Here is a 72,089-nt window from a genome sequence, read left to right on the forward strand (position 1 = left end):
AACAGGCAAGTGAGCAAAAACTGAAACACTTTTTCACCATGGATTTTCTCCAAACCACTTGCGGCCGATATTAGATCTTCCCAGCAATGCCCCCAGACCCGTCAACCCACCCGCAAAAAAGTAGAACACCCAAAACAGGCAAAAAGCAAAAATGCAAAAACTCACACTTAGAAAATTTAGGGCCTACCTTCAATTCAGTCCAAACACGCTCTGCAGCTAGGCCCTAACTCCCCTTTTCCACCATGGATTTTCTTAAAAATAAATGTAATCAAAATTAGACTGCGCCAGCAGAGCTCCCAGACCCCAAAACCCACCCCCAGAAACCTAGACCCCCCCAAACAGCCCCCCAAAAAAAGGCAAGTGAGCAGAAACGGAAAAACGTTTTCACCATGGATTTTCTCGAAACCACTTGTGCCCGATAATAGACCTTCCCAGCAATGCCCCCAGATGCGTCAACCCACCCGCAAAAAAGTAGAACACCCCAAACAGGCAAAAGCAAAAATGAAAAAACTCACACTCAGGAAATTTAGGGCCTATCTTCAATTCAGTCCAAACACACTCTGCAGCTAGGCCCTAACTCCCCTTTTCCACCATGGATTTTCTTAAAAACAAATACAATCAAAATTAGACTGTGCCAGCAGTGCTCCCAGACCCCAAAACCCACCCCCAAAAACGTAGAACCCCCCAAACATCCCCCCAATAACAGGCAATTGAGCAAAAACTGAAACACTTTTTCTCCATGGATTTTCTCCAAATCACTTGCACCCGAAATAAGACCTTCTCAGTAATGCCCCCAGACCCCTCAACCCACAAGCAAAAAGGTAGAACTTCCCCAAACAGGCCAAAATGGAAAATGTGACATTTTTGGCCTTCAAGTCCAAATCACTCCAAACGCACTCTGCAGCTAAGCCCTAAACTCCCCTTTCCCACCATGGATTTCGTTCAAACCATTTGCAATCAAAATTAGACTATCACAGGAGTGCTCCCAGACCCCCACACCCCCACAAAAACCTAGACTTCCCACAAACAGTCCCCCAAAAACAGGCAAGTGAGCAGAAACAGAAACAATTTTTCACCACGAATTTTCTCCAAACCACTTGCGCCCGATATTAGACCTTCCCTGCAATGCCCCCAGACCCCTCAACCCACCCGCAAAAAAGGAGAACGCCACCAAACAGGCAAAAAGCGAAAATGCAAAAACTCACACTAAGAAAATTTAGGGCCTACCTTCAATTCAGTCTAAACAGGCTCTGCAGCTAAGCTCTAACTCCCCCTTTTCCAACATGGATTTTCCTAAAAACAAATGCATTCAAAATTAGACTGTGCCAGCAGTGCTCCTAGACCACAGAACCCACCCCCAAAAACCTAGAACCCCCCAAACAGCCCCCCAAAAACAGGCAAGTGAGCAAAAACAGAAAACCTTTTTCACCATGGATTTTCTCCAAACGACTTGCGCCCAATATTAGACCTTCCCTGCAATGCCCCCAGAACCCTCAACCCACCCGCAAAAAGGCAGAACACCCCCAAACAGGCAAAAAGCAAAAATGGAAAATGTGACACTTAGAAAAATTTCGGCCTACCAGTCCAAATCACTCTAAACGCACTCCGCAGCTAGGCCCTAACTCCCCTTTCCCACAATGGATTTCCTTCAAACCACTTGCAATCAAAATTAGACTATCCCAGCAGTGCTCCCAGACCCCCCAAAAACCTAGAACCCCACAAACAGCCCCCCAAAAACAAGCAGGTGAGCAAAAACGGAAAAACTTTTTCACCATGGATTTTTTCCAAACCATTTGCGCCCGATATTAGACTTTCCCAGCAATGCCCCCAGACCCGTCAACCCACCCGCAAAAAAGTAGAACACCCAAAACAGGCAAAAAGCGAAAATGCAAAAACTCACACTTAGAAAATGTAGGGCCTACCTTCAATTCAGTCCAAACACGCTCTGCAGCTAGGCCCTGACTCCCCTTTTCCACCATGGATTTTCTTAAAAACAAATGTAATCAAAATTAGACTGTGCCAGCAGTGCTCCCAGACCCCCAAACCCACCCCCAATAACCTAGAACTCCCCCAAACAGCCCCCCCAAAACAGGCAAATGAGCAAAAACAGAAAAACTTTTTCACCATTTATTTTTTCCAAACCACTAGCGCCCGATATTAGACCTTGCCAGCAATGCCCCCAGACCAGTCAACCCACCCGCAAAAAGGTAGAACACCCGCAAATAGTTCAAAAGCAAAAATGGAAAATGTGACACTTGGAAAATTTTCGGCCTTCCAGTCCAAATCACTCCAAACTCACTTTGCATCTAGGCCCTAAATCCCCTTTCCCACCATGGATTTCCTTCAAAGCACTTGCAATAAAAATTAGAGTATCACAGGAGTGCTTCCAGACCCCCAGACCCTCCAAAAAACCTAGAACCCCCAAACAGTCCCCCAAAAACAGGCAAGTGAGCAAAAACGGAAACACTTTTTCACCATGGATTTTCTCCAAACCACTTGCGCCCAATATTAGACCTTCCCAGCAATGCCCCCAGACCCCTCAACCCACCCGCAAAAAAGTAGAACGCCACCAAACAGGCAAAAAGCGTAAATGCAAAAACTCACACTAAGAAAATTTAGGGCCTACCTTCATTTCAGTCTAAACAGGCTCTGCAGCTAAGCTCTAACTCCCCCTTTTCCAACATGGATTTTCCTAAAAACAAATGCATTCAAAATTAGACTGTGCCAGCAGTGCTCCTAGACCACAGAACCCACCCCCAAAAACCTAGAACCCCCCAAACAGCCCCCCAAAAACAGGCAAGTGAGCAAAAACACAAAACCTTTTTCACCATGGATTTTCTCCAAACCACTTGCGCCCAATATTAGACCTTCCCTGCAATGCCCCCAGACCCCTCAACCCACCCGCAAAAAGGCAGAACACCCCCAAACAGGCAAAAAGCAAAAATGGAAAATGTGAAACTTAGAGAATTTTCGGACTACCAGTCCAAATCACTCCAAACGCACTCTGCAGCTAGGCCCTAACTCCCCTTTCCCACAATGGATTTCCTTCAAACCACTTGCAATCAAAATTAGACTATCCCAGCAGTGCCCCCAGACTCCCAGACCCCCCCCAAAACTTAGAACCCCCCCCAAACAGCCCCCCAAAAACAGGCAAGTGAGCAAAAACTGAAAAACATTTTCACCATGGATTTTCTCCAAACCACTTGCGCCCGATATTAGACTTTCCCAGCAATGCCCCCAGACCCGTCAACCCACCCACAAAAAAGTAGAACACCCAAAACAGGCAAAAAGCAAAAATGCAAAAACTCACACTTAGAAAATGTAGGGCCTACCTTCAATTTAGTCCAAACACGCTCTGCAGCTAGGCCCTGACTCCCCTTTTCCACCATGGATTTTCTTAAAAACAAATGTAATCAAAATTAGACTGTGCCAGCAGTGCTCCTAGACCCCAAAACCCACCCCCAGAAACCTAGAACCCCACCAAACAGCCAACCCAAAAAGGGCAAGTGAGCAAAAACGGAAACACTTTTTCACCATAGATGTTCTCCAAATCACTTGCGCCCGATAATACACCTTCCCAGCAATGCCTCCAGACCTGTCAACCCACCCGCAAAAAAGTAGAACACCCCAAACAGGCAAAAGCAAAAATGAAAAAACTCACACTCAGGAAATTTAGGGCCTATCTTCAATTCAGTCCAAGGGCGCTCTGCAGCTAGGCCCTAACTCCCCTTTTCCACCATGGATTTTCTTAAAAACAAATGCAATCAAAATTAGACTGTGCCAGCATTGCTCCCAGACCCCAAAACGCACCCCCAATAACCTAGAACTCCCCCAAACAGCCCCCCAAAAACAGGCAAGTGAGCAAAAACAGAAAAACTTTTTCTCCATTGATTTTTTCCAAACCACTAGCGCCCGATATTAGACCTCCCCAGCAATGCCCCCAGACCCGTCAACCCACCAAAAAGGTAGAACACCCCCAAATAGTTTAAAAGCAAAAATGGAAAATGTGACACTAGGAAAATTTTCGGCCTTCCAGTCCAAATCACTCCAAAATCCCTTTGCAGCTAGGCCCTAAATCCCCTTTCCCACCATGGATTTCCTTCAAACCACTTGCAATCAAAATTAGACTATCACAGGAGTGCTTCCAGACCCCCAGACCCCCCAAAAAACCTAGAACCCCCCAAACAGTCCCCCCAAAACAGGCAAGTGAGCAAAAACGGAAATACTTTTTCACCATGGATTTTTTCCAAACCACTTGCGCCCAATATTATACCTTCCCTGCAAAGCCCCCAGACCCCTCAACCCACCCACAAAAAGGTAGAACACCCCCAAATAGTTTAAAATCAAAAACGGAAAATGTGACACTTGGAAAATTTTCTGCCTTCCAGTCCAAATCACTCCAAACTCACTCTGCAGCTAGGCCCTAAATCCCCTTTCCCACCATGGATTTCCTTCAAACCACTTGCAATCAAAATTAGACTATCACAGGAGTGCTTCCAGAACCCCAGACACCCCAAAAACCTAGAACCCCCCAAAACAGTCCCCCCAAAACAGGCAAGTGAGCAAAAACAGAAACACTTTTTCACCATGGATTTTCTCCAAACCACTTGCGCCTGATATTAGACCTTCCCAGCAATGCCCCCAGACCCGTCAACCCACCCACAAAAACAGTAGAATGCCACCAAACAGGCAAAAAGCGAAAATGCAAAAACGCACACTAAGAAAATGTAGGGCCTACCTTCAATTCAGTCTAAACAGGCTCTGCAGCTAAGCTCTAACTCCCCCTTTTCCAACATGGATTTTCCTGAAAACAAATGCATTCAAAATTAGACTGTGCCAGCAGTGCTCCTAGACCACAGAACCCACCCCCAAAAACCTAGAACCCCCAAACAGCCCCCCAAAAACAGGCAAGTGAGCAAAAACAGAAAACCTTTTTCACCATGGATTTTCTCCAAACCAATTGCGCCCAATATTAGACCTTCCCTGCAATGCCCCCAGACCCCTCAACCCACCCGCAAAAAGGCAGAACACCCCCAAACAGGAAAAAAGCAAAAATGGAAAATGCGACACTTAGAAAATTTTCGGCCTACCAGTCCAAATCACTCCAAACCCACTCTGAAGCTAGGCCCTAACTCCCCTTTCCCACAATGGATTTCCTTCAAACCACTTGCAATCAAAATTAGACTATCCCAGCAGTGCTCCCAGACCCCCAGACCCCCCCAAAAACCTAGAACCCCCAAACAGCCCCCCAAAAACAGGCAAGTGAGCAAAAACAGAAACACTTTTTCACCATGGATTTTCTCCAAACCACTTGCGCCCGATATTAGACTTTCTCAGCAATGCCCCCAGACCCGTCAACCCACCCGCAAAAGAGTAGAACATCAAAAACAGGCAAAAAGCAAAAATGCAAAAACTCACACTTAGAAAATGTAGGGCCTACCTTCAATTCAGTCCAAACACGCTCTGCAGCTAGGCCCTGACTCCCCTTTTCCACCATGGATTTTCTTAAAAACAAATGCAATCAAAATTAGACTGTGCCAGCAGTGCTCCCAGACCCCAAAAACCACCCCCAATAACCTAGAACTCCCCCAAACAGTCCCCCAAAAACAGGCAAGTGAGCAAAAACGGAAACAGTTTTTCACCATGGATTTTCTCCAAACCACTTGCGCCTGATATTAGACCTTCCCAGCAATGCCCCCAGACCCGTCAACCCACCCGCAAAAAAGTAGAACGCCCCCAAACAGGCAAAAATGCAAAAAACTCACACTTAGAAAATTTAGGGCCTACCTTCAATTCAGTCTAAACGCGCTCTGCAGCTAGGCTCTAGCTCCCCTTTTCCACCATGGATTTTCTTAAAAACAAATGCAATCAAAATTAGACTGTGCCAGCACTGCTCCCAGACCACAGAACCAACCCCTAAAAACCTTGAACCCCCCAAACAGCCCCCCAAAACAGGCAAGTGAGCAAAAACAGAAAAACTTTTTCACCATGGATTTTCTCCAAACCACTTACGCCCAATATTAGACCTTCCCTGCAATGCCCCCAGACCGCTCAACCCACCCGCAAAAAGGTAGAACACCCCCAAACAGGCAAAAAGCAAAAATGGAAAATGTGACACTTAGAAAATGTAGGGCCTACCTTCAATTCAGTCCAAACACGCTCTGCAGCTAGGCCCTAACTCCCCTTTTCCACCATGGATTTTCTTACAAACAAATTTAATCAAAATTAGACTGTGCCAGCAGTGCTCCCAGACCCCAAAACCCACCCCCAGAATCGTAGAACCACACCAAACAGCCAATCAAAAAGGGCAATTGAGCAAAAACTGAAACACTTTTTCACCATGGATTTTCTCCAAACCACTTGCGCCCGAAATAATACCTTCTCAGCAATGCCCCCAGACCCCTCAACCCACCCGCAAAAAGGTAGAACACCCCCAAACAGGCCATAGGCAAAAATGGAAAATGTGACACTTCGAACATTTTCGGCCTACCAGTACAAATCACTGCAAACACACTCTACAGCTAGGCCCTAACTCCCCTTTCCCACCATGGATTTCCTTCAAACCACTTGCAATCTAAATTAGACTATCCCAGCAGTGCTCCCAGACCCCCAGACCCCCCAAAAAAACCTAGAACCCCCCCCAAACAGCCCCCCCAAAACAGGCAAGTGAGTAAAAACAGAAAAACTTTTTCACCAAGGATTTTATCCAAACCACTTGCGCCCGATATTAGACCTTCCCAGGAATGCCCCAGCCCGTCAACCCACCCGCAAAAAAGTAGAACACCCCCAAAGAGGCAAAAAGCAAAAATGCAAAAACTCACACTTAGAAAATATAGGTCCTACCTTCAATTCAGTCCGAACGTGCTCTGCAGCTAGGCCCTAACTCCCCTTTTCCACAATGTATTTTCTGAAAAACAAATGCAATCAAAATTAGACTGTGCCAGCAGTGCTCCCAGACCCTAAAACCCACCCCCAAAAACCTAGAACCCCCAAACAGCCCCCCAAAAACAGGCAAGTGAGCAAAAACAGAAAACCTTTTTCACCATGGATTTTCTCCAAACCACTTGCGCCCAATATTAGACCTTCCCTGCAATGCCCCCAGACCCCTCAACCCACCCGCAAAAAGGCAGAACACCCCCAAACAGGCAAAAAGCAAAAATGGAAAATGTGACACTTAGAAAATGTTCGGCCTACCAGTCCAAATCACTCCAAACGCACTCTGCAGCTAGGCCCTAACTCCCCTTTCCCACAATGGATTTCCTTCAAACCACTTACAATCAAAATTAGACTATCCCAGCAGTGCTCCCAGACCCCCCCAAAAACCTAGAACCCCCCAAACAGCCCCCCAAAAACAGGCAAGTGAGCAAAAACGGAAAAACTTTTTCTCCATGGATTTTCTCCAAACCATTTGCGCCCGATATTAGACTTTCCCAGCAATTCCCCCAGACCCGTCAACCGACCCGCAAAAAAGTAGAACACCCAAAACAGGCAAAAAGCAAAAATGCAAAAATTCACACTTAGAAAATGTAGGGCCTACCTTCAATTCAGTCCAAACACGCTCTGCAGCTAGGCCCTGACTCCCCTTTTCCACCATGGATTATCTTAAAAACAAATGTAATCAAAATTAGACTGTGCCAGCAGTGCTCCCAGACCCCCAAACCCACTCCCAATAACCTAGAACTCCCCCAAACAGCCCCCCAAACACAGGCAAGTGAGCAAAAACAGAAAAACTTTTTCACCATTGATTTTTTCCAAACCACTAGCGCCCGATATTAGACCTTCCCAGCAATGCCCCCAGACCCGTCAATCCACCCGCAAAAAGGTAGAACACCCCCAAATAGTTCAAAAGCAAAAATGGAAAATGTGACACTTGGAAAATTTTCGGCCTTCCAGTCCAAATCACTCCAAACTCACTTTGCAGCTAGGCCCTAAATCCCCTTTCCAACCATGGATTTCCACTTGCAATAAAAATTAGAGTATCACAGGAGTGCTTCCAGACCCCCAGACCCTCCAAAAAACCTAGAACCCCCAAACAGTCCCCCAAAAACAGGCAAGTGAGCAAAAACGGAAACACTTTTTCACCATGGATTTTCTCTAAACCACTTGCGCCCAATATTAGACCTTCCCTGCAATGCCCTCAAACCCCTCACCCCACCCGCAAAAAAGTAGAACGCCACCAAACAGGCAAAAAGCGAAAATGCAAAAACTCACACTAAGAAAATTTAGGGCCTACCTTCAATTCAGTCTAAACAGGCTCTGCAGCTAAGCTCTAACTCCCCCTTTTCCAACATGGATTTTCCTAAAAACAAATGCATTCAAAATTAGACTGTGCCAGCAGTGCTCCTAGACCACAGAACCCACCCCCAAAAACCTAGAACCCACCAAACAGCCCCCCAAAAACAGGCAAGTGAGCAAAAACGGAAAAACTTTTTCACCATGGATTTTCTCCAAACCACTTGCGCCCGATATTAGACTTTCCCAGCAATGCCCCCAGACCCATCAACCCACCCGCAAAAAAGTAGAACACCCAAAACAGGCAAAAAGCAAAAATGCAAAAACTCACACTTAGAAAATGTAGGGCCTACCTTCAATTCAGTCCAAACACGCTTTGCAGCTAGGCCCTGACTCCCCTTTTCTACCATGGATTTTCTTAAAAACAAATGTAATCAAAATTAGACTGTGCCAGCAGTGCTCCCAGACCCCCAAACCCACCCCCAGAAACCTAGAACCCCACCAAACAGCCAACCCAAAAAGGGCAAGTGAGCAAAAACGGAAACACTTTTTCACCATAGATGTTCTCCAAACCACTTGCGCCCGATAATAGACCTTCCCAGCAATGCCTCCAGACCTGTCAACCCACCCGCAAAAAAGTAGAACACCCCAAACAGGCAAAAGCAAAAATGAAAAAACTCACACTCAGGAAATTTAGAGCCTATCTTCAATTCAGTCCAAGCGCGCTCTGCAGCTAGACCCTAACTCCCCTTTTCCACCATGGATTTTCTTAAAAACAAATGCAATCAAAATTAGACTGTGCCAGCATTGCTCCCAGACCCCCAGACCCCCCAAAAAAACCTAGAACCCCCCCAAACAGCCCCCCAAAAACAGGCAAGTGGATAAAAACAGAAAACATTTTTCACCAAGGATTTTATCCAAACCACTTGCGCCCGATATTAGACCTTCCCAGGAATGCCCCAGCCCGTCAACCCACCCGCAAAAAAGTAGAACACCCCCAAAGAGGCAAAAAGCAAAAATGCAAAAACTCACACTTAGAAAATTTAGGGCCTATCTTCAATTCAGTCCGAACGCGCTCTGCAGCTAGGACCTAACTCCCCTTTTCCACCATGGATTTTCTTACAAACAAATGCAATCAAAATTAGACTGTGCCAGCATTGCTCCCAGACCCTAAAACCCACCCCCAATAACCTAGAACTCCCCCAAACAGCCCCCCAAAAACAGGCAAGTGAGCAAAAACAAAAAACTTTTTCACCATTGATTTTTTCCAAACCACTAGCGCCCGATATTAGACCTTCCCAGCAATGCCCCCAGACCCGTCAACCCACCCGCAAAAAGGTAGAACACCGCCAAATAGTTCAAAAGCAAAAATGGAAAATGTGACACTTGGAAAATGTTCGGCCTTCCAGTCCAAATCACTCCAAACTCACTTTGCAGCTAGGCCCTAAATCCCCTTTCCCACCATGGATTTCCTTCAAAGCACTTGCAATAAAAATTAGAGTATCACAGGAGTGCTTCCAGACCCCAAGACCCCCCAAAAAACCTAGAACCCCCCAAACAGTCCCCCAAAAACAGGCAAGTGAGCAAAAACGGAAACACTTTTTCACCATGGATTTTCTCCAAACCACTTGCGCCCAATATTAGACTTTCCCAGCAATGCCCCCAGACCTGTCAACCCACCCGCAAAAAAGTAGAACACCCAAAACAGGCAAAAAGCAAAAATGCAAAAACTCACACTTAGAAAATGTAGGGCCTACCTTCAATTCAGTCCAAACACGCTTTGCAGCTAGGCCCTGACTCCCCTTTTCTACCATGGATTTTCTTAAAAACAAATGTAATCAAAATTAGACTGTGCCAGCAGTGCTCCCAGACCCCCAAACCCACCCCCAGAAACCTAGAACCCCACCAAACAGCCAACCCAAAAAGGGCAAGTGAGCAAAAACGGAAACACTTTTTCACCATAGATGTTCTCCAAACCACTTGCGCCCGATAATAGACCTTCCCAGCAATGCCTCCAGACCTGTCAACCCACCCGCAAAAAAGTAGAACACCCCAAACAGGCAAAAGCAAAAATGAAAAAACTCACACTCAGGAAATTTAGAGCCTATCTTCAATTCAGTCCAAGCGCGCTCTGCAGCTAGACCCTAACTCCCCTTTTCCATCATGGATTTTCTTAAAAACAAATGCAATCAAAATTAGACTGTGCCAGCATTGCTCCCAGACCCCCAGACCCCCCAAAAAAACCTAGAACCCCCCCAAACAGCCCCCCAAAAACAGGCAAGTGAGTAAAAACGGAAAAACTTTTTCACCAAGGATTTTATCCAAACCACTTGCGCCCGATATTAGACCTTCCCAGGAATGCCCCAGCCCGTGAACCCACCCGCAAAAAAGTAGAACACCCCCAAAGAGGCAAAAAGCAAAAATGCAAAAACTCACACTTAGAAAATATAGGTCCTACCTTCAATTCAGTCCGAACGTGCTCTGCAGCTAGGCCCTAACTCCCCTTTTCCACAATGTATTTTCTGAAAAACAAATGCAATCAAAATTAGACTGTGCCAGCAGTGCTCCCAGACCCTAAAACCCACCCCCAAAAACCTAGAACCCCCAAACAGCCCCCCAAAAACAGGCAAGTGAGCAAAAACAGAAAACCTTTTTCACCATGGATTTTCTCCAAACCACTTGCGCCCAATATTAGACCTTCCCTGCAATGCCCCCAGACCCCTCAACCCACCCGCAAAAAGGCAGAACACCCCCAAACAGGCAAAAAGCAAAAATGGAAAATGTGACACTTAGAAAATTTTCGGCCTACCAGTCCAAATCACTCCAAACGCACTCTGCAGCTAGGCCCTAACTCCCCTTTCCCACAATGGATTTCCTTCAAACCACTTACAATCAAAATTAGACTATCCCAGCAGTGCTCCCAGACCCCCCCAAAAACCTAGAACCCCCCAAACAGCCCCCCAAAAACAGGCAAGTGAGCAAAAACTGAATAACATTTTCACCATGGATTTTCTCCAAACCACTTGCGCCCGATAATAGACCTTCCCAGCAATGCCTCCAGACCTGTCAACCCACCCGCAAAAAAGTAGAACACCCCAAACAGGCAAAAGCAAAAATGAAAAAACTCACACTCAGGAAATTTAGGGCCTATCTTCAATTCAGTCCAAGCGCGCTCTGCAGCTAGGCCCTAACTCCCCTTTTCCACCATGGATTTTCTTAAAAACAAATGCAATCAAAATTAGACTATGCCAGCAGTGCTCCTAGACCCCAAAACCCACCCCCAATAACCTAGAACTCCCCCAAACAGCCCCCCAAAAACAGGTAAGTGAGCAAAAACAAAAAAACTTTTTCACCATTGATTTTTTCCAAACCACTAGCGCCCGATATTAGACCTTCCCAGCAATGCCCCCAGACCCGTCAACCCACCCGCAAAAAGGTAGAACACCCCCAAATAGTTCAAAAGCAAAAATGGAAAATGTGACACTTGGAAAATTTTCGGCCTTGCAGTCCAAATCACTCCAAACTCACTTTGCAGCTAGGCCCTAAATCCCCTTTCCCACCATGGATTTCCTTCAAAGCACTTGCAATAAAAATTAGAGTATCACAGGAGTGCTTCCAGACCCCAAGACCCCCCAAAAAACCTAGAACCCCCCAAACAGTCCCCCAAAAACAGGCAAGTGAGCAAAAACGGAAACACTTTTTCACCATGGATTTTCTCCAAACCACTTGCGCCCAATATTAGACTTTCCCAGCAATGCCCCCAGACCTGTCAACCCACCCGCAAAAAAGTAGAACACCCAAAACAGGCAAAAAGCAAAAATTCAAAAACTCACACTTAGAAAATGTAGGGCCTACCTTCAATTCAGTCCAAACACGCTCTGCAGCTAGGCCCTGACTCCCCTTTTCCACCATGGATTTTCTTAAAAACAAACGTAATCAAAATTAGACTGTGCCAGCAGTGCTCCAAGACCCCAAAACCCACCCCCAGAAACCTAGAACCCCACCAAACAGCCAACCCAAAAAGGGCAAGTGAGCAAAAACGGAAACACTTTTTCACCATAGATGTTCTCCAAACCACTTGCGCCCGATAATAGCCCTTCCCAGCAATGCCTCCAGACCTGTCAACCCACCCGCAAAAAAGTAGAACACCCCAAACAGGCAAAAGCAAAAATGAAAAAACTCACACTCAGGAAATTTAGGGCCTATCTTCAATTCAGTCCAAGCGCGCTCTGCAGCTAGACACTAACTCCCCTTTTCCACTATGGATTTTCTTAAAAACAAATGCAATCAAAATTAGACTGTGCCAGCATTGCTCCCAGACCCCAAACCCCACCCCCAATAACCTAGAACTCCCCCAAACAGCCCCCCAAAAACAGGCAAGTGAGCAAAAACAGAAAAACTTTTTCACCATTGATTTTTTCCAAACCACTAGCGCCCGATATTAGACCTTCCCTGCAATGCCCCCAGACCCCTCAACCCACCCGCAAAAAGGTAGAACACCCCCAAATAGTTCAAAAGCAAAAATGGAAAATGTGACATTTGGAAAATTTTCGGCCTTCCAGTCCAAATCACTCCAAACTCACTCTGCAGCTAGGCCCTAAATCTCCTTTCCCACCATGGATTTCCTTCAAACCACTTGCAATCAAAATTAGACTATCACAGGCGTGCTTCCAGAACCCCAGACCCCCCCAAAAACCTAAAACCCCCAAAACAGTCCCTCAAAAACAGGCAAGTGAGCAAAAACGGAAACACTTTTTCACCATGGATTTTCTCCAAACCACTTGCGCCCGATATTAGACCTTCCCAGCAATGCCCCCAGACCCGTCAACCCACCCGCAAAAAAAGTAGAACGCCACCAAACAGGCAAAAAGCGAAAATACAAAAACTCACACTAAGAAAATTAAGGGCCTACCTTCAATTCAGTCTAAACAGGCTCTGCAGCTAAGCTCTAACTCCCCTTTTCCAACATGGATTTTCCTACAAACAAATGCATTCAAAATTAGACTGTGCCAGCAGTGCTCCTAGACCACAGAACCCACCCCCAAAAACCTAGAACCCCCCCAAACATCCCCCAAAAACAGGCAAGTGAGCAAAAACAGAAAACCATTTTCACCATGGATTTTCTCCAAACCACTTGCGCCCAATATTAGACCATCCCTGCAATGCCACCAGACCCCTCAACCCACCCGCAAAAAGGCAGAACACCCCCAAACAGGCAAAAAGCAAAAATGGAAAATGTGACACTTAGAAAATTTTCGGCCTACCAGTCCAAATCACTCCAAACGCACTCTGCAGCTAGGCCCTAACTCCCCTTTCCCACAAAAGATTTCCTTCAAACCACTTGCAATCAAAATTAGACTATCCCAGCAGTGCTCCCAGACCCCCCCAAAAACCTAGAACCCCCCAAACAGCCCCCCAAAAACAGGCAAGTGAGCAAAAACAGAAAAACTTTTTCACCATGGATTTTCTCCAAACCATTTGCGCCCGATATTAGACTTTCCCAGCAATGTCCCCAGACCCGTCAACCCACCCGCAAAAAAGTAGAACACCCAAAACAGGCAAAAAGCAAAAATGCAAAAACTCACACTTAGAAAATGTAGGGCCTACCTTCAATTCAGTCCAAACACGCTCTGCAGCTAGGCCCTGACTCCCCTTTTCCACCAAGGATTTTCTTAAAAACAAATGTAATCAAAATTAGACTGTGCCAGCAGTGCTCCCAGACCCCCAAACCCACTCCCAATAACCTAGAACTCCCCCAAACAGCCCCCAAAAACAGGCAAGTGAGCAAAAACAGAAAAACTTTTTCACCATTGATTTTTTCCAAACCACTAGCGCCCGATATTAGACCTTCCCAGCAATGCCCCCAGACCCGTCAACCCACCCGCAAAAAGGTAGAACACCCCCAAATAGTTCAAAAGCAAAAATGGAAAATGTGACCCTTGGAAAATTTTCGGCCTTCCAGTCCAAATCACTCCAAACTCACTTTGCAGCTAGGCCCTAAATCCCCTTTCCCACCATGGATTTCCTTCAAAGCACTTGCAATAAAAATTAGAGTATCACAGGAGTGCTTCCAGAACCCCAGACCCTCCAAAAAACCTAGAACCCCCAAACAGTCCCCCAAAAACAGGCAAGTGAGCAGAAACAGAAACACTTTTTCACCATGGATTTTCTCCAAACCACTTGCGCCCAATATTAGACCTTCCCTGCAATGCCCCCAGACCCCTCAACCCACCCGCAAAAAAGTAGAACGCCACCAAACAGGCAAAAAGCGAAAATGCAAAAACTCACACTAAGAAAATTTAGGGCCTACCTTCAATTCATTCTAAACAGGCTCTGCAGCTAAGCTCTAACTCCCCCTTTTCCAACATGGATTTTCCTAAAAACAAATGCATTCAAAATTAGACTGTGCCAGCAGTGCTCCTAGACCACAGAACCCACCCCCAAAAACCTAGAACCCCCCCAAACAGCCCCCCAAAAACAGGCAAGTGAGCAAAAACAGAAACCCTTTTTCACCATGGATTTTCTCCAAACCACTTGCGCCCAATATTAGACCTTCCCTGCAATGCCCCCAGACCCCTCAACCCACCCGCAAAAAGGCAGAACACCCCCAAACAGGCAAAAAGCAAAAATGGAAAATGTGACACTTAGAAAATTTTCGGCCTACCAGTCCAAATCACTCCAAACACACTCTGCAGCTAGGCCCTAACTCCCCTTTCCCACAATGGATTTCCTTCAAACCACTTGCAATCAAAATTAGACTATCCCAGCAGTGCCCCCAGACCCCCAGACCCCCCCAAAACTTAGAACCCCCGAAACAGCCCCCCAAAAACAGGCAAGTGAGCAAAAACGGAAAAACTTTTTCACCATGGATTTTCTCCAAACCACTTGCGCCCGATATTAGACTTTCCCAGCAATGCCCCCAGACCCGTCAACCCACCCGCAAAAAAGTAGAACACCCAAAACAGGCAAAAAGCAAAAATGCAAAAACTCACACTTAGAAAATGTAGGGCCTACCTTCAATTCAGTCCAAACACGCTCTGCAGCTAGGCCCTGACTCCCCTTTTCCACCATGGATTTTCTTAAAAACAAATGTAATCAAAATTAGACTGTGCCAGCAGTGCTCCCAGACCCCCAAACCCACTCCCAATAACCTAGAACCCCCCAAACAGCCCCCCAAAAACAGGCAAGTGAGCAAAAACAAAAAACCTTTTTCACCATTGATATTTTCCAAACCACTAGCGCCCGATATTAGACCTTCCCAGCAATGCCCCCAGACCCGTCAACCCACCCGCAAAAAGGTAGAACACCCCCAAATAGTTCAAAAGCAAAAATGGAAAATGTGACACTTGGAAAATTTTCGGCCTTCCAGTCCAAATCACTCCAAACTCACTTTGCAGCTAGGCCCTAAATCCCCTTTCCCACCATGGATTTCCTTCAAAGCACTTGCAATAAAAATTAGAGTATCACAGGAGTGCTTCCAGACCCCAAGACCCCCCAAAAAACCTAGAACCCCCCAAACAGTCCCCCAAAAACAGGCAAGTGAGCAAAAACGGAAACGCTTTTTCACCCTGGATTTTCTCCAAACCACTTGCGCCCAATATTAGACTTTCCCAGCAATGCCCCCAGACCTGTCAACCCACCCGCAAAAAAGTAGAACACCCCAAACAGGCAAAAGCAAAAATGAAAAAACTCACACTCAGGAAATTTAGGGCCTATCTTCAATTCAGTCCAAGCCCGCTCTGCAGCTAGGCCCTAACTCCCCTTTTCCACCATGGATTTTCTTAAAAACAAATGCAATCAAAATTAGACTGTGCCAGCATTGCTCCCAGACCCCAAAAACCACCCCCAATAACCTAGAACTCCCCCAAACAGTCCCCCGAAAACAGGCAAGTGAGCAAAAACGAAAACAGTTTTTCACCATGGATTTTCTCCAAACCGCTTGCGCCTGATATTAGACCTTCCCAGCAATGCCCCCAGACCCGTCAACCCACCCGCAAAAAGGTAGAACACCCCCAAACAGGCAAAAAGCAAAAATGGAAAATGTGACACTTAGAAAATGTTCAGCCTACCAGTCCAAATCACTCCAAACGCACTCTGCAGCTAGACCCTAACTCACCTTTCCCACAATGGATTTCCTTCAAACCACTTGCAATCAAAAATAGACTATCCCAGCAGTGCTCCCAGACCCCCAGACCCCCCCAAAAACCTAGAACCCCCCAAACAGCCCCCCCAAAACAGGCAAGTGAGCAAAAACTGAAAAACTTTTTCACCATGGATTTTCTCCAAACCACTTGCGCCCGATATTAGATCTTCCCAGCAATGCCCCCAGACCCGTCAACCCACCCGCAAAAAAGTAGAACACCCAAAACAGGCAAAAAGCAAAAATGCAAAAACTCACACTTAGAAAATTTAGGGCCTACCTTCAATTCAGTCCAAACACGCTCTACAGCTAGGCCCTAACTCCCCTTTTCCACCATGGATTTTCTTAAAAATAAATGTAATCAAAATTAGACTGTGCCAGCAGAGCTCCCAGACCCCAAAACCCACCCCCAGAAACCTAGACCCCCCCAAACAGCCCCAAAAAAAAGGGCAAGTGAGCAGAAACGGAAAAACGTTTTCACCATGGATTTTCTCCAAACCACTTGTGCCCGATAATAGACCTTCCCAGCAATGCCCCCAGATGCGTCAACCCACCCGCAAAAAAGTAGAACACCCCAAACAGGCAAAAGCAAAAATGAAAAAGCTCACACTCAGGAAATTTAGGGCCTATCTTCAATTCAGTCCAAACGCGCTCTGCAGCTAGGCCCTAACTCCCCTTTTCCACCATGGATTTTCTCAAAAACAAATGCAATCAAAATTAGACTGTGCCAGCAGTGCTCCCAGACCCCAAAACCCACCCCCAAAAACATAGAACCCCCCCAAACAGCCCCCCCAAAACAGGCAATTGAGCAAAAACTAAAACACTTTTTCACCATGGATTTTCTCCAAACCACTTGCACCCGAAATAATACCTTCTCAGCAATGCCCCAGACCCCTCAACCCACCCGCAAAAAGGTAGAACACCCCCAAACAGGCCATAAGCAAAAATGGAAAATGTTACACTTAGAACATTTTCGGCCTACCAGTCCAAATCACTGCAAACGCACTCTACAGCTAGGCCCTAACTCCCCTTTCCCACCATGGATTTCCTTCAAACCACTTGCAATCTAAATTAGACTATCCCAGCAGTGCTCCCAGACCCTCAGACCCCCCCCAAAAAAACCTAGAACCCCCCAAACAGCCCCCCCTAAACAGGCAAGTGAGTAAAAACGGAAAAACCTTTTCACCACGGATTTTCTGCAAACAACTTTCGCCCGATATTAAACTTTCCCAGCAATGCCCCCAGACCCGTCAACCCACCCGCAAAAAAGTAGAACACCCCCAAACAGACAAAAAGCAAAAATGCAAAAACTCACACTTAGAAAATGTAGGTCCTAACTTCAATTCAGTCCGAACGTGCTCTGCAGCTAGGCCCTAACTTCCCTTATCCACAATGGATTTTCTTAAAAATAAATCTAGAACAACCCCAAAGAGCCCCCCAAAAACATGCAATACTGGTATGTTCAAAACATGGCAAATTGCGCTGTTCACAAAAAGATGCTTTTTTCAGAACTTCCACTACTTCGATCCTCTTGAACCATACCTGGACACTTGTTCCAGCGATTCCCACGAATCTCAGCAAGGCAGAACAAAATCGAACCACTGCGCTCTTTGAAGAAGAAGAAGAAGAAGAAGAAGAAGAAGGTCTACGACTAGTTTTCACTTAGTTTTCACCCAAACACACACGCCCACAAAACAGCAGAAAAGGCCAAAATTCTGCCAATTCTGTACCAAAGAACGCCAAACCCCCCTAAAACCTTGCCAACATCATTTCATTATGAACGAGCCTGCATTGGGCGCTGAGCCCTAGACTCAGTGGGCACCCTACCAACTTAAACCCAAAAACCCTAGTAAATCGCACTGAACCCTATACCATGGATATGCTTTGTCTGTCTGTTTCAAAGAGCCTAGGTATGCTACATCAGGATGCTTCACTCAGTGGTGCCTGCCTTGACCGTCTGCATGGCCCTGCCGCAAGCATGGGACAAAAATCTGTTCTGCTCCAGGATTTGCGAATTTTCGGTAATTTCGCGAGATTCGCGAAAAACCGGAAAACAGCAAATTTCGCACACATAACGGATGTTCGGCCCAAGCTTGAGGTAGTGCCATGCAGACGTCCAAGAGTAATGGAGGTTGTAAGGAGCACTCCGATTGTTTACTAGATTTAACAATTTTATTCAAATGGTGCTGCGACTGTTGAGGGTTGTCAGTCCTAGTAGTAAGATTCGTTATGGTGGAAATGGGTATGAGGGAGATGTATTTCACAGCAAAGTTCTTATGTATCATGAAACACCTGTAACAATCTAGATGTTTACAGTATGTATGAGGTAACCTAAATGTGTAAATTGAGCCAAGATGTAACATCTCACATAACTTGATCTTTGATAACAAGTACACAATACCATCAGGGAGCCGGACGACTATAACATATACTTAAGCTTAACACATATTTTATGCAAGGTAGATCATTACCAAACCACATTCCATATCTTATAGTCAGCAACCATCAACCAACATACCAGTGGCAACTATAGTCAACCACACAATATAATAAGGGCTACGTAATTCCTTAACGGTACTAGTGCCGTATCACCTGAAGAATATCAACAATTAAATAAAGGCACTTATTGAATATGATAAGAAGGTAGACAGGGAGCACCATTGAAGTCATAGCGTATAGTTATTATGGGTTCTACTAACACTAACAGGACCAGAACCGTTTCACAATGGCGGCCATGAGACGCAAGGAACACAATGTTAATAACAGCCTATCCAGTTACGGTTGTCAGTCTCGCGGAGTTCACCTTGGGGTTCTGCGGAGGGATTTCGAAACGTGCAACACCGAATAAATACCGATTCGCCAGGTAGCGGTTTATCGAAACATTTGAAACGCAATAATATTTACACACAAGTACCTATTAAATACGAATAGTACGAAGATAGAGAGCACACATGAGGTTACAGAGCATAGTCATTACGGGCTCTATTAACACCAACATGGTCTGCACCTTTCAAAGATGGAGACCACGGAACACAATGAACATAATGATAATAACAGCTTGTCCGTTTTTAGTTGTTGACTTCGCGGAGTTGACCCGGAGTTTTGCGTAGTAGACTTAAACCCGGAAACAGTGAACATACGACTTACTAGGTTGCGGTTTTTCGTAGAGGACGGCAGAAGGCTTCTAAACAGGTACGATTGGTGTGCAGGACACCGCATTGGAGAGTAAAGCATTTGGTAGCACCGAGGAACGAAGGGCGACCCATAATAATTATATTTGTGTATTTTGGTTTCTTTAGAAACGAGTCGAAAACGCAAGACAAGGTAAACACGGCTTGGCGCCGAAACTCGTTTCTAGTCTCCACCTTATTTAAACTAGTTGCTAAGACATTGTTTTGTTTATTGTTGCAGAAACTCGAGGCACATTAATATAAGGTACGTTGCCTATTGAGTGGTAGACTTGTCAAACAAAGTAAATAAAATCAAGGTGCTAAGATATTTTTCGTTTGTTGTTTCAGAAATTCGCGATACTATAGCTGAAGGTACGTAGGTTATTTAGAGGCTGGTAGTTCACAAATAGTTACACACATGAAACCCGGATAATTACAGAGAAGCTTGTATTTTGTTTTAAACAGAAGTATAGTGATCAAGTTGGAGCTCAGCTTTCACACGTTGCACATCAGCAACATTAAGGTACGCAAACTAAAAAGTTACAAACCTAGAGAACCCCCTAGAATCAAACGAGTCAACACACTTACACCATGTTTTCTTATTTTTTTATTTTTGCAGAAACTGCCCCTGATGAAGGCACTCACGAGTGCCGAAATGCATTGGGCTCAACTAAGAAGTGTTAATTAAATGTATTATATTATATGTGCCATGTAGAATACTGAAAATGTTGACAAACATGATGTAATATGAAAATGTATTGAAAAAATGCATTCGACAGCAAATTGTTATGAAATGGTTGAATAACAAATCCACAGCTTATATGAAGTGATGAATATAAGTATAAGATAAACAAAAATGTACTGAAGGAATGAGATATACTTTTGGTTTAAATAAAGTTCAGAAAGAATAAACATATAAAGGTGCAAAAGCACTAAGTGAACAGTGCGCGATTGGGTGGATACCCATTTCCACCATAACGATGCAGACGTCCAAGGCAGGCACCACTGGGTGAAGCAACCGGATGTAGCATACCTAAGCTCTTTGTCAGACAGACGAAGGATATCTAATTCTATGCAGCAAGCCACATAGCCCCAATTTTAAATGAACTGCTGTCTGGAGTGGACTCTGCCTGGCATAACAGCAACAGTACACTGCCTCGCCCTCGACCACTACATACCACGAATAGACAGACATGTAGTTCTGCTGTAGTAGTTGTTGTAGACTGGTTTACCTGTTTGCCACTCACAAATTGGCCATAGTTCTTCTGTAAACCGACGCTGATGATATATCCATCCCAGTGAGTGACTGTAAAGAAAAAAGATATATTGTTTAATCAATCATCATGGTATATTGGCAAGTGAGTCCATTCCAACGACATTTTGCATATGATAAAATGCAACATAGTGGCCCCTGAATTTGAAGTACAATTTGAATTAAACAAGGTAAAAAAAGAGTAGTAGACATGATACTGTGTAAAAGATTGAAAAATAACTAAGACAAGACATATGATTCATTTAATGCACAAAAAAACAAACAGCAATTGCTGTCATCAGAGCCAGACAGCCATTGCTGTCCACTGCATGCCATCTTCTCAATTATTCATTACCTGTTCTACTTTTTGTCCGCATCTTCTTCGGAAAGTGAGGGCCCACAGGGCAGCCTCTCCTGTCAATTTCAGAAGTAACTCTGTCAGCAATCAGCAAGCATGTAGTCAGTCAATAATTTCAGTCCCACTTGAGAGGACTCGTCTATGAAAACAAAGTTTCTTTATTATTCGTAATCCATCCATCTGCCTTGAGGGAAATGGATAGGTGGAGTCTGGAGGAGGAGGATAGAGAAGCATGATTGATTTGTGAACTTGTAAACCTCAGTAATGCAGACTGCGGCACCTTCAAATCAATAAGGAAAATAAGGTGAAGACAGTGCTGCTGATGGACTTGTAAGAGTTTTGTTGTGGTAAAAGTTGCAAAACAAAAAAAGACACACAGGAATAAAAGTTAATAAAGACAAAAAAAGGAAGTCATTTTCAGGCCTCGGTGTCAGGGAAGTAGAGCTCGTCCTCAAACTCTATGAATTGAGACGGGAGTAGGTCAGCTAACAGAGAAGAACTTCCATCACCCAAGTCTGTGTCCTCTTCTTCCTGCGTGCATTCACGTATTTTGGAATATGGTGGTATGAAGTGCTGATTCATCTAGATCAGTGTTAACCTCTCCACATTTTTGGGCGAGAGGCGGGTCCTTTTTGAAGTTACAATGGCACCAGCCGCACTGAAAACACGTTCAGAAGACACGCTTGCGAGTGGGCAAGATAAATAATTTAGAGCCAGGTTGGTGATCCGTGGCCATAGAGGCCTTATCCTATACCAATACAGCAATGGGTTCTGATTAACAAAGACCTCTGTTGGGTCATCCTGATAGGCCTGCACCATCGACTCAAGGTTCTCCACGGTTGCTCCACTTTGTGTACCATCTGTGGCCTTTGCAGCACTGGAACGAGCAAACCCTTGATGAGTTAGCCAATCCGCTTCCGACAATATTATGGCTGGGCCTTGTGCAGCTGAGGATGATGATACGGTTGCTGCTGGTTTCATTAACGGCTGTGAGAGAAAGTAACTCCCTTCGGCCACAGATTCAGAAGTGGAACTTGACGCCGGATGACCTGCTGATTCAGTTGGACTTCTGCCGGCTCCTTGAATTTTCTGCCGATCTTTTTCGAACCGAGTGGCTGACACAGCTAGCCAATGTTTGTACTTTGAAACATCTGCTTCATCAAAAGCAATAAATGCTTTGCTGGCCACTGCCTTTTTGTACCGTGGATTCAGAATAGGGGCACAAATATAATGTTGTTCTGTAACTATGTTTTTAAACCTTTCATTGTCAACTAGGCAGCATAATAACCTGTCTGCCAACTGATATGCGTCTTGCTTTTCAGCATCATCTCTGAACGTTGAAGACACCGCCTTCAGTTGGTGCTCTAGCATGACAAACAATGGGATAGGTTTGCCCAAAGAACAGTCCTCCCTGCTGACTTCACGCGTGAAGACCTCAAAAGGACGAAGCATGTCTGTCAGGCTTGCAACTAGCTTCCATTCCTCCAACTCTAGCCTCATGTCTTTCATAGTAGAACCCCGTTGAAAGACATACTCATTGATTACCATGCACTGCTCAGACAGACGCTCAAGTATGTAAAAGGTGAATTCCAACGTGTTGCCACCTCCTGGATGAGTCCTTTGACTGGCTGTCTACGTTCATGTTGAATGCTCCTCAGCTGCTTCCGGGCCTTAAAAGAATGGCTGAAATGTGTGCAGATTCTTCAGCAGGTGGTCAGTAACTTGCTGACTGTGTTTTCATTTTTCAAGAAATCATGCACCACGATGTTAACACAGCACTCTGAAATAGCCACCTTGCTGCATGGCCTTAACTATATTACTGCCATTATCCGTGGAAACAAAACCAGCTATGCGATTTCTTGGATGCAGCCATTCAGAGGCCTTCCTATCAAACTCCTCCAAAAGGTTAGGTGCAGTATGAGTTTTCTCCATGGCAAACATGGCTCATGTTGCATGTTTCCGAGTAGCTTGAAAAAGTGTGTCCTGGTCAACACCTGCATTTGTCTTGTCTCTAACCCCTGCAAAAGAGACCCAGTGTGCAGTGATGCATATGTAATCAAGGGCTTGGCAACTGGTCCACATGTCTGTTGTCAAGTGGATAGTGTGAACAGCACTCTTCAGCAAAGCTGCCCCAATCACCTCCCGCACATTTTGATATAGTGCTGGAACTGCAACTCTGGCAAAATAGGACCGGCTAGGAACCTTCCATTTAGGGCAGACTGTTGCCACAAATTCTAGAAAACCCACCCCTTCCACAAAAGAAAAAGGGAGAAGGTTCAGTGCTAGCATTTTAGCCAGCTTTGCGTTATACAGACGTACCATTGGGTGGTTGCGTTCAAATGGTGCATCCGACCAAAGCATTCTGCTAATGGTGGGCTGGACCATGTTACGTGATGATGATGATGATGACTTTTTCAAACCAGTTAGGCCCAGTGATGTACTTTTTTGCATTGGTGCCTCTCCCAGACTCTTAGTGTGCCTCATACATGTTGCAGGGTAGAGGGTGTGGGCAATACCACTGCAGTGCTGCTGCCAGGGGTACTGGGTGTACCAGAAAAAATGTCTATCGCTTCTTCACTTCCCCCCTGCACAATCAGCCCCTCGTCATCTTCAGATGCAATATTAATGGATAAATTTGGATTTGTTTTTCTTTTGGCTTCCTGGATCTTTCTTAGGTGAGCCTCCCACTTGATAGTGTGGTGTTTTTTGAGATGACCTCTCTAGCCTCCGGTACCATAGCAATAGTTATCAGATTGGGACAAGCTTCACCATCCGTCGGCTCAGAAGCAGAGAAGCTCCTATCATTAAGACTGAAAACCAAGGGATTGTGATCACTTTCAGGGCGGCATTGCACTTCCATATCTACAACCAAGATCCAGAGCTCCAGATTCACAAGGATGTAATCAATGCGGATTTTGGATCTGCCATTATCAAAGGTCTCTGCACCCTTAGGATCTGACTTAGTACTGCCATTAAGTGCCCTTAGGCCCCGCTCCAGGCACAACCCTTTCCCTTGTAGTGCAACCTCAGTCCATTTTTTTATAGGCTGGAGATCCAATTGAGGCACTCCCCAAAGTTCATCCACATTATCACCAAGCCTACCATCTTCTAAATCAATTGGTTCAAAGCAGGTGTTGAATCACCCGCAATAATTAGATTACCATTATGGGGCACTTGAGACAGGTGATTCTCAAGCGACGTAAAGACTTGTGAACTCCTCCCACCGGGTTGTCCCCTAGCATAAACATTATACAAGGTTATATCAAGGCCACTCTCAGATCTAACCTCTATTACCAGGATATCTGGACTGTCAATGCAACTCTCGTCCACCCTTATCCCATCAGTTTGCCTTACCCAGCTGGTCAATCCGCCCACTGATCTGCCCCTTAGACCCGTTATGGCTGGTTTGAAAAAATGTAGGAAACCTTTAGTAGACCACGTTTCTTGGAATACCCAGATCTCCGAGCCTTCTATATATGTTATCCAGTCTGCAGATAATACTTTTGATTCCAAACCCGCTATATTCCAGGAGGAGATAGTCATTGATGATCTCGTTGTGTCCGGAACATCGTACCCAATAGGTGGCCCAGCCACATTCAAACTGAGTTCAAGTACTGGGGGTAAGATGGAGCGGGGTATCCAATGGGGGTATGTACCTCCGTTATAACTTGATTTATAGACCCTACTATCAGGGGATCTCTATCCCCCACATTCTTAATCCCCGCATCTAATCCTAACTGAACACTACCATCCAATCCAAGTCAATCAATGTCTTCAAGTGAGGATAAAACCCCAAAGCGGTTATTTGTCTGAATGGGAAAATCAGACCAAATTTGTGGATCCTGTGGTATATAAGGATCCCTATTTCTAGGCAGCATGTGCTGTTTAGTCTAATCCCATCCGCTATGTAGGATGAATGATCAACCATCTCAAAGATATATCGAACCAAAGCAGGGGACCTAAAACTCAATACCACACAATCACCTGGCATGGATTTAGTAGAGTGACCTACCCATTTAATGGGTCTAACCATTTTAAACTCCTGGAATAAGTCATCCCCAATACCAGTCTTCTTGCTCAGAAAGTGGAGAGCCTTATTTTTGAGTGTGGACCAGTGCTCATATGTCCCCGGAGCAAGGGGAGGGACATTTGCTAGGATAACTGAATATGGGGTAGCTTCTGGTGGAAGGTGGAGGTAGGGAGTCTTAACTGACCCACCATCTTTACTATATTCGACCTGGCTCCAATTCCCCTCAGCCCTAGCAGGCTGCTGCTGTGGCATAGGCTTAGCATTAATAACACCAGTAGGGGGTCCACTCACAACTCTCCTTGCTGATTGAATCCCACCCGCTATTATCTGGGCGTTCGCAGTAATACCCCCCTGATCCTTATGTATTGCCCCTACACTAACAGGGAGTGCCCCTACAATTGCATGTGGGGTGGGATGTGCAGGTTTCGCTTGGGGCGGACGAAACAGGGCATCTTCAATCTTACTAAGTCTTGCATCGACAGAATCTAAACTTTTCATTATAGGGTCCTTGAGTGCAACTAATTGTTCCTTTAATATAGAGTGAAGATCCCTAGTATTCAACTGGGGAATAGTGCAAACCGCTGGGGTAGTATCTAAGATATTAGTATTTGGTTTACCAAAGACAAAAGCCCCACTAGATTCGTTAGTACCTGGCAATGGGTTTTGTTTGTTTGTGCCCCGCCCCTTCCTTTTTTTGGGTGGTGGTTCTTGGGCATTACCTCCTAAGGCCTTTTTCCCTCTAGTCTTTACCATAACAGGGCTCCCAACACTACTCTGTGGTTGCGGGGGGACCGGAGTAGGGGAAGCAGGCAGCAAACAAGGTAACCACAAAGGAGAATGGTCATTTATAGAATCAACCTCAGAAGAAGACTGCCTAGGTGGTATCTGGGCACTGGGCAACCCCCCCTTATTAGAGTCGGTTCGAGCGACAGTCTACGCTCTGTCACCTGAATATTGTGTATTAACACTGATTCAGCTCTATTTAAAAAGGCATCCAAAGTACCCACCACCCTGTCCCCAACCTTCCTCTTACTCATGACAGATGGTTAATATATAGACTACACAGTGTCAGCCCCCAGCAGCTGAGTGCTGTAAACCAGTGTTAGTTAGTGCTTACTGTCCAACAGGAAGATGTCAATAATGTGGCCCAGCCTGGCCTCCTCCGGCTTCTGACGGCATTTGACGGCCCCGCCCTGTCCCGGGCTTCTCCCCGTGCCGCCGGTGCGCATCCCGCGTTGTGTGGGGGAAGACGGCGCTTTAAGCGCGATGACAGCACCTCCCCCAGCAGCAGCTGTGTACAATTAGGCTCAAACGGCAGCTAGTGTAGTCAGTTGCACCCTGGGACCACGAGTATCACCAGGGAAGCAGGCACGTCAGGACGGACTTCCCCACCCACGCACAGCACGGCGACAGGGCAGCAGCAAAGGTCCACAGGTCAGCAGGATTTCAAAATAGCAGTTTGGAATGGGCCCCGCGCTGTGTGGGGGAAGGCGGCGCTTTAAGCTCGATGACACCGCCTCCCCCTGCAGCAGCAGCTGTGTACCATTAGGCTCAAACGGCAGCGAGGGTAGTCAGTTGCACACTGGGACCACGAGTCCCACCAGCGAAGCAGGCACGTCAGGGCGGACTTCTCCACCCACGCACAGCACGGCGACAGGGCAGCAGCAAAGGTCTACAGGTCAGCAGGATTTCAAAAAAGCAGTTTGGAATTATCACTATGGTACAGTAGTGTTATTAAATTAATCCGAATATTAGTTTCTGGTCTTCATGGATTAAAGATGGTATTTTTCATCCCAAAGATGTGTACTCCAATAATACATTTATTCCTTTTGATCAACTTCAAGATAAATTTGGTTTACACCATTCCGACTCTCTTAAATATCAACTTTTCTGTACTTGTATCTTAGATTCTTTTGCAAATACTAATCCTTCTAATGTCGCTGCTGATTTGTCAATTTATATTCAAACAATCTCTACTGCATCTCATGGGGTTTCCATTCTGTATAAAAAGTTGTCAGATACTTTAGGTAATAATTTAGAAATTATTTAAAATTTTTGAATACTGAGCTTTCACTTTCTTTATCCATAGACTCATGGAAAGATATTTGGCTTAGTAGTATATCTGGTTGGTTTCCTGTTTCAATTCATCAAAACCAATTCTTATATATTATATAATCGTTTATGGACTCCATTACGTTTGTATAAAGCTAAACTTCTTCCATCTGCAGATTGTTGGCATTGTAAATCTCAACCTGGTACCTTACAACAGATGCTGTTTAACTGTCCCATAATTTTTTTATTTTGGATAGAACTATGGGTGATTAATAAAAAGATTTTTAATATTCATACAGATATTTCTTATCCATTAGTAATATATAAATGTGCGCTTCTTCCATCAACTTTGTGTGCTTTAGAATGCAAACTTTTAAATTTTTTTATTTCAGCAGCACTAAAATCTATCACTTACTATTGGAAAGACGTTTTTCTGTTATCTGTTCATGCATGGTGGTCTTGGGTTCTTTTTACTAGAAGAGGTGCACAATTATCTATGAATGGGATTAACCATAATTCCCTTGCTTATCATTCTTTTTGGATTCCTATTGATGTGTACTTATCCTCTTAATGTTATAGGTATAACTTTAATTCTCAGTTTGCATTATATAGTATATTTTGTATTATATTATATTAGCTCTGTATGGTTATATTACGATCTACCGCACTAAAGGTGTCCATAAAATATATTAGTCTACCACACTAGAGGTGTCCATAAAAAAGGTTGACATGTTTCATCCCTAGGGGTTGCCCATGTGGGTCAGGGGGGCTTTCTTCAGAACCTAAAAATATGGGAGGCCGTGTCTTGTTACAGATGTGTGCATCCAGGTTGTCAACGGAAGAGCCAGCACAAGTCCGCTGTATCCCGCAGCAGCAGGGTGAAAGAGCTCCCCAGCCGCCTGATGAAGTCCGCTATCTAGGACTTAAGGTACTATTTGACCACTTGAGAATCGGGCTAATAACACCCAGATTCAAGGAGACTTCACTAGAGCACCTCCAACTTTCTTTGACCACTACTGTAATAACCAGTGGTTCACCTCCGGATGGAGGAAGCATACGACTAAGAAAGAAACCCAATGATGATGCTGTCACATTTTTAAAACAGGTTGGAGAACCAAGATATACCACCTTTCCGACTTGTGTGAGTGAATGAGGGTTTTTTTATAAGTACACTATGCGAACGTTGCAAGGCCTGGTAACTCAGGTCAAGTGATCCATTCTCATTTGATTTTGAATACTAATGCAAGGAAGCTGAATGGATTACAATCCCTTCTTTCACACTCCTTTCGATTTAATATATTTTAGACTACACCAAGACAGTGTGAGGAAAAAGTTCTGAATCAATAGGGTTTCCAGCACTACCCCAGTCAATGGGCCTAGGTCATTGCCACCACAGTGAACAATCATGAGGTAAGGAGCTTGGGAAATCCACAATGGGTTTAACCAAAGCCTGATGAAACGTTAACCCTCTTTGGCCAAACCAAGTAATCTGCACATTTGGCAAACCCAGGTCCCTGTCAATACCTTTCTTTTTTGCTGCATCGTTAGCCCAATAGATATAGCTGTGGCCCACAATCCATGCTCTAAGCATTTTGAAGTGAAGGAGCAATAGTAGTTGTGAGTAGGCTGGAGTTTTATGAGGTAGTTTTCAAAAGCAAAAGCAGTTAAAATGGGGGTATTAAAAAAAATATATTTCATAGGATGCTGTCTGCATGAAAGTGAATAGAATTTGGTTGTGTATTGGATGCTTAGCAAGAAGTCTTATTTTTGGCGGTTGTTTAAGAAAGGAAATGTAATACAGATATGGATATGCTTCTGGACCTGCTGTATCTTATTGGGAAGTAGCATTTTCCTTCTAGAATGTGCTGTGAATTTGTGGCCTACTAGTTCCACTGTGTCGCTAGGTACACTGAGCTGAGAGTGTATTGGGAGGAAGGGGGTTAAGGAGACAGAATATTTTTTCAAGTGTTGAGGAGTGATCACACAATTTAAGAAATGGCAAGCTTTAATGTCCAACTAAGAAAGGACTATGGGCCATATGTATCATCATGACCATTTGCGATGTCTAAATAGTGATTTTTAAGGAATCGCTATTTAGAAATTGCAAAATGGTATGTATGTAGGAAATCGCTTCTTTTTAGCGATTCCTTAACATTCCTAAATTGCGATTTACAAATTGCTAATCGCAAATTTCCCATTCATTTCTATGGGCCAGGAGGCCCATAGGAATGAAGGGGAAATTTGCGATTAGCAATTTGCTAAACGCAATTTAGGAATATTTTCAAGGGTGCAGGAGTGTCACAAGAACACCCTGCTGCACCCCTGAAAATTATATGTGTGGGCATATGGTGCATATACATGCCCTAAGGGCATGTATGAGCGTCATATGGCACCTTTGGATTTTAAATAAATTGCTTTTTTAAAAGAATTCGCAACTTACCACCAACTAGAAGTTGGTGGTAATTTGCGAATCCTTATGGGCATTTCTGGATGAATTTTCCTTTGATACATTGCATTTAAGGAATCGCACAATTTGCGATTCCTTAAGTGCAATCGCAAAATAAGGAATGGCAAATTTTGTGATTCCTTATTTTGCTGCCAAAATGTTTCATACATACCATTTAGCAAATTAGCATTCGCAAAGGCTTTGCGAATGCTAATTTGCTTGATACATATGGCCCTATGTAATAAACTGGCGTGTAGTAGGCCTGACAGAAACTGACAGAGGACTGCCGTGACACAACGGAGCAGCGAGCCACAGAACCCGCAGAACCCACAGAACCTGCAGAGGCAGCATCAGAGCCGCACAGTTGCAGCGTTTTTCCCCACGCCTGCTCCACGCCTGCTCCACATTCTCCATTCTTCTCCTCTCCGGGGGATTGGTAGCGGAGCCCAGGGAGGCGGAAAAAGCAGTGGGCAAGCCGGCGGTGGGGCGCCGTGCCGTGTTGCTGTGTTGGTCCGGTCCTCAGCCCTCGGACTGCTGGGGGGCGGATAGTGCCTCACCTGTGACTGTGAGCGGCGCGCAGTGAGAGGTGAGCTGAGCGGCGAGTTGGCCAGCTGGTCACAGTTCCACGGCATCCGACGTTCTCCAGTGAGTCCTAGCGGTAGGAGAGTGGTAAGAGAACGCAGCAGAACCTGAGAGAACAGTGATAGAAGCAGCAGAGACAAGGGCTACGCAAGCGGGTGAGAACTGCTGCCCCGCGGCCCACGCTCCCAGCTTCCAGCTCTGGGTTTTGCTTTCGCATTCTGGGAGTAATTTGGGAGCTTGTAGACTACTTCCCAGCTTCTGCCAATTCCTGCCAATACCTGCTAATATCTTCGAACGCCCCGACCTGCTGCTCCCCCCCCTGGCCAGCAGAGACAGCCCAGCTGCTGGCCCCTGGTACCTCGGAGAGCAGGGGGGGAGCAAGGGGGAGCAGGGGGTTGCAGGGGAGCAGCAGGGGAATGCTGCATTGGTTGGGCTAACAGACCGGCGAACAAGGCCGAAGGGAGGAAAGCACACATTTTTTTTTAAAAAAGCCCCCAAAGAGGCAAATAATTTACTACAACTCATATTCCTACTAACCTCTGCTGCCAGACCCCAGGAGGCTCCTTACTCTTGTGACCAGCGGCCGGGCTTGGCTCCGCCATATCCTGCGTGAAATCGACCGGCCGGGCTTGGCTCCGCCGGTCGAACTACATTGCCCAGCAGCCTCCAGGGGAAATTGACGCCAGTATCCAGCGCGCCAGGAGGCGCATAAAACATCGGCAGGGGCCGAGTTCCCCATATTCCTACTAATCTCTGCTGTCAGACCCCAGGAGGCTCTTTACTCTTGTGACCAGCGGCCGGGCTTGGCTCCGCCATATCCTGCGTGAAATCGACCGGCCGGGCTTGGCTCCGCCGGTCGAACTACATTGCCCAGCAGCCTCCAGGGATAATTGACGCCAGTATCCAGCGCGCCAGGAGGCGCATAAAGCATCAGCAGGGGCCGAGTTCCCCATATTCCTACTAACCTCTGCTGTCAGACCCCAGGAGGCTCCTTACTCTTGTGACCAGCGGCCGGGCCTGGCTCCGCCATATCCTGCGTGAAATCGACCGGCCGGGCTTGGCTCCGCCGGTCGAACTACATTGCCAAGCAGCCTCCAGGGGAAATTGACGCCAGTATCCAGGGTGCCAGGAGGCGCATAAAGCATCGGCAGGTCCCTCGTCCTGCGAGGACACACGCGGGACGCGCCGGACTAAGCCTGGACAAAGGGTGGGCCCTCTGTGGCCCTCAGTGGCTGAAGTAGGCTGGGCTGGGCCCACATATTTACATTTTAACATTTTATTGTTGCCTTTTGTTTATTTTCTTGCTTAGTTTGTCATATCGTTACTATCCATTCTTGCTTTCATCGACCTTGACTTGTTGACTAAATACAGGAATTCTGTGTTCATTCTACAATTGTCTTAATTTATATATTTTAAGCTGCTATTCACTGCTTCTAAAGATGACTGCTAAAAAGCTTCGCTCTGGGAGACTTTTGGGGGGAAGGTTTTGTGTTAAGACGAGATCCAACCCCCTGCGAAACAAGGATTCAAAAAATCTCCAACTAAAGGGTCACTGCCAGTTATTCCAGCTATGGGAAAAGTCAACAGAAAATAACTTGTTGAAGGAGGCTGACCCTGATGAAACTGCTATAAATAAGAACATAGAGGTACTCCCGCACTCGGCGTAGAATCTGCGCCTGTAAAGAAGGTCCATGTTCTGGTAGAGAAAACGATTCTTGCTTTACAGACTAGTATGGGGCATAATCTAAACCCCATGGAAGGCTCCAGTACTGTTAATTTGCTCACTTCTAGAATAGAGAATGTGCATCAAAATAATATTCCTCCAAAGCTTGAAATTTGTTTGACTAATGACTTATTAGGAAGTTCCCAGGCAAAGGAGATATGTGATGGTAATTCTCAAGGGTTAGATATTGATTTGGAATTGTGTAGTCGTTACTTAGCAGATGGATCATTAAAATTATTTGAAGCTACTAAGACCCCAAAGGGCGCAACCCCCTCTGGTTTGCAGCTCTATAGTAGCACCCCTTCCCTTAAATCTCAAGATTCATCTATGCAGTCCAATCTTTCAAAAAGCCCTGAGCTCAATATATCAGGTATCGACCCTATTAGACCACCAGGCTTGGAGCGACATGATAAGCCCATTTCGGAGTCATTGATAGCTTTGGAGCATTTGTTATCTTCAATATTACTGTTATTGAATAAATTTGTGGGGAGTTCTGATTGTGTTCTAGAATCGGTTACTCAGATATTAAAGGTTTTATTACTTAGACTCCCAGAGAAGACCCGGGATCTAAATCCTGGAGTGGGTCTACAGGATCTGGTTTCCCCTACTAGATCTCCCTCCGGAAATAATTCAGCGCTTATACCCAATAACTGTAATCAAATTATGCAGGGGGTTTCAGCTAGAAATGAGCTCTCTTCAGTCCCTAAATCATCTGCTTACAATTGTATAAGGGATTCTGATCTTGAAATTGTAGAAGAAGAGGGGGTTACAGCAGATGGTAATCTTGATAAAGCGCTCTTCCCAATTTTCATGACGGAAGCCAAGGGGACTGATGAGGGAGAAAAAGTGATACCAGGCAAACACAAAAGGTGTAAAGGGAAAAAGAGAAAACCAATTCGCAGACATAAGAAAAAAAGGCTGCGACAAATAGTATTTGAGGACTCCCAAGTCCAGCCAAATGATCTGCCTAACACGGAAGAGTCAGGTAATGGGGTCCCGAAACAGGAATCTATTACATGCATCCCCGATATTCAATTGCAAGATTGCAATAAAATCCTCCCTAATTGTTCTATTTTGTCTACAGGAGGCCCCCTCCATGATGTGGGGAAACCTATAATTCTTTTTCCAAAAATAGAAGTGACAAAGTTAGGCCCCTCTGCCTCAGTGGTCCTTAATCCTGCTGCGCCTATTTTCCATTCCCGGTTTGAAGGTACAGCTTGTCCGCAAGAACCTCTTAAAAAAATCTTGGAAGATTCTGTAGATACACTGATCCTAGACTTTTTACTGTTGTTTGACAACGATCTGGCATTAAATAGAACATTGTTACTTAAATGTTTTAGTGATATAGAGAGCCTAAAATGAATTCAATCAAATGACATTGATTTGGTTTCTATGTTAAGAATTGATAATATATCATACATTAGGGTAACGTTCTATTCTAAATTAATAGTGAATCTTATTTTGAATCAAGCTGAAAATTTTCAAAGTCGAGGAATTGATGTGTTACCTGTTTTGGCGAATTGCAGAGATAGATTCTATGAAAATCGATCTAGTCAATCCGGCCACCTTTCTCTTTTGAGGATTTAAAGATTTGTGTATCAAAAACTAAAAGGCTAGTGTCCCATGTAATTCCTGCCCCGCAAAAAATTTCCAACATTCCAAGAGAAGATAACCAACAATGGGATTGGCTTCCTGGGGTCTTATTAAGTAAATCAAAAGATAACCCCAAGCTATTTTCCCATCTTTAGCAGCTGCTTAAAAATTCTTTCTTGGAATGTTGCAGGGATTAACAATAGTCCTGAAAAATTACAGTATCTTTTCTCACTGAACCCTGATGTGATTTGTATTCAAGAGACCTGGTGTATAAACAGAATGGACGCGGGGAAGGACTATTTTGTTCTTGAGGTTGCAGCCTCTCCTTCGAAGAGAGGGCATGCAAAAGGTGGAATTGCATGCCTCCTTTCTAATAGAATACAGTGGAACTATTCCCATTATGTGGATCAGAGCAACCTTTTTCAGGCGGTTACATTTAATAGCTTTGGCAATGGGGAAAATAAAAACCCACTGGTCATAATAAACGCTTATATCCCCCCTGATGATTGTTATAGTAGTGTACTAAAGCAGGTTTTTACTTTTATTAAAAAGATTAAGGAGGCAATACCTACTCCCCTGGTTCTGTTAGTGGGGGATTTCAATTGCAGAGTTTCTAACTTTAGCTTAGAGCTTTTTAGAAATAAGCCTAAAGAGGAAGCTTTTTTGATTCCTCAAGCCCTCTTCCCTGACAAAATCAAAACTAATAAAAGAGGGAAAATTCTGCTGGAAGAATTTTCTCTTACGGAGGGAATAATAGTGAATGGTAGGCTCCCTTCTGATGTTCCAGCAAATTATACCCACAAATCCAGCACAAGTGAGTCCATTTTGGATTATGTAATTATAGACCATTGCTCCTTCTCTTTATTGAGAGATTGGTAGTCTCAGAGAACATATTGAGTGACCATATGTTGTTAACTCTAACCCTTTTTTAATACACCCTCCTGAATCTGACCCCTGGTCACTGAATGGTGATACGGTCAGCATGCATAAAAAGTCTGGTAGATGTTTCTGGGACTTTAAAGCCATAGAGGGCCAGGGGCGTATCTTGAATAAAACTATCTTAGAGTTAAACAACTGGAAAGGGTTTGAATTAATCCATTTTGAGGATCTTATGGAGAAGATCATTTTGGATGCTAAAAAATCTAATTTGACACCGAAAAAGATTCTTCTCCCAAGATCGATTATTCTCCTCAATAAGGAAATAAATAAGTTAGTGAGGGAGCAATACTTGTGCAGATCAATTGAAAGACTCCATAAAATTGATCGCTTAAAAAGAAGGAGAAACAGGATTAAGAAAAAGATTAAAAAAAAGAAAAAGAAGATTCCCTATGGATAAGTCTACGGGAGGCAGTGGTTCATGGCAAAGTTAGACAATTTTGGACTCTTATTGGGGAGGGATGCGGTGCAAGAGTTGGTCCCCTACCAATTCCCATCCCTGAATCATCATGGGTCAATTATATTTCTACCTTATACGCTTTGAATGGGGAGTCGGTTGAGCTTAGGGACCTTAGTATTGAGCTTGATTCCGCAATAGAGCCCCCTTAAGAAAAAACTATTGAACAGGCGATTAAGGATATGCGTACTTCAGGAGCCATGGGACCTGATGAACTCCCGATATCCGTCCTGAAACAGGAGCCAACTTTATGGAGCAAAATACTGTTTCCTGTCTTCAGTTTTTGTTTCATGAAGAAAATTGTCCCTTCTTCTTGGAAAGGGAACATACTAGTGCCACTATTTAAGAAGGGCGATAGGGATATTCCAAAAAATTATCGTCAAATAGCCCTCCTTGACGCAATTGGAAAAGTTTTTACCAAATGTTTGCTATCCTTAATGAAAGATTGGGTTGATGCAAACCACATATTACCCCTAGAACAGACTGGATTCCGCAAAGGGCACGGCACCTTAGATAATCTTACTGCACTACAGATCATTTCGGATAAATATGCAAAGGTCCGTGGGGGTTATGTGTATGCAGCATTTATAGACTTCTCCACAGCATTCGATAATGTGGATCGCCTTTTGCTGTGGAGAAAGCTATCCGCAATGGGCATGCCTCCTCACTTGCTAGACCTGGTGCAGGTTTTACATACTGATACATGGTGCCGTGTCCTGCGAGGTGGAGCAAGGGGGTTATCACGAGCTATTCCATCAATTAATGGATTGAAACAGGGTTGTCTCCTTGCTCCATTGCTCTTTTCCCTGTATATTGCGGATCTCCCTGCATCTATCTCCTCAAGTGATGGTATAGCCCCGGTTGTAGGGGGAACTCCTATTTCCTGTTTGTTATATGCAGATGACATTATAATATTAGATTTAACACCTAAAGGGTTGGCCAATCGTCTTCAAGCACTTGATCTTTTTTCCGAAGCCCATTTCTTGAAGATTAATGCATCAAAAAGCAAAATTATGTGTATTGCAGGGAGAAAAAAGTTGAAGTATAAGAATTTTGTTTGGTCAGCTGGTGGCCACAAATTGTAGGTGGTAAAGACATATGTCTATCTAGGTAAAATCATCTCCAATAATTTAAGTGACAAACTCCACACTGATAACAACTCCCGCAAAGCTTTGTCCCAGGGAAAAGGCTTGACTACTTTATATTCAGCCACGGGGAGAAGACATTTCAATTACCTACTGGAAGTCTTTAGGGCAAAAATTCCATCTTCCCTTTTGTATGGAATGAAATTGGTAGATTTAAGGCAATGGAATTTTTTACATACTATAGAAGGGAAGTTGTTAAGATCTATATCTTCTCTTAATACTGCTTGCTCAGCAGCCGCCTGCAGACTTGAATATGGTCTTCGCAGTAGCTGGGCGCAGGGCCTAGCAGCGGTAGTACGGTGGGTGGCTAGTTTGGCTAGAGGAGAAAAGGGTTCATTAAGAGACCTTATGAAGATTGAACTTTTAGGCAGCTTAAAAGAGCACTCGCAAATTGTTAAAAATTTCAGAAAGGCGTTGGCCCTTCTTCAATTGGAAGAGAGCACTATTTTTATCATTTCTGCCGCACAATTAAAGTTACTTCTGAAAGAGGCAACCTGGGATCTTAGTTTTAAAATGGACAAGGAGGCTATTTACGCTAAGAAGGGAGCTAACCATCTTACTGACTCGTACATGAGGAAAGCTATTCAACCCTATGTCTCCTGGAATTTACCACATGGCATTCAGCGTTTCTGGTTTCTCCTAAGACAGGATTTGTTGCCATTAAACAATCTATTAGCAAAATGGTATGGTACTCCTGCAATTTATAATTTTTGCAACTTGTCCACCCAGGATTGCTTGCACGTTCTCTTCATATGATCCATATTGCGCCCGTTTCGGCGCAAGTGGTTAAGATACATATGTCTGCAATTGGGTATTTTAAATGCTAACTCTTTTTTACTTGCACTGTATAACCCCCCAAATGAAATCTTCTGTTTTAATATTTTTAACTTTTTTAAATGTTTTTTTAGCTATTTATTGATGACTTTTGTAGCTGATGAAATTTGACTTCTCTGTATTTTTGTACACATTGTAAATGTCTATTTTGCATTGAATGGATTTTGTATTGTGTATGGTTTTTATGTGGATCTCCTCGGAGTTCCAAAACATAATAAAGGAATTGAATTGAATTGAATTGAATTGGCGTGTAGTATTTAGATTTTAGAAAAATGAAGCTTGATGCAGGTTTGAATTCAAGTTTTTTTCTGCGTTTTCTCCAGGATGATCATGAATACATCAAGAACATGCATAGATAGGATCCTATTTTTGAAAGTGAGGGAAAGGGCTAACAGATACTGACCATTCACAAGTTGAGATAGTTTAGTCTAAAATGAAAGACATGATTTCATATGCTGCCTTTCTCCTGATCACAGAGTGCAAAGTTGTAGAGGTTGCTATTTTATGGTTTTCTAAGAGAGTGGTGAACCTTTCTTGTGCTTAGTTAATACAAATCCTAACAGGGCCAAAATTATACACAAAGAGTATGTACATTCCTTTTTAATCCTTTATAAAAATTACATTAGAAATGAAGATACATATGGGAGTTTGATAAAAAATGAGTATCCCAGTGATATGAAAAAATATATCAGATGAACTGCATTTATTTGAGGGTATGTGTTTAAGTGGTTAGTTGGGAATGTTTTGGGAAGTAACAGAAAATGGATTAGTGTCTCTGTTGGACCCGGCCCTTTTGGCAGGTTCCCCCCGAGACTTTTTTTTGCTTTTTCCTAGCCTGTTTCTGTGACCTTTTGTTGGTGATTTTAGGCCTCTGCGCACTTTTTCACTGTGGTACAGTGTAAAGTGTGTGAGCTCTCTGTGTATGTGTGGTGAGTGACCTGCCCTCCCATAGGAATGAATGGGGAATATGTACGCCCATGGTAGTTCCTGATGTGTGGGGAGTGCAGGGTCGAGTTTGGTAGGTGCGAACTCATGAGATTGAATGCTGCGCAATGATATATGCGGCATGATTGTGTCTAGTGTAGAAGCGCCATTTTTAGAAGTTGGCATATTTGTGTAATTTGTGGCTGGCGTGTGATTGGCTGGTGAGCCTGGCTCCAAGAGCCTGGGAGGGTCTGCCCCGGTGGTGAATGGAGTGTTTAGCATGCTGATGTGAGGGGAGGGGTGCACCTGGGCCTGAATAGGGCTGGGCTTTCCCCACACAATGCTGGCTCCAACCCCTGTGGTGCGTCTGATGTCCCTAGCCTGGCCTGTGAAAGGAGTTCCCTATAACCAGTTGTGGCTGGTTCTCACACTGCCTGCACCCTGCTAGACAAAGGATTTCTCTGTATAAAAAGGGGCTGTGTCCCCTCACAAAATGTTCTTGATTCTGACTTGAATCCTGCCAGGGGCGTGCTGCTGCTTGTGCTCGTGGGGAAGGCTTGCCTCCCTGGGCCCTGCCCAGCCCCTGGATACCTGATGGACCCTGTGCTGGGACCCCCCTGCTTTGCCTGGGGGGATTGGAGGACTTTTCTTTGCTGATGGGCTGGTTTCTCCAACTCTTGGTTCCAGGACTTTGCTGCATCCCCTGAAGAACTTTGCTGGAACTTTATCTCCACTTATAGCTCTTGGGAGCGCTTGATTCTGCCCCTAAGCGCTTGGTAGTGCTTTATTTCTCCCCTAAGCGCCGGGAAGCGCTGTATTTATTTATTTATTTATGTTCTTGTATAGCGCAAGAATCGACCCCTTACGAGGTATCTCCGCGCTTTGCTCGCAAGATGGAATAGTTGCTATAGAACAGAGATTGAGGATGAACACTGATGTTTAGGAGTATTTAGTCTTCCTGGAGTACCCGTATTTGGTGCTTGGGAACGCTCTGTGTGCTTTAGCCGGTGCCCACCTGGCATCTTTTGCCTGCGTGCTGGGTTGCTGCCCCAATCGAGTGCCCACCTTGATTTATTGTGTATTTTAAACGAGCCGGCATTTGCTGCTTTGTTCTCCCCGCCGGGCCGCGCGCTGCCTGCGACGACCCGGAGATGGCTGCATGGCCAGCCAATCACGGCGCGGCCTGACCGGAAGGCCGCCCGCTGCCAGCTGAAGGAAGAAGCAGTTGGTCTCTCGCAGCCCGGGGCTCCGGTGAGTCATGGAGAGCCCCGGGGCCGCCACGAAGGGGAGAGGATGCAGCGCGAGTGGTGCAGGGCTCCCATGCGAGGGAGGATGCCCCGGAAGTGGAATGTAGGGCGACGCGTTTGTCAGGGCAGGACTCCCCTATGCTGGAGGGAGCCCCGCCTGCGGTTGCCCGTAAAGCCCCGGGTCCCAGGAGGGGCCAAGGTGAAGAGCAGACCATCGCGAGAGGTGCTGTCATCCCTGTGAAGAGAAGCCCCAGCGATCAGCCCGGTGAGTGAGGGAGGGCTGGGAGGGCCCCGTGGGGAATGTAGATGGCGCCTGATCAGGACGACGTGTGCTCCTGAGCGGCCCGTCCTGCAGTGGGCCGCTCCAACGTAACCAGTATTGATAAAAGGGGCCAGAGGGCTCCAGAGCTGGGGGTATGTTTCTTTTCAGAGCCCTGTGGCTCCCACAATGGCCATTATTTGTTGAGTCCCCAGTGAGGGGCTCCATCGTCGTGAGGGGGCATACGTGATTTAGAGCTTGCGAGGCTCAGAGGGCATCGTTATTTGAGAGCCTTTGAGGCTCCGACTTGCCCCTATGTATTTATCAGTCCCAGGGGTGTCCAGAGGGGCCAGAGGGGCCCGTATTCTCGCCCCGGAGGTCCCCAGTTCTAGGGGGCATACTTGTTTCAGGAGCCAGTGGGCTCCTAGGGTGGTAATTGCATTTCAGAGCCTGTGTGGCTCCTACATGCTGGCGCAGTGCCGTACCTAGGGCCAGTGAGGGCCCTGCCACCGTTTTACTGATGTTTCAGCTGCCAAGCAATTAGTGGGCAGCTGCACCGTTTAGGCGCCAAGGAAGAGAGAGTCCCTGTGTGGGACAGAGATGGCACAGTGGTGCCAGGCCTGCTACAGCTGCGCAGCACTTAGTGCCAGCTGCAACGTTTAGGCCCTGTGATTGTTTCCAGGTGCCCAGCAAGTAGTGGGCACCTGAAACGTTAAGGTTTTGCACCGGTGGCGCACCCCTGACTGGCTCTGCATGGCAGCGCGCCCTGACATTCTGGACACAGGACTTTTTGAGTCCCCTTGTTGGATGGCCAGTTGGCCAGGGGGCTGGTATGTGATTTCTGCGCAATGTGATTTCTATGTTTTTGATAGTAATTGCTAAGGTGATGTTTGCGCAATGTGATTATGAGGTTAGTTTACCTCTGGAGGTTTTAGACTAGTGAGAGATTGCCTACTGTAGTTTTTACTGGTTAGGCCCAAATGTGAGTTATGCGTAATGTGCTATGCCATTATGCCTGTGACACCTCTGAATGTGTAGTTTATGCATCATGTGTTCTCCTGTACTGCACCTCTAAATGTGTTGATTATGCATCATGTGCCTTGTTCCTTACACCTCTGAATGTTTTAGGCATCATGTATTTTCTTTCCTTACACCTCTGAATGTTTTAGGCATCATGTGTTTCTCTGGCACCTCTGAATGTGTTTTGATGCTTCATGTGTCTTGTTCCTTACACCGCTGAATGTATGTTCATACATCATGTGTCTTTCCTACACCTCTGAATGTTCTATGCATCAAGTGTGAAAGATTGTTCTATGATTTTCAAAGTGCTATTTCTAACAGTATTTCTAGTTCTAAGTGCTGATTCTGACAGTGGCTCATGTGGCCCTGTCCTGTGTAAATAATCCCTTGTGAATATTGCCCGTGCCAGGTGGCACCATGTATATTGTGTGATTACTATCTGATGTGTTTTGCAATACAGAAGTTATTTTTATATAACCTTGTGTGGAGTTCCTTTTGTGGTGTGCCTAGGATGTTGTTGCTGTTGTGTGAGTACGCAAATGCTTTACACATTGCCTCCGGGATAGGCCTGTCTGCTCGTGCCAAGCTACCAAGGGGGTGAGCAGGGGTTATCTTGGCGTGTGACTCCCTTGCCCTGACTAGAATGGTGGTTTCTGCCTGGCTTTGGCATCAGCCCTAGCCAGCCAAAAATAGCCAGTTCTAACAGTCTCTTTATTACATTGTGTACTATATTTAAAAATAATAGTGTAGTGTTGTGGGAAATTTCAATGAGGAAATAATAATGTTTTAAATGTCTAAATATCACGTCCAGAAAAAATACATCTGTTATTTTAATTCTGGGAGTTGTAGTACTTTTAGTAACATTATGAACCCGGAGTATTGTAATAGCAAATAAAAGATGAGAACATGTTGTCCACCTATATATGAAATTAGAAAAAAGTAAAACTTGTTAGACATGTATTGGGAAGTGTTTGTCAATGTGGTTTTTAGCTTACATGACTGCTTTGCATATGCTTTAATGGCGAGTTGTTGTTCTTATGGTTGCACATATCTGTATATATGGTGGGACTTTTGATTTTACTTAAAGATGGTATATATTATTGGAAAGATGGCTTGAAGATGGATTCAAGCAAGCCGGGTCGAAGACGGCTGTAATGCCAGAAACCGGTTCCCGGAAGCTTGTTTCCTTTCCAGTAAAAGAATTGGCTTGGTAGTTTGGTCTGCCCTGTTCCCATGATGCACTGGGCCAGGGACAGACTAATTTGCATGTAGCCAGGTTCTGAGCTGGGATGGTGCAGTGAGCTAAAAAACGGTGATGGATCAAGCCCTGATCTGTTGACTGGGTACGAGTGTTCTGCTTAATTCAGATACTCTGTCCATCACCACCCCCTTTTCTGAATCGTTTTGTCCACCATAAGCGTGGAAGGGTATGCTCAGACATGAGTCCCTTGCTCACTGCACCATCAGGATTCAAGCAAGCCGGGCCAAAGACGGCTGTAATGCCAGAAACCGGTTCCCGGAAGCTTGTTTCCTTTCCAGTAAAAGAATTGGCTTGGTAGTTTGGTCTGCCCTGTTCCCATGATGCACTGGGCCAGGGACAGACTAATTTGCATGTAGCCAGGTTCTGAGCTGGGATGGTGCAGTGAGCTAAAAAACGGTGATGGATCAAGCCCTGATCTGTTGACTGGGTACGAGTGTTCTGCTTAATTCAGATACTCTGTCCATCACCACCCCCTTTTCTGATTCACCAAAGGAGGCACCCTTTCACCATGGCGCAATAATGCCTGTGTAGTGAAGGTGATTGTTTTTGTGCAGGAAGGGACACCTTCCTGAACAAAAACAATCACAAGAGGTATTTTTCTCCTTCAATGTGTGCTGCAGAATGCAGCATGCATTGTCGTATAGTTCCTATAAATCTTTATAGGATCTGTGTGTTTAGACAGACAACATAAACTGTGGGATCAGTGTCCAGACTGATTCCAGACAGCGCGCTGGATATGTTCGCCTGTATACCAGCTAGCTCACAGTGCCACTATGAACTCCTCTTACCAAGGAGCAAATGGTTTTTGGCAAATATCGAAAGTAATAACCCTGATACCTCAAGGATCGTGGAAACAATACAGTACTTTTTGCTCAGTCACTCGTGCTCACTTTGTCTCAGAGAATAAACGATGTGGAAGTTTTCAATAAGCATTTATTGAGCCAGTGTCATTCTAGTGTAAAATACTTGTGCTGCTACAACCACATGACAAAAAAAGATGCATACTGGTATAAGCACATAAAGCGTAGATAGATGGTGAAATTATATCATAATGCTAAAACAATGGATATATGCTGGTGTATGAATACATGATAGTAATAATGCATACTCCTACACCCTAACTGGATGTACCTAAGGGTACCTAGCATGTATGTAGGTGTATAGCCAAGAATCACCTTAGAATTGAGCCAACCCTATTACCTGATGTGAGAGAGCGAAGGAACCCATTGTGGTCTCGAAATGGACACCCCGCAAGGGATGTCAGACCACTGCATGCTTGATTGCCTACGTGCAGGGACTACAGAGTCTTGTGTCAGCATAGAAGTCTTTCTCCTCTATTTACCCCAGCAAAGATATGGTGCTTATATACACAAAATGTACCCTTAGGGGTTCTACCTGTGTCATGTTGGCCGAGGATGATGATGATGATGAACCTTATACAAATTTATTATGCAGAAGATGGTAATCCTGCTGTGATTCTGAGAATCCTCATACGTGATAAATTAGGCCAGTTTTCTGGGAAAACCACACAACATTTATGCAGCACCTTACTAGGTAAAAGGTCAGCACTAAAAAAAGTTATGCAGTAAAATGGCAGGGTAAATCGAGGTAAATGTTTAAGAGACTACCAAAGCTACTTTGGGGTGCATTGCGACTAATAACAGCATAGAAAGAGGAACAAATGAGGAGAAAAAAAGAATTTCTCCTCATTGTACATCCCTACACTTTTCCTGGGGAGGCGTAGAACTCTTGACACATTTCAAGTGTTACAAATTGTTGTACAATTGGGAACGTGGCATAATCCATAAGTGTATAGTCGGAACGCCCACAGCAGTACCCATGGCATCCTTCTTTCACGGAAAGTGCTGCATGAAAAGGGCCAGCATTTATAAGGCCATGAAAAGCCAAGCAGAGTGGCTTTACGTGGCCTTGTAAATATGGAATACCACATTACACTGCTGGTGTGTCGAATAAAGTGATTCACTGGAAAGTGCATGGGGTAGGTAAAAACGCCCTCTTGGCTTGATGTTCATTTAAAAATTTACTACGGAAGGGATAAACTGTTCTTTCACCATGTATTAGTGAGAAGTGAGCTATAGTGCCCGCTGTGTTTGATGACAAGGTGCTTGTGGACAAGGTTTGTGATGATGTGCTGTTTCATTTCTTTGGTCCAGAACAAAACTGTAGTGAATTTGAAGAGTTGATAATAGGAGGAGATATGGAACAGGATACAGGTACTACAGTTGATAGTTTTGAAGAAGTGATTTTAAAATGTCATACAGTATGCTGTGAAAAAAAAAGATGCTGTCCACAGACTCAGTACAAGAATCAAACATGGAATGTTGACCTCTATTTAAAAAGTAAAAAAGAGACTAATGATAACTGGTAACATTTTGCAATGCATTTATTTGTAGAACAATGATTTGACTTGTCCATACAACAAGTTTTAAGCAAGTACTGATTTAATAAGTTAGAGGATAATAAAATGGCTGCTAGAGCTGTGCATAACATGTTAGGAGTGGTTCCAATTCTAGAAGCACTTCAAGGTTTAAATAGTCATGAGTTAATTCTTATCCAAACTATACATCCATTTTGGCTATAGTACATATGGAGCCGAAGAGAGGCAAGTTAACCCCAACAGAGCTTCAGAAAGGTCTAATAGGTAGATTAGTGTATTTGAAATTATTTTGTTTATATCTTTTTATTGCAATCCACAGCCACATAAATAAATACATACGCATCTTGTATCACAATGCAGTGTGAAAAAGAGGAAAAAAAGGCAATTCATGTTACACTTGACATAAATGAGTTTCAGTCTTTCATATGGTCAATCATAGGACCCCATATATAAATGCCAAGTGTACGTCTTCTTAGCCCCTTAAATGAGTACAGACTATACTCCAGATTGAAGATACTATAAAACCTGGCCCGCCACATTTCAAAAGATGGTACATCCGGCTGCAACCACATAGACGATAAACAGAAATGTGCAGCTGCTGTGGAAACAAAAATTAGGCAACACAATTTAAAAATCGGCACACAGGCCGCTAATCTTTCCCAATACCTAAAAGCATCATAGGAGTTGACATATTTATTCCATCCTTTGTTACTTCAGATAGAAACCTTTCAATACATTCGATAAAATATAACAATTTTCCACATGAGTAAAAAATGTGTACAACATCCGCAGTATCTGCACCACACCAGAATTATTTCCCATGATTGACTCCACCCACTTCAACGTCTTTGGAGGGGTATGGTACAAATTAAACAGTCTTGAAGTGCTGTGCTTTTAGATTAGCTGAGAGTAGGATTTCCCTGCTATGTCAATTGATTGCTCCAAAGACACACCCTGTTTTCCTGGATGATTTCCCCATTTAAGATTTTGCGCCTATTGAGATCCTCCATCCTAGTAGCTAACAGCAAATTATATAGTGCCCCTACCTTATCCTGATGCCTAGTAGCCTCCACAAATTTATATCGTTTGCCGTTTGCCCCAAAAATCACATATATGTAGAAACTTACAAAATTGATTGTTAGGCAGCTGATACCTATCCACCAATATTGAAAAGGAAAAGCACAAACCCCCTTCATCATAAAAATCCCCAATTTGCATTATGCCTTTAAGTCTCCAATTATCTACAATCTGATCCCAAGAAAGCGCAGGCAATATCGTTGTTGCATCGGTGGGCATGTTATACAACAGCCCTTCAATCTGGAGGTTTTTCCGTACTATCTTACATACCTTGAAGGCTGCACCCAAAATTTTAAAACACGTTTTTTTATAGCATCTGCCTTACAACAATTTAAACAGGCAGTTTTTTACTTTAGTCCCCAAGACCATCTAGTCTCTAGCCGGGTTACCCACCTCTTCTCCAGTCAAGAGTATATCCATCTTCTGCAGTATGCAGGAATAATAGTAGAGTCATGAAACGTATCGCTCTGCGAGGTTTCTCCGGGGCTCAAAAGAATCTAGCACAGAGTGACTGATGTTGTTGTAGTTGCCCTCAAGGTAGTTCCAAAGGAACAGATCTAAAATAGTACAGAACCTTGGGTAATATATTCATTTTAAGAATATTACATCTGGAAACCAGTGAGAGATGTAGGCATTCCCACCTTCCCATAATAGCCCCCCAATTAACCTCAGCCTCAACCAGTTCCTTTAAACACGCCCTAATCTTGATACCCAAGTATGTGACCTCTTTAACTATTCTAGGATCATTAACTCCAGTTTGATTTGTACAGATGATCTGCGTTTTGGCAGCGTTCTCTTATAACCTGAAATAGAGCCAAACCTATGTGCTAGATGTTCAATTTCTGGCATAGCTGCGATGGGATTAGATGTAACAACCCCTATGTTGTAGGCATATGAGAGAACACAAAAATGATCATGCCCTTCGGTGACAGGTTTAATCCCAGCACTTCTCTCCGACATATTTAAAAAGGGGTTGATGTAGAAAGCAAACAACAGTGGAGAAAGGGGACAGCCCTGCCTCGTCCATCTGAGGATAAGTACTGGATCAGATTCAAGCCCCATTGAGCATATCTTAGCCACAGGAAATCGATATAAAACCTGAATAGCCTGAATGAACCCAGGGCCGAACCCCATCTGCTGTAAGACCCCCTCATAGAAAATCCCTGGCAATACGATCAAATGACTTTTTGGCATCTAACAGGATCAGCCCAAACTCCTTAGCTTGAGCCTGTACCATGTTGAGTAAGGTCACTTGATTGAGTTTGGAGGCAAGGTGGCATCCACTGGCTCGAACATGTGAGCTGGCGCTCTCAGGCCCCCCACCTGAGTAGCGGCTAAAGTCATGGCAGGGAGAAAGGTTCTTGATATGTGGCAGTAAACTCATTGAGCACTCAAAAATTGGTCTGCCCGGCATGTTTGGAATCAGTGCTACGGCAGTCATAGGCAGGTTGCAGCGTCTCGGTCTCAGCGGGTTACGCTGGATAGCACCGTGGAGCCAGCGCTGGTGGTGTACCGCGGTCACGACAGCTAACGGGAGACAGAGAGGGAAGGCAGGTGCCTTGCTGACGTAGCCTCCCAAAGCTGGGAGAGGTAGGTCTCGCCCCCTGACTGACACCGCTAGGCCTGGAGCCGGAGCTGTCAAGAGCTCTGCTAGTACAGTCATATCGATCAAACTGGTAAGAATGACACCGCTGGTGATGTAATGGGAGAAAAACAGGATTGCCCACTAAAGGGAATCACAGGTAAGTGTGTTATCCCTCCCTTGTTTTCTGTGGAAACGAAAAACAGAAAACAGTATATTCCCCTCAGATTGAAGCTACTCAGCAATTACCAGAGAGAAGCTACATTTCTTACCTTGCGGTGGAGCACTGCCCAGGGGAGCGAGATCCTGCTGCTGGTCAAATTAATGTAGCTAATACTGACACTGGGTAACTAGCTCTAGAAGGTGCAACTCCAATGATGGAAGATGCAGTGTGGGGTAAAACTCAAGCCCCGCACAAACTAAAACTGGACTGGAGATAGTGGCTTCTTCAATTGCAGAAATATCAGGTATTAGGAGGAAGGGTGACTTGCAGAGTACAACAAAGACTGGAATGAAGGAGATAGACTCTGGTGAGTACTTCTACTCCCTGTCGGATCACTCAGACTCCTCCAGCGATGAGCTGGAGTCAATCCTGAAGTTTCAGGCTAGGGGTGGCTCACATGGCAGTGGTGACATTGATTTTAGTAGAACGCTCCCCGATGACACGGGTGGAGATACCCCTGAAGCCAGACCCAGTACGGTCCACAAGAATCTAAACACAAGAGAAGGGTCAACGCAGGTAGAGGGTAGCAATGCCTTTCAATGGGACTACTCCTTTTCAGCAGGGACAGGCACCAGCAGCGGGCATATTTCAGAGACCACTAAAGAAAATGCAGTAGATTGATCCGAGGAGATCTCACTAGCCCTGATTTATCAAACCATCATGACTCATAGGGAAGAAATACGTACAGAGAGTCAGTGGACACAGAGTGCGTGTCGTAAATTGGAGAATTCTGTCTGACGCATTGCTAAATCACGTACTGATTTCTCCACAAGGTTCAACGGAGCAGGAAGCCCAGATCTCATGCCTGGAAGACGAGGTGGCAGCTCAGAAGGTGGTGACGGAATCCCTGTGGTCCCTAAAGGACAATACTCAATGGAATTTGACTGATCTGGAAAACCCGGTCCGCAGGAACAAAGTCAGAGTTCAGCAAATTCCAGAAGGTGCATAAGGCCAGGATCCTGTCAAGTTTGTCGTCGAGCTGTTCTCTTATTTTTTTCCAGAATTGACACAGTGGGACTGGCAGAGAGAGATCCAAAGGTCACACCGATTTCCCTTTTCTCCTTGTGCAGGACCAGGACAAAAACATCTAGACCAAGAGAGATATTAGTATCACTCAATAATGTTCTGGCCCGTGAAGTGGTATCTGAGCTGGAATGCCCTGATAGAAAGAGCGATACCAAAGGGGATGATGGTCGGAGCGTTGGAACAAATCAAACACTCACCCCCAAACAACTGATCTGAGTTAAATCCATCATCATTCTTTAGCTCACTCCACCACCCCAGTTCAGACATGGCCATATGCAAATCAGTCTGACCCGGTGCCTCATGGGAACAGTCCAGTCCGAACTGCAAAGCCATGTCGTCCCTGGACCAGAAACAAACATCCTGAGACCGGTTTCTGGCTATTCAGACGTCATCAGCCAGACTAGCTTGAATCCAGTGGCAAAGTGAGCAAGGGACTCACGTCTGGGCATACCCTGCCAACTTAGGGCGAAAAAAGCGATACCAAAAGGGATCATGGGCGGAACGTTGAAACAAATCAAAGACTTACCCCCAGTCAACTGACCCGGGTTCAATCCATCATCAATTTTTAGCTCACTCCACCACCCCAGTTCAAACATGGCCATATACAAATCAGTCTGAACCTGTGCCTCATGGGAACAGTTCTGCCCGAACTGCCAAGCCATGTCTTCCCTGAACCGGAAACAAGCATCCTGGGACTGGTTTCTGGCTATCCGTCCATCATCCCCTTTGGTATCGCTGATAGAAAGAGGGCACTAAAAGGGCTAGAGTTTTTTGTTAGGCCAGATTTCTGCCAGCAAACTGCAGAGAAGCGCTGGCAGCAGCATCAGCTTATTTCACCATTTCAGGCCAAAGGGGTACAAGCTTTTCTCTTAAACCCTGCAAAACTAAAAGTGTTATATAAAGAGCATACTCATTTTTTTATCTCTGAGGTGCAAGCTAAAGAGTATTTATAATCTATTTGATGCAAAGGCAGGCGGTTGAGTTTGCTGGATATTGTATGTTGTGAATTACTTTGCTTAAAATGGTGTTTCTGTCTCCGGGGACCCTTAGTCTACGTCTCCCTACTTTCTCTCCTGGCTGGTGGGGGAATTGTCTCTGTTTTTCTTCCCTTTTTTCCCTGTTCTATAGAAGCCTATTTTGTTTCTGTTTATATGTATAAACATAATTTGCTATGCATCATACTGCTGGTATTATGTACTGGGGTATTTTGGTTTTGATGTCATAAACATAGGGTGGTATACAGGTGAGGAGGCATCCGGGTGGCAGGAGCTTCTCATCACAGGAACCATTGGTCCTAAAGCCTCACTGCATGGGTGGGAACGGGGCTCTGAGGTTGGATGGGGGAGACAGGATGGGTGAGTGGGGGAAAAAAAAGAAAATCAATCCACAGCATGGTAAAGACCATGAAGACAGGGGGTCTTGTATTACATGGCAGAAGCATTGATGAAGGGGACTCACCCTTATTTAATTGGGAGATAAGATGGCTAAAGTTGGGTTACGTATTTGCTCTTCGAATGTTTGTTGGCTAAATAATAATATTAATAAAAGACAAAGATTTGCTGCAGAGCTGCAGGTGATCCAGCCGGACCTAGTGTGTTTACAGGAAACGCACATACCCTGGGGTAACAGGAAAAGTTTAAAGGAATTAACCTATGCGGTTTTGGTATCTTCACAGTAATTGACGACGAGTAGTTCGGCAATCAGGAGGAGTATTTGTGGACAAACAAGGTTGGTGGGACATATTGGAATGCATTGCGTGGGGAGTTAAGTTCACGTTATGCAGGGTATATGGTTTTAACCTAAATGAGGGTTCAGTCCTTGAGGGTTTAAATGTGGTACTTGCTTTGTGGCCCACCCCACTTGTACTCTGCGGGGATTTTAATATCCATTTGGCTGGTAGGGAACTCCAACCGGGCATACAAAACTATAAAGGTAGGAAGCTTAGGGTTTTTAAGGCACAGCACCATTTAGTGATTGATCATGGTTTGATCAATGTTTGGGCCATTGTAACATAATTTAGAATTGAGACAGATGCACATTATAATGATTCCAATCGTCACATATGTCTTCTGGGGAAATCTATATTACTTATACCCAGTAGGAGACAGACTCCTGAACTTCTACGAAACTACTGTGCATTACATTGGGGCTAGTTTTTAGCACAAATCAAGAATTGTGCTGGATAGAATATGGGTTATCAAGGTATTGTATCCTTTTCCATCGCTATTTTGACTTTTCACAGCTACACAACTTTGATAAATCGGGGGCTTAATTTATATCTAATAAAAGCCAATTCTCTCACTCCAGTACTATGGCAGTAATCCTCTCTCCTGAGCGCAAAGCATCACGAGAGGTTGCCACAGAGAGGAAGGAAGGGGACACCCACATACTTTACCAGATCAGCTGAATTTAATCTAGCGATCAATGGGGCAATTATAGATGTCACAACCAGTTTCCCTCAGATCCTTTTCTCACTCTTTTGTGTGTATACTTTCTGGCCCTCTCCAAACCCCCACATTTCTCTAAACTCCACCCATATTGCACTAATGATTGCCTATTTCCCCATGACTCCTGCACATCCCTCCTATACCTACCCCTGGCAGAGATCATTATACAGAAAATATATGAGCAGGAGATGTAGCGATATCTGATTTCAGGTCTGTGTATTACATTTTGGAGAATATAGAATAGTACAATATCATATATTCCAAATGACTTTTGCGATTAGTGCCCTAGACACTTTTTAACAGAGTATTAGATATTGTATGTTGGTAAGAGTATTAAAAAAAGTACTGTTACACAGCAATGGCTGCAAAATATGAAAGTCATTCGTGTAGGACGTGTAACAGTAACTGAAGTCAGTGCATGTAACTGCAGCACCTTACTTAAAACTGAAATTGCCCAATTAAACGTAGTCAATTTTTCACCATGTTTTGGTGTTAAACCATATTCACGGGAGGCTGACTAGCAGTTTCCCAGTTCCATGTATCAAAAAAATGCAATTGAAAAACTGGAGACAATTACTACAAGAGATGTGGTTTCCTACAGTGTGGAAACCGGTAAGCTCACATTTGTTATTTCATGGTTGTCCCTGGTGCAGCATTGACAATGGGAAAAGCATGACTGGTATGCAGGACCACTTTTACTAGACCTTGACTCATCAAGTACTTTTGTTAGAATCGTCATCAATCAGTATCCACACGCACAAATTTGTCTTAATATTGGCCACAGGACTGCCTGCTGGGATCAAGAATCCCGCTGGGCAGGCGCCACCGAAACATATTCTGAGCTGCCATTTCACTGCCCTTTCCGTTGTGGTTAACCCGCCATGAAAAGGGTGATGGAATTGCAAAATCCTTGCTGGAATTGGGCCTGGGGTGCATGCAGGGGTGGGGAGGGGGGGGCGGTGTGGGGAGGTGGCGGGGAATGCAGTGCCTCCTTGTATTTGCCCCAAAATTTCCGTGCAGGAAGGTGCAATCGATGCTCCGGCAGTGAAAGGTCTGCATGTGACGCACTCCTATAAGCCTCACAGAGCACCACTGTCAGACCGCCTGAGGTCCACCTGCCAGACCAGGATTTAACTCCTAATTTGGCAGTTGGCAGCACCGCAGCTTTGGCGGCCCTACAGCAGATGGCGCTTTGCATAGTCCGCTGTAGGACTGCCAAAGTCGTAATACGTCCCTTAGCTGAATGACGCAGACTCTATCAATGTGCAGTTAGTACCCTCCTCATAGGGCTTCAAGTTGTACTTCAATTTACTGTGGATGCCTTTGCGGAATGCTCATATTCCACTAACAGTAAGTGTAGCTGCAGGTGCTGCTTTTGTACAGTTCATCCTGTGTAGTCAGTGTTCAACTTAAACCTGATTTAAATCAATACAGAATTCCACTTAGAGGCAAAGCATTTTAAAACTGAAAACACATGATGTCTGCAAAGAATGCATTCAAAGATTGATCGATGTTGATATTTTCAGTATCGGCTTCGGCCCACTGTTAATCAGTTCACCAAAAAGTCTAACCCCTTTTTCCAATATGAAAGGCACAGACGGCATGGATCACTTTTGAATTAAGACGCTCATAAAAGTAGCAATCTCATGCAGGCAAACCATTCGAAGATAAATAGGATTAGCAATAAGCTTTCAAGCGAAATGCGATTACACTCACATTATTTCAAGTTTATACGTATTGATTTTAACATTTCTTCTGCATTTTATTTTTCACAAAGGCAGGACAACATTTCAACAAAAAAATTGTCAAGCGCAAACAAACATTTCAAGGCGAATGCCAATTCGTTTTTTCTTTTTTGGTATTCTTGTTTTTAAAAACGAAGCAGTATAATAGCACATAGAAAATGAAATGAACACAGATCAAAATCAATGGCTTTGACAAGCGCACGCACATTCATTCTCAAGGATCAATAACAAGCAGCTAAGTAAGCAGATGTGTGAAAGCATGCTTTATGGATGTTTAAGCTAAATGACTGGACAAAATAAGAAATTCAATGACAAAGCATACAAAGTGATTGACAGATGCTATCAGGTATCGCACTAGGAGGAAAACAAAGGCTGCTAGTTCTCATAAAGTAACTTTGAGTACATTTATAAATAGAGCGCCAAGAGAAAGGGGACCAATGGTTTTTACCAAGATCTAAATTACAGCGGTTAACTAGTTCCCCTTTATCCATATAGGATTAAGAATGCCCACGTAAAAAAGAGAATACTAAACGAAACCATGAACACTCACTCATTTATCTTTGAAAATAAGATGATGGTTGTGTGCGAAATTTGTTCTGATACGAAGATTTACTGTAGACCTTTTCCTGCTGCTGAGGTCTATACTGGTTGTCAAAGCGTTGAATATAGCCTTATAGCCCGCCGTAGGGGGCTATGCCTGCTATTAAAGGCCCTCTCCAGCGTCTGCAAGGGCCTTTAACAAGGGAGAGGGACTTTAATAGCGGTATAGCCCAGCTACGAAGGGCTATAAGGCTATTAGAACATTCTGCCACTAGAGGACAGAATGTTCTAACAAAAAAGAACAAAGCCTTTTGGGAGCGTGAGGGGGTTGGAATCCCCTCAGGCTCCTTGAAGCCTTTGTTCACATCCAGGGCTGTGAACAAAGAAACATTGGAATGTTGGACTCCAGGCTTATACCAGCCTTTATAAGCCCAGAGCACTCCATTGTTATCAGTGGAGCTCCCAACATTCCAATGTTCTAATTCAAGATACAGGCCCGAGCGGCAGGCAAGGGCGTATAACAAGGAAGATGGCCTTAAACAACTGGTATAGCCTGAAATAAAAGTGCTAAGGGCTTTAGAACATTGCACCCATCAAGGATAGAATGTTCAAAATAAAAAACTGTGAAAAACTAACATTGGAATAATAGTGCAGAAGGCTTATGCAAGCCGATATTAGTGCTCATTGTCTTCCATGGAGCTCCCAGCATTCTGAAGTTCCAATATAGACTTAAAGCCCACTGTAGCGGGCCACTCCAGAGTTGAGGGGCCTGAATTGGAGGCTCACAGAACCCAAGAGGATTGAATGGAATGTTGATGCCCTGGGCTTCTACCAGCCATTAAAAGCCTAGAGCATTCCTTTGTCTTCAATGGAGACCCCAACAATGTGCTTGAGGGACAGCAGTACTAGTTAACATCCAGCATGCAGATGGTTTCCATATCTGTGCTGAAATGGAAGTGCTTTCTTTGGTCTCGATTTTGTTCAATCTTGTCCAGGAACCTTTTGCATAGATGATTTATTCATCCCATAAAATGCCCTCCTTGAACTCACCACAAATTCAGAAAGTTACTGTATGCGGATATCTTATTGGTTTTCACCTCAGACATTAGTTCTGATTTCCCTACCATGAATGTTCTACGTCAGGATATGAATGAATACGATAGTAAGACCGAAACTCTGCATTGTAATATTAACACAGGTATATATTCTGGGTAAGAGTTCAGATATTAGGGATAATCTCCAATCCATATCCATAAACTGCACAATTCAGAATCACAATTTTAGCACGCCTGTTTAACTGCATAATCATTACAGGGGAAACTCCAAAGTCCTGGAAGGGACGTATAGTAATCCCAATTCGTTAGAAAGGCTCCAGACTGATTCCCGGCAACTACCGACAGATTGCTCTTTTTGATGCAACCGGGAAGATTTTTGCAGCCGCTGTTCTAGATCATCTAAAAGAATGGGCATTCTCAACCGGCTCCATTCCACTTTACCAAGCAGGATTCAGATCCAAACATTCAGTCATAGATAATATTGCAGTACTCCAAACAATACTAGAAATGTATGTGATCAAAAGATCGCAGGTAGTATATGCAGTATTTGTAGACTTTATTTTATTTTTTTATTTATAGCATTTATAGAGCGCTCTGCAACCCTACGGGCATCCTGGCGCTGAGTACATATATCTGAAAAACCTGTTTAACAGAGGAGGACAGTGGTCTAAGGTTCTGAACGATTAGATTTTTGGGAAGAGCCATGTTTTAACCTTTTTTCAAAAGGCCATCAGTTCGTTTGTTTTTCTGATGTCAGTTGGAAGGTTGTTCCACAAATGAGCTGCAGCTATACTAAAAGCTCTACCACCACAGGTGGCTTTCTTGATCCTGGGTATGCTGATAAGAAGATCGAAGAGACCGGGTAGGCTCATACCAGTTACATTTATTTTGAAGTGCTCGGGGGCCTAGCCCATGAACTGCCCTGAAGACAATACATAGGGATTTGAAACAAATCCTCTGGTGTATAGGCAGCCAGTGGAGGTCGGCCAAGGCGAGAGTGGTAGAAGATCTTCGTTCTCGAGAGAGTGCCAGTTTAGCTGCAGCCGCCTGGATACTTTGAAGTCTGAAAATAAGATAGGCAGGGGATTCCAGTAGAAAGGCGTTACAGTAATCCAGGCAGCTGAGGATGGTGCTCCTGACTATGTTGGCTCTGGCCTGTGAAGGCAGGAGAGGTAGCAGCTTTCGCAATCCTCGCATTAAAGCAAGGCAGCTGCTGCCCTGCTTGTTGACATTGGTCTCTAGGCTCAGACTGTTGTTAAAAGTAACTCCGAGATTCCTTACTGATTTCACTGGGGCAGGCGCATCTCCTAACAGCTGAGGCCAGAAGTCTGTAGGTAAAATTTTGGGGATTTTTCCTACCATACAGTGCAATATTCCAGTCTTGTCACTGTTAAATTGTAATGAATTCTGGTTTAACCAAAGTGACATTTCCAGCATGCAGGTGTGGAAGGTCTCAAGTGAGTTTGTATGAGCTTCCGAAAAGCCAAGAAAACAGCATTCAAGGATCGACTTGACAACAACGCCCACAACAGCAAGGAACTTTTCAACATCGTCAAGGAATTTTCCAATCCCTCAGCCAACTCCAACGACATCACCCCCTCTCAAACCCTCTGCGACTCCCTAGCCTCTTTTTTCCACAACAAGATTGCAGACATCCACAACAGCTTTGACAACCAACCCGGAAACCAACCCACCCTACCATCTGCTGACCATCTTCCCCCCGTGAACACCCTTAACGCCTGGAACCCTATCTCCACTGAGGACACCATCCGCCTGATGAATTCCATCCACTCAGGATCCCCCACAGACCCATGCCCTCACCACATCTTCAACAAAGCAGACTCCGTCATAGCACCGCACCTCCGAGACGTCATCAACTGCTCCTTCAACTCCGCTACCTTCCCAGAAGACTGGAAACACGCTGAACTCACCGCCCTTCTGAAAAAACCAACAGCGGACCCCACCGAACTCAAAAATTACCGCCCCATCTCGCTTCTTCCATTCCCGGCCAAAGTCATCGAGAAAGCCGTCAACAACCAGCTCGCCGCCTTCCTCGAAGCCAACAAATCCCTCGACCCCTCACAATCTGGCTTCCGAGCAAAACACAGCACTGAGACCGCCCTCATCGCAGCAACAGACGACATTCGAACTCTACTGGACAATGGAGACACATTCGCCCTCATCCTCCTCGACCTCTCTGCAGCATTCGATACAGTCTGCCACAGCACCCTTCTACAACGCCTCAATAACATCGGAATTCAAGGAAAAGCACTTGAATGGATCACCTCGTTCCTCACCGGAAGAACCCAGAGAGTCCACCTTCCTCCATTCAAGTCCGAGGCCTCTGAAGTCATCTGCGGCGTTCCTCAAGGATCCTCACTCAGTCCCACCCTATTCAACGTATACATGAGCCCCCTCGCGGCCATCGCACGCCAACACAACCTCAACATCATCTCTTACGCGGACGACACTCAACTGATCCTTTCTCTCACCAATGACCCCAGCACCGCCAAAACTAACCTACACGAAGGAATGAAAGAAGTTGCCGAATGGATGAAACAAAGCCGTCTGAAACTGAACTCAGACAAAACAGAAGTCCTCATCTTAGGTACATCCCCCTCTGCTTGGGACGACTCCTGGGGGCCGGAAGCCCTCGGAAAAGCACCCATCCCGACAGACCACGCACGGAACCTTGGCGTCATCCTGGATTCTTCACTCTCAATGAACAGACAAGTCAGCGCCGTATCCTCTTCCTGCTACAACATTCTTCGCATGCTCAGAAAAACATTTCGCTGGATCCCCACCGAAACAAGGAAAACAGTCACCCACGCTCTGGTCACGAGCCGACTGGACTACGGAAACACCCTCTACGCAGGTACCACCGCTAAACTCCAAAAGAAACTCCAACGAATCCAAAACGCCTCAGCCAGGCTCATATTAGACATCCCACGCAACAAACACATCTCTGGTCACCTTAAAGACCTCCACTGGCTACCCGTCAATAAGAGAATCACTTTCCGACTGCTTACCCACGCACACAAATCACTCTACGACATCGGACCAGATTGCCTCAACTCTCGACTGTCCTTCTACACCCCCTCCCGCCAACTACGTTCTTCCAGCCAAGCCCTCGCCACTGTACCTCGCATCAACAAGACCACCATGGGAGGCAGATCCTTTTCATACCTGGCTGCTAAAACATGGAACTCACTCCCCGCTTACCTTCGCCTCACCCAGAACCACCTAGCGTTCAGAAAGCAGCTTAAAACGTGGATATTTGACAAATAATCCTCCTCCCCTTCCTTAGCGCCTTGAAACCCTCTGGGTATGTAGTGCGCTATACAAATTTTTTGACTTGACTTGACTTGACTTAGAGATCATCAGCTGTGTGTCGTCTGCGTAATTAGTCACGCTAATGCCGTGACTTTTGATGATGCTTATCAGGGGTTGCATATATATAATGAAGAGTATAGGGCTGATTGCGGACCCCTGTGGGACCCCATGTGGAACTTTAACAAACTCTGATTGATACGGAGGGATATCTACTGCCTGCCATCTATCCGTTAGGTAGGAGCGGAACCAGTCAAGCGCGACTCCTCCAACTCCAATGTTCTTCAATCTTTTTTATCAGGATTTCGTGGCTCACCGTATCGAATGCGGCGGACAGGTCTAGCAAAATTAGGATTGCTGATTCTCCCCTGTCCGCCCTCATTCGTAACTCATCCAGAACTGTCAGCAAAGCTGATTCAGTTCCATGAGCTGGTGTGAAACCAAATTGCTCCTCTTCCAGGATGCTGTTGGTTTCTAGGAAGAGGGCTAGGGATCTGCTGACCCATCGCTCTATGATCTTTATCGGGTATGGTAGGAGCGATATAGGTCGGTAGTTCTTTTGGCAGTTTGGGTCCAGATTTGGTTTCTTTAGTAATGGGGTGATAACCGCCAATTTCCATTCTTTAGGTACGGAGCCTGTGTGGAGAGATTGGTTGCATAACTAATGCAGCACTGGAAAGATTTCATCTCCGAAATCCTTAACTATTCTGTGGGGTACAGGGTCTAGAGGGGATCCTGGTGACGTGTTAAGGGCTATTCTTAAAAATTCTTGTTCTGTAGGAACCTCAAAATGTTCCAAGATGGCATTTGGAGGAGGGCGGCTAACATTTTCCGCCTGCTTATCTCTATTTTCTTGATTGCTGTTGTCCTGCATTGTGGGAGTAGAATTACCTTTCATTCCCTTGACAATTTTACTGATTTTTTCCTGAAAGAATAGTGCTAAGCCGTCACATAATTCTTGTGAGGGCTTGATTTGACTGTCAGCGCAAGCAGGATGAGATAGCTCTCTGATAATCCTGAAGGTGTCGCGAGATTTATTAGAGCTTTTGAGAATTAAGTCTGCGAAGTGGCTTGCTTTGGCTCTAATAATTTCCTTCTTCTAATGTGCGATTGTAAGCCTCCACAACACTTTCTCCCGTTCCGAGTAGTTTTTCCTCCAGAGCTTCTCCGCCTTTTTACAGGCGTATTTTAATTCTTTCAGTTTGTCCGTATACCAGGGCGCGGAGGGTTTTCCTCTTTTCCTGATTGTTTTCAGAGGTATAGTATCATCAAGTTTCTTAGTTATCTCATTACATAATGAGAGGTAATTTGTAGTGACATCGTTCTCCGATTTGAACGAGGTCCCAACATGACGAAAGTCAAACTTTCCTTCCTCTTTCCTTTTCAACAGGCCCTTCCAATCACGACCAATAAAGGTTCTGGTCTGTACACTTGTGGGTCCTGTGTTAGTCAGGGTGTGGATATTGAATCGAAGGAGATGATGGTCTGACCAACCTACTGGAAGAATTGTATCCATGGTCATTAGATCTTCCGCCGTGAATATTAAGTCCTATGTGTTTCCTTGTATATGTGTGGGGGTAGTTATCCATGTTTCAGCCCCAGATTGTGACAAGATTGAGTGATGTTATGCAAGGCTGTACGTAGTTGGTCATTGTCCCATATGTTAAAATCTCCCAGTACCATCAGCCTGCTATGAGAGATTGATATATTATTAGTAACAACGATCAATTCCTGCTGTTGTGAAGCATTAAAATGCCCCGGTGCCCTATAGCAAATTAGGACCGTAAGGCAATGTTCAGAATCATGTTTAATCGAGACCCCAAGGATTTCGGCACATGAGACTGTGTCGACGTCCAAGGTTGTAATGTTTAGTTCCTCCCTAAAAATGATCCCTTTGACAGGGTCGACCAAGTTCAACTGTGGAGTAAACTCCAGAAAATGGGAATACCACAAAATCTTCTCCATTTATTAACATCATTGTACTCTGGGACCTGGTGCCAGGTCTAAATGGGGAGGGAGAAGGTCCTGATCTCCCCAATACCAACTCCAAACGACCTGCGTCAGAGGTGCCTCTTAGCTCCTTTATTGTTTTCTTTATATTTGAGTGATTTACCGGACATTCTTAATCAGGTAAATAACCTTCCGCCGAAGATTGCTACTACTAAAATTCACTGTATGATGTATGCCGATGATGAAGTAATCCTGGACCTGACCCCATTCGGCCTCCAACGAAACCTCTCGGCACTTACCAGATATACAGATGAAAATTATCTAATTCCAAATATCACTAAAACTAAAATTCCACCATTTACAAGAAAGAAGATGCATCACAAATATAACTCGTTGTTAGGAGGAAAACCACTGGAAATTGTTAAAGAATACATATATATCGAGAGAACGTTTACTCAGTCTTTGCACAACCAGCCTCATCTGCAAAAAATGGGCCGTAATGCAGATGTCCACTTAGGGGCCCTCCAAAGACTTTATTCATCCACTGGTCGAAGACAATTCTCCTCCTTGCTCCAAGTATATAATTCAAAAATTCCAGCAGTTTTATCATATGCAATAGAACATATTCCAACAAAAGAATGGAGGCAAATAGACATTAAAGAAGGAAAAATCCTGCGGAAGTTAACCAGGATGCCGCAAGCAGTTCCGGTCCAAGCTCTAAGGTTAGAACTATCATTAGTCAGTTCCTACGCCAGAGGGATCACAAACATAATTAGATGGGCATACAACCTGGTTAATGCTAATCCAGGAACCCTTAGAGCCCTGTTAAAAACAGAGACAAGAGGCCACCGAAGTCACCTGCGGCGTACCACAAGGATCTTCACTCAGCCCAACCCTCTTCAACGTCAACATGAGCCCCCTCGCAGCCATCGCACGCCAGCACAACCTCAACATCATCTCCTACGCCGACGACACCCAGCTCATCCTCTCCCTCACCAGAGACCCCACCACCGCCAGAGCCAACCTACGCGAAGGGATGAAAAACGTCGCCGACTGGATGAGGAGCAGCCGCCTTAAACTGAACTCGGACAATATGGAAGTCCTCATCCTGGGATTATCACTCTCCGCCTGGGACGATTCCTGGTGGCCCCCGACCCTGGGCTCCCCTTCCAAACCGACGGACCACGCACGCAACCTGGGCTTCATCCTGGACTCCTCCCTGTCAATGACCAGACAAGTGAACGCTGTCTCATTCTCGTGCTTCAACACCCTGCGCCTGCTCCGCAAGATCTTCAGATGGATCCCCACGGATAACAGGAATACTGTCACCCGGGCACTTGTCACCAGCCAACTTGACTACGGGAACACCCTCTACACCGGAACCACAGCGAAACTTCAAAAAAGACTCCAACGCATCCAGAACGCCTCCGCCCGACTCATCCTTGACATCCCCCGACACAGCCACATCACCGGACACCTGAGAGACCTACACTGGCTCCCCGTCAGCAAGAGAATCACGTTCAGACTCCTCACCCATGCACACAAGGCTCTCCACGACCTGGGCCCCAAGTACCTCAACGACCGAATGACCTTCTACACGCCCACCCGCCAGCTACGATCGACCGGCCACGCACTCCCCACCGTACCACGCATCCACAGAGCCACCGCCGGAGGAAAATCCTTCTCCTACATGGCAGCCAAGACGTGGAACTCCCTCCCCACCCACCTCCGGCGAACCCAAGACCATCTCGCCTTCAGGAAGCAGCTCAAGACCTGGCTGTTCGAGCAGTAACTTTCCCCTCCCCCAGCTCCTTGAGACCCTCCCGGGTGAGTAGTGCGCTATACAAATGACGTGATTGATTGATTGATTGACACTGGAGCATGACTCTCCAAATTATATATTTGATAGAAACCTAAGCAATGCTTTTAAACTAACATCAGTTTTTCTTAGAAATGTTAAAATCGTGGACACCAGCTCAGCTGAAACTTTGCTTGAAGCACCTAACACCAAGGCTAAGCATGAAACTAGACATTCAATACTGCTCCAGACTCCCTATGTACAAACAGTACGCAGACACAATAATTAAAAAAAAAACACAACTATATATCTTTTTTAACTTAAATCAGGAGTAAGGCGAACTATTATTCAAGTACGGCTAGGAATATTACCCCTGAAATCATATACCTTTAAGTGGTCATCAAAACAAGGAGGGACTAATCTCTGTGACTTATGCAAAGGTGGAGTGCAAGATATAGAACATGCTCTGTTTGTATGTCCTAATGAGATCGTTGTAGCAGCCAGGAACAGATACATTAATCCGATCAAAACAAAATGTAATATAAATTCGGTCCAGATGTTGATTTCCCTCTCCAAAAGCCCATCCAATGAATTTGTCTGTATTAATATGTATAACTTTTTAAAGTCTTTTTTAAAATTATAATAATGTGATAACTTTTAACAAAAATTGTAATTTTTGTTGCTAAATTTGTTGTTCTCGTAAGGGAGCTGAATCAAATAAAATGTATTAGAATCACAATGAGGCAATTGATGATTTGTTTGAACAGCCGCAAATATTGTGTATCTGTAGCCCATGTAGTCCCAAGTTACCCTATATGAAGGGGAGGAATAACACTGGAAATACATATTTCTTCACTGATTTCGGGATCTTGTAGATTTATAGAACAAATGGTGACTGAAATCATAGAACCTTTTGCAGGGGCACCCCCCGCTTTAATTTCTCTCTGGGTGGCACAACATAAATGAATAAGAAAAGTTTTGGTGGTAAAGCCAAAAGGATACCAATAAAATAAGGGAGGTATGGATGGCTACGGAATACCACGCCTCTGAGTAGCCAGGTGACGCTTCACACCGCCCCTCAGTAATGGCGAGCAGTTGACAGCAGCGTTTCCTTGTAACCTTCCTTTCCTGGCGGCTTCTCGATGCTTCCTGAGTCTTTCTGTCGAACCGGGTGAGGCGCGTTCTTTCCCCCACATGCCGCGGACGCAGGCAGCAGATGTTATCTGGTCTCTTAGTACTCGGGGGGAAATGTGATCCAAGCGAGCGGTGGCAGGCAGCGAGGAGGCACAGAGGCACGGAGCCCGGTGAAGCTGTTTCCAGAAGAGTTAAGAGCGACGAGTCCCTGCCTTGTTAAAACCCCTGACCTTCCCCTGCACAGAGGTAAGGAGGTGTCAAACAGCAAAATAAATCGACAGGAAAATTCAAAAATTAAAGTAAGAGGGGATGAAGGGCAAAAAAGAAAGAGGAGCCGGGGGCAGATAATTGGACATTAGCATTCTGACACACAGAGCTCGAAGCTTGAGGAGTCTCAGGAGTTGACTTACCAAGACATAAAAGGCAGAATCTTCTCCTCTTCATTATTTCTTTTGTTAAAAAAGTTATGTCTGACCTTCCTGAGATGAAGAAGAGTACTCGTCTCGCTAAGGCTAAAGCCCGCCACCTGTTGGTGAGAGAGGCCAGAGAGGCAATGAAAGTGGCGCGCTTGGCTGAAATTGAAAATGCCCCCTCCCCTCGTATTCACTGGACTCTACTGTTGAAAGCTCAGAGGGGGAGAAAGAAGAAGGGAGCCCAGCAGCAATTACTCAGCAACTTGCATTATCAGGGGAAAACCCCTGTGAGGGTTCAAGCTTGAGCTTAATAACTACAGCTATCTCCCTACACCCCCAGAACAGTGTACAGGAAGGCAACTGTGATTTGGAGGTGCAGAAGAAAGAGATGGCACAGAAGGGGGCTAAGCAATTTGTTCTTTTTTGAAAGAAAACTACTATGGCTTCTATACCTACTGTACAGGCTTCCCCTATTAGCCCTCACAGCCTTTGTACCCCCAAATTTAGCGTACCGAATTCCACAGACACCGGAGTGGAGGTGTTGAGACCAGAGAATTCCAGAATTGCACAAGCATCTCAAGAACCCCAAGGTCCATTATTAAATGCAAGCTGCCCAGCAATCTCTGCTTCTCCCGGTATAAAGGCTTCAAGTAGCCCAAAAATCGGCAATACAGAAATCCCCGCTAGCCCCATTTTTCAGATTGGAGACCCCGTTGCCAATTTATTTAATTCAGGGAAGGAGCAAGGTAGCGTTCAACAGGCTGATCCTCTGAAGAGTCATGGGCCGGATTTGAGAGCTGCGGTTCAAACACCCCCTCATCACCCGGAGGAGGCGGAAGAGGTTGAGTTGAGAGTTTCTCCCTCTGGTATAATCCTCCCAAATGCTTTGTTCTCTCGGCAGACCGATCTAAGTTCGAGGCTAGTATCGATCCAAGAGTAGAGACAACTGGGCCCTTCCAAATGAGCATTAAAGATATGCTCAATTTGATGCTGGACAGAATCCGTGACTTAAAAAAGGTACAGAAAGCGGAACTGGCCTCCCTCAGTCTGCATCTCGAAAAGATTGAGAACACAATGGGGAGCTTCCCTACTAGACTCGAGGAGGCTGAGGAAAGAATCTCTGTATTAGAGCATCAGTTGTCCACTGTCCTGAGAGAGGTCAAAATAGTGGCAAAAGGAAAACAGACACTGGAAGCTAAGGTGGAAGAATTTGAAAACCATTCCCGAAGGTCTAATCTTCGCTTAGTTTGAGTACCCGAGGGGGTGGAAGGCTCTCAGACTTTGACTTGGGTGAATACCTTTATCAAACAAAAGGCCATGCCGGACTTCCAAGGGGACCTTACGATTACAAGCGCTCATTGTGTCCCGGCACAGCCATTCCCCAACTAAACACTTCCACGTACGATCCTGTTGAATTTTTCTGATTTTCGAGTAAAGGAAGCAGTTTTAACAAAAGCCATACAACAAAAGCAATTTGCTAATAATGACACTACAAAATATCATATCTTCTCTGACACCCAAATTGAGTTGGGGGAGGGGGAGGGGAAAGTGGAAGGTGTGGTGGTGGGGGGAAGTCCACTTTTTTGGGAGGTGGGAGGGGTTGGCAAAGGGGAACAAATGAAGCCGGTCGTTTGTTTAAATTCTATTGCTTTTTTCTATTTGTTTCATCTGTTTCGCTAGAACAGTCACTACTGTTTATATATGTCTAAAATGTCAACTTTAAAGATTGTCTCTTTTAATGTTAACGGGCTCAATAATAAGAGAAAGATGCGTGCTATTGAGGCGTGGGTAAAAACAGAAAGCCCTGGGGTAATTCTTCTACAGGAAACCCATATCTCGACCATTAAGATCTCTGAATTTTCTATGTTTAGATCATGGGCAGGTTATAGGGGGTTCTCATCATCCTCGGCATCCCATAGAGGGACCGCTATTTTTATTAATAAAAATTTACAAGCAGAGTTTATTAACACCGGTAGCGATCCATCTGGGAGGTGGTGCTGGGCCTCCTTTTCGTTTAGATCTAAACCTCGCCCTCTCACATTTGTGAGTTTTTATGCACCGGTAGAGGACAATATGAAACCCTATGAGTAACTCTTTCTAGCACTGATCAGGATCCCGGGGATTTAATTTTAGGAGGAGATTTTAATATTTTGATGGATCCACGGTTAGATTCTACAGTACAGGGGAAGAGGCATACAAAGCTGAGATCCTTTAAAGTTTTGAAAAATTATGAATCTGTATTGAACTTACATGATCCATGGCGATTAGCGTTTCCATCCCAAAGGAAATACACGTGTGGATCTGGTCGGTTCTGTTCCTCCTCACGTATTGATTTTTTCAACAAAGATTTTTCTTTAATTCATTCTCAGACCACGCAATACTGACATTGGAAATCCATCTGGGGAAGGATTGAGACTCCCAAAATGGTGGGTTTTCAATAAGCAGTACTTAAATGATAAAGAGTGGGTAAAGTTAATGGATTCAGAGATCAGACAAATTTTAAATCAGAACACTCTGTCTGCTGCACCACATATAGTTTGGGACTCACTCAAAACATTTGTGGGGGGACTAATAATAGGCAAAGATGCAGCTATGTCCAAGAAAGCTAGACTGGAGAAGTTACAGCATGAAGACAAGATCCATGCCCTCAATGAGATATTTTTGAAAGATCCTACTGTCTCTAATAAAAAACTTCTTGATCAGGCCAAACGCGAGCTCTGCTCCGCCTATAACATCCAAAGTGAGATCTTTTTCCAACGCTTTCAGCAGAAAGTATATGAGGAAAGTAATTTTACATGTACGCTATTGGCGTGGCAGGCCAAAGAGTAGGCCGCAGCAAATCAAATTAAGGCATTAAAATGCCCTTTGACAGCAGTTCCCACAGAAGACCCAGAGATAATTGGAGACATCATGATGGCCCACTACGATTCTATCTATGGTAAATTACAAAGGGTTGATGACCACCTACTTGCTAAATTCCTTCAGGAAAATCCATCCTCAACTCTGTCTGAAATAGATAATCAATCTATGGCGAGCTCTTTTTCCTTGATAGAATTGGAGGAAGTTGTAAAAAGTCTGGCGAATGGCAAGGCCTGTGGTCCAGACGGATTACCCGCATGGTGCATGCTAATGCTACACAACCGGTGCAGGGATGTTTGTGAATGTCCCTTTTACAATGGAAGCTTATGCTGCAGGCCTTTTTCGCCTGCCACACAATCTTCCATTGTCAAATGGAGGTTTGCGACCGCCCAATGCCCTATGGGCGATTGTATCGATTCATAGTCGACTAGTGTGGTCATCCTGACTGTGTCGCCAACCTAAGGCTGGGCGGTTCCAGAACTGCAATGGCATCCGCCCTACATCATTGTTATCCTTATAATAAGGCCCTTAGTTATTGTGCATTCTCCAGTCAAAGGGGGATGACTTGAGACTAAGAGATTGCGAATGAGAGTTGAGAAGAAGCAATCAATAAACATCATGATTTGTTACAATTTAATATTACTAAATTCAAAATGCAGTTTACTAAATCTGGAATAGGAGTGAAGAAGCTAGGTAGGTTTTGTAAATTTTGATTACGATCGGATGTTCTGAGAAATACTACTATTAGTTGATCTGATTTACAAAAGTTCAATGTTATTGCTATTGCCTTTGCCTGTCAAATATATTTTGGGGAGACATTATTTATTGTACAACAATACTTTTTTGTCTTTATTTTTTACATCAGCATCCAGGGGCAAGAAGAGGGCTGAGGTAGATGAGGGCCTGGGAGCTGGAGGTGCCTCCCAGAGTTCCTTGGCCGATGGCTCTGCGGGCTCCAGTAAGTCCTCCTGGTGTTAAGAATAATATGTTTATTCTTCTAACTTTTCTTCTTCTTTTTGAATCATATGACGTCTACCGGTTTATATATTATTTTTCCAAATCCTCATTGATGTATCCAATCCAAATTCTTGTTATCCCTGCATTATCCTATTTACTTATTTTCTATATTTCAAGTTTATCTTCTTTACATCAAACAGTCTCTAGTTACTAGTCTGTCTACTCTGTAGCTTCCTTTCTCCTGCTTTTTCAGTGAATTGATACTTGTAAATTGATACTTGTATAGCGCACTACTCACCCGCAAGAGTCTCAAGGCGCTCGTACGAATACCGCTGTGGAACCCATCCTGGCTTTCCCTGTGAGGCGTCCACTCCTGGGCACCCCAAGGTGGAGGCCAGGCATCCTTAGCGTTGTGGGGGCCGTTGTGGAGATTAAGCAAGCTATTGCCCAGAGTTGCAGAGTGGGACTCCATGATTGGAATAGGCACCGAGGCGAGAATTATCAGGTCCGTGGAATTTTGAGCCCAAGACCCGCCGAGGCGGGGAATTGAACCCTGGTCCCGGGCTAGATCTCTGCATCAGTGTCTGCCGCTCTAACCATTGAGCCACACTTCTCCACAAGTCAGCTTTCCCTCTACCCTTTTGTGGACTGCCTAGTGGTAGTACTCTAAGAGTCAGAGAACCCATTTGTCACATGGTACTACTACTACTCTGTGGTGCAAATTGCATGCCCATTGCCCAAGTAAGGTACTCTACACATGTAATAGATGAGAAGGCTTATGATCCCTAAAACAAGACAGTGGCAATGGTCATGTTGGACACCCCAAAGTTGTGTCCTCTTATTAGCTAGGCCTAGAATATATATTAGCAGCAGTTGGTAAACTGATGACTGTGCACCATGTGTGGGAGGAAGTACGAGGAGGTCAGCCCCATTGCATTAGCCAACCAAAGCCAAATTCTATGTTTTTTCTCAAAACATCAGATTCATCAACCAAGCTCAATATCTCCAGCCAACCCTTAACACCATGTCTCTTGCCTTGACTTCAGGTTTATTTTTAAACTTTCCAGCAACAAAATGCCCAACCTGATAAACTGCTTTGGGATCCATTTACTTAATGTGTATCAGTTGAGGTACAATGTATAATCACATAATTGACTGTCATATCTGTACCAACAGAGCGCTCTGGGAACACATCCATGCAGATTGAAGAAACCAGCCAGTCTCACACTCCAACTCTGAATGAGCTCCCCAGTGAAGAAAACTCTCTTCTACCCTTGGATGAGGAGGTGGAACTTGACCCATCAGGTTTGGCTTAGTAGATGGGACCAGCATTTCCAGCAGGATCCACAGTGACATCTCCAAACTCAGCTACATAAACTCTGCTGACCCCTACCACAACAGACACACTATCAAACACAAGCAACAACATCAACACAGCAACACAGTCCACTCTAGAGTTGATAAACACAAACCCAGTCATTGAGGAAGGAGGATCATGTTTTAATGTGCAGTCACAAACCTTGCCAGCCCATAAGGGTATGGGTAGTGGGAGAGGATGTGTGAATTCACATTGGCAAACAGCTAGTGCCACTGATGCCCAGGCCAACCTCACCCGGGTACTGGGTGCCTATGAGGGGTGCCAGGTTTCTCAATACCTCTGGAACATAGAACAGCTGCTGTCATTCCAAGACAAACAATTGAGTGTTTCAATGACCAAATGGGTGAGGTCATAGAGGTGCAGTGGGAGATCATTAACACCCTTAGCCAGGCATTTTCATACATAAGTACCCATCCCTTTGTGACGTCTCCATCTGTGCCCTCAATATCTGCACACGCCACAGGGAGTAACGCTGAGCCTGGCTGAGAATCCTCAGTACCCCAGGAGGTTTCAGTTGTTGTTCACACACCCCTGGCATGGGGTGGGTCATTGAAAGGAAGATAAGGGAGGGTCGAATTGCAACGTACAACCCCCAGCCAGTAAAAAACAGTGCACCTAATATCCTCTTTGTGGGCTAACCATTCTCAGATGGAAGTACACAGTTGGACTTTGGACTCTAATAACTGTGGCTAAGATGTGTTGGAGTTCAAACAACAGCACTGTCAACTTCATTATTTTTTCTTGTCTATCCCCACAACCATATTGTTTTTGAGCAGATGATGGTACACATATTGCAAAACATATTACACAGGATGGGACGAACGTCCATTGGCGTTGTAGCAAATTCCATTCCTATATTGGAAGAATGTGTCATAACAGATTAGTATGGTTAAATTCTGTACCAGACATTCCCAGGATCATTCCATATCCAGGTTGTATTTAGACATAGCATAATATGCCTGGTGATGGCACAACTCAGAAACTTTCCTCAATTGATGACTTAGACAAGTAAACTGAATCAACAAAATAAAATAAGATTAGCAAGGACAAATCATTTCTCACAAGTAAATGCAAATTGAACCTTCAGCCAGAACAATGTTACTGGTAACACTAGTTAGGTATGAATGACACAGTGTGCAAGTAACTACAACCATGTCCAAAGCCTGTCCTGCACACACATTAGCAAACGTATCCTACACTCTGATGTATACATACACATAGTCCACACAGCTACACAACAACAAGCACTGTAGGATTAGAAATACATTGAGTGCATACTTACAGTCATGAAAAAAGTTGTTGATAAGCAGTTGTCGCAAGTCAACTCCTTCCTCTTCACCACTGTCTTCATTGCCCAGGATCTGTATCCTCAGCTGGTGGCACCTGCTGGTCTTCTTCATCTTCAATTTGTGGAAATGATTTCCTTATTGCCAGGTTGTTGAGCATGCAGCAGGCAACAGTGATCTGGCACACCTTTCCGGATGAATATTGTAAGGCTCTTCCAGTTGGGGGGCGTGGCTAGCCGAGCAGCGAGATGGCCGCTCTCTGAGTGAGCTCCGCCGGCTACTCCGATTAATCCTTTAAGTATCCTGTTCCTGGCGACTGCAGACCCCCATTCCTCCCGGGTTCTGCTCATTACACCCAGGTGATCCTCCGGCCCGAGTTTGAAGCGCGGAGACGGCTCTCCTTAGAAGCGGAGACGGGCTCCATTTTCGCCGACCGGCGGGCTGGCCCTGACCCTCACCGGAAGTGCCTCTTGCTGGGAGCTGCGAAACACTGTGGGCCGCGGCTGCGGAGGCCCATGCTGACTGAGCGGACCTAGCGGGGGACCGACGCTTGCCACGACACTGCCGAGGCGTCTCCCTGTTGAACCCCCACTGCGGCCGCCGGCGATCTCGCCTGGCGAGAGGCTGCGGGGAGCTAGCGGAGGTCGGCGCGGCTTGGCGGGAACAGCCGCGCCGTGGAGAAGTGCTCCTGCGACCGCTGGAGGCGGCACTGACCTGTGTGGAGCCCGGTGTGGGACGTGAGAGGTCGCGCCTGCACCATCGACATCACTGCGGTAGTCGAAGAGGAGGTGAGAGGGTGCTACGGAGGGACGGGGTTCCCTTGCTGATCCTACCGTTCCGAAGTTACGCCTGGTCCTCCCGCTGCTCTCAACCTCGGCGGGGCACACTGCCACGCGCTTGGAGTGACGCCTTGCAGCCCTGATCCCCTGGAGCTACCGAGCGGCGCTTTTCCAGCGGTGCGAGTGGGTCCCTCATTGCACGGAGAGAGCCCGCCATTTTGGGCCCTGTGGAAGCCCTAGCCACGCGCCGCATTTTGATGGCCCCGCTCGACACCTACAGCGGTCCTTAAGGCGACTGGCCCGTCATACCGCGCTTGCATAGTCACGCCTAGCGCGCTCTGACACCGCCTGGACCGTCACGAGCAAACGGGGCACTTGCTAGCTGTGGCGCAGAAAGGTGCTGCCCCATTAAGTGGACGGTGGATTTCTCTGGACTGCTGAGATGGGGAAAAATGACGCCAAACAATCTAAACTGAGCTTTGACAATAGAAAAGCACAGAAGAACACGACGATGGAGTCGGATGCTGGCGCATCGTCATCGCAAGGTGCTCCCCCGGACATAGATTTTGGGGCCCTCATCATGGAGGTGAGAACCAGCTTGAAGAGCATCGATGCCAAGCTTGATAACATGGCGGCGCAACTCGAAACCGTGAAAGCAAAGGTGGACACCCACGAGAAGAGACTGGACTGTCTCGAAAATAGGCAAACTGAGTGTTGCGAATTCCAGCAACAGGCCAAGCGGCACATACCGACGCTGGAGCGGGAAATCGACAATTTGCGCGCCAAGTCGGACGATTTGGAAGCGCGCTCCAGAAGATCCAACATCCGCATTACAGGCATTCCAGAGACTACAAACACAGGAAAGATGGAATCGTTTGTGTCGAGCCTCCTGCATGAACTGTTCGATCCTGATCTGTCCACGGTTTTCACGGTGAAGAGAGCACACAGGTCCCTTGGGAAAAAAAACCCCGGTGGGCGCCCCACCGCGTCCAATTCTGGCTAAACTACTCAACTACCAAGATAGGGACGTCATTTTACGCTTGGCGAGAGAGAAGGGTAAGATCACACATCAGGGCAATCACATCTCCTTCTACCCGGATTTCACCCCCCTGGTGCAAGCGGCCCGCAAGGAATTCCTACCAGCAAAGAAAATTCTACTGCAGGCTGGCGTGCCCTACTCTCTCCTGTACCCGGCAAAGCTGAAGGTTCACCACGAAAACACCTCTCACTTCTTCACTGACGCCAAATCTGCCCTCAAGTTCGCCAAACACATTTGTGCTGGAGCCAGGAGGAAATCGCCAAGACTTGAGGAAGCTTCGGAGCAGCTCAGTGACAATGACTGAGAACTCTACTACGCTCACCCTGCATGGCTGCGATTTTACTCGTTGCATTGTAGCTGGGAGCCTAGATCGGTCTCTCGCACAGGTATGATCCTCCCGATCTGGCTCACTGGGGGTAAGTCATTGAGACGCTTTTGTGCGCCAATTTTTAATGTTGCCTCCGCGCCTCCTCTGGGACATTGGTTGTCTGCGGACCTTGAGGACTACGGGATGGGGGGCGCTGCCAGAACCCAGGAACCCTAAAGTTTGACTGTAGCCACCCCGCGTATACGGGGGTGTTTGCCGAGCGCACCACGCCTCATGGGGTGCCTCCCTTTGTTGTTGATGTTGGGGTATTTCCACGCATTGCATGCATGTTTCTGGGATATGTCACGACCTAATTGGGGGGTTGCTGAGGGAGGGGGGTGGATGGGGGGTTTTCAAATGTTGCGAGTTTTGGTTCGTATCTGGTGCAATGTACTACTACACATGCTCATATATTTGCGCGCTGTGTCTGCAACTGTGGTATCTGGGTGCCCGAATGGCCTCCGGGGGCGGGGATATGTGTTAGGGGCTAGATGCTGTCAAGTACTTTAATGGGAGGTATCAAACTCTGGACTTGGAACATTAGAGGCCTTGGGGACTTCAAGAAGGCCCGTTTGCTACATGGCATATTGTCCAGACACAATGTCGATATTTGCTTCCTACAAGAAACCCACCTGAATGTCACCCCCTCAGCCCGATTGAAAAATTCCAGATGGGCGCACGTTTATTCTTCCATCTACTCAAATTATGCGAGGGGCGTTGCCATACTCATCCGTAGAGGGTTGGATTGGTGGGAGCACTCCCAGGTGAGAGATGTGGAGGGGAGGTATGTTCTGCTTCATGGATCTTTACAGGGGCAACCTATTGTCCTAGCTGCAATCTATGGCCCCAATGTGGACGATCCTGACTTTTTCAGTAATGTTTGGGCGAAAATTGTGTTGCTGAATTGCCAGACGGTTGTGTTGGGGGGGGACTTCAACATTGTGTTAAATGACGACATGGATCGCAGGGGTGTGAGCAGACCGCAGCACACTAGAGCGCGTCAAGCGATCTCTGCTATCATGAATGAGGGACTGCTTTCAGATGT

This window comes from Lissotriton vulgaris, chromosome 8 (genome assembly GCF_964263255.1).
Source record: "Lissotriton vulgaris chromosome 8, aLisVul1.2, whole genome shotgun sequence".
Taxonomy (NCBI): domain Eukaryota; kingdom Metazoa; phylum Chordata; class Amphibia; order Caudata; family Salamandridae; genus Lissotriton; species Lissotriton vulgaris.